Source organism: Brachyistius frenatus, unplaced genomic scaffold (genome assembly GCF_029030835.1).
Source record: "Brachyistius frenatus isolate BFR_SWC_R1_liver_20210118 unplaced genomic scaffold, ASM2903083v1 Contig_14, whole genome shotgun sequence".
Lineage (NCBI taxonomy): Eukaryota > Metazoa > Chordata > Actinopteri > Embiotocidae > Brachyistius > Brachyistius frenatus.
The window spans coordinates 2,726,295-2,798,383 of record NW_027210613.1 but is presented as its reverse complement, the minus strand read 5'-3'; the positions used below and the strand labels follow the sequence as shown (position 1 = coordinate 2,798,383).

At 40.2% G+C, this 72,089-nt stretch overlaps 2 protein-coding genes and 1 long non-coding RNA gene across 3 annotated transcripts; 1 reads left to right on the top strand and 2 right to left on the bottom strand.

The window, feature by feature from the left end:
• Positions 1 to 33,990: 33,990 nt before the first annotated feature.
• Positions 33,991 to 35,886, bottom strand: LOC138617757 (uncharacterized). The gene is made up of 3 exons (XR_011310683.1): positions 35,827 to 35,886; positions 35,117 to 35,211; positions 33,991 to 34,360 (listed from the first exon to the last, which is right to left on the bottom strand). It is a non-coding gene; the product is annotated as an uncharacterized lncRNA (long non-coding RNA).
• A 1,309-nt stretch (positions 35,887 to 37,195) lies between these two features.
• azi2 (5-azacytidine induced 2) lies at positions 37,196 to 48,473 on the top strand. Its single transcript, XM_069693166.1, has 8 exons — positions 37,196 to 37,338; positions 38,943 to 39,196; positions 39,881 to 39,997; positions 40,276 to 40,375; positions 41,381 to 41,514; positions 41,882 to 41,946; positions 43,542 to 43,666; positions 46,700 to 48,473. Exons 2-8 carry the CDS (start codon positions 38,978 to 38,980, stop codon positions 47,140 to 47,142), a joined length of 1,203 nt encoding a protein of 400 aa, XP_069549267.1. The 5' UTR covers positions 37,196 to 37,338; positions 38,943 to 38,977; the 3' UTR covers positions 47,143 to 48,473.
• Positions 48,474 to 50,802: 2,329 nt separating this feature from the next.
• Positions 50,803 to 57,590, bottom strand: cmc1 (C-x(9)-C motif containing 1). The gene is made up of 4 exons (XM_069693167.1): positions 57,501 to 57,590; positions 56,991 to 57,080; positions 51,720 to 51,810; positions 50,803 to 51,510 (listed from the first exon to the last, which is right to left on the bottom strand). Exons 1-4 carry the CDS (start codon positions 57,517 to 57,519, stop codon positions 51,390 to 51,392), a joined length of 321 nt encoding a protein of 106 aa, XP_069549268.1. The 5' UTR covers positions 57,520 to 57,590; the 3' UTR covers positions 50,803 to 51,389.
• Positions 57,591 to 72,089: the final 14,499 nt, after the last annotated feature.

Sequence of the window (72,089 nt, the reverse complement as noted above, 5' to 3'; positions counted from 1 at the left end):
GAGCATGTGTAACTCAGGTGCTGATTTTGATCAAGCAACGAAATTTGGAGTACTTTCTCACAAAGGGTATAGCTACTCTGTGATCCATGCATGTCACGGTGCTGCACTCCGATCAGTCTGGGACCTTTTCGATCCACCTTTGTGTGCTGTATCTCTCTCCACAATTCTTCTGTGGATTTTCTTCTGTCTCCTCTTGCATGCCCATGTTGTCTCCATGATGTTGAGATCATGGCTCTGATACCACATGTTGTTCTTTTTGTCTTTGAAAATAGCTCTTTTTAACTTTAGCTCTATGTCAGGAGTCAATGTCATGCTGCAGACTGAATGAAGGACCGATTAGATGCTTCCCTCATGGTATTGCGAGATTGATAAGAATCTAAAAATCTAACATTTGTACAGTTATATATATACATATATATATGATCGTATGGGGGCGGGGGGGAGAGGGGGATCTATATATTAGACTCTAAACACAGGTTTGGATTCAATCCATAACAACTCAGTCCCACATCATCTTACCCACCAAGAAGATGGGCATCACCAAGTGGACATTTCCCTCCACAAGCTGTTAAATTTAATTTAGTTCACAGCATCTCTAGAAGTTTCGTCCGCTTCCACCAACCCCACCCACATTCACGTGGCTCTTGGCACAGACTGGAGGACTCGACTGTAGTTTTTGGATTCCGGACAGTGCTTCATCACATCTGTGCTGCTCAACCTCCCGTGGCAACTCAGAGGGGGGACACGTCCATAAATCTAACTGTCACGGAGCAGGGAAATTAAGTTGGCAGAAAGATGGACGAGAGAGCGGCAAAGACGTTGAGAACAAACAATACGCCCAGTAACGATCTAAATGATCACACCTGGTGGAGGATGCATCACCACTCGAAACACCTTCTAAATCTGAAATCCATCTCTCTATCCACAGTTTATTTCACTCCTTTTACAATAAACCCACTCGCTCGCTGTCTCCTGTCTTTCTGCCTATGGTATTGTCTCTTCCCTTCTGCTTGTTCTACAACGGCTTCCACGGAAATAAGTCAAATCCAAATGTGGTAATTGAGACAGTAAGTGCAATTATCATCTCTGATGTGAGGAGTGACTCATCTGGAGTCTTTGCGATGCATATGTGCACTTTGCACGGCTGCCAGTTAATGTCAACCCACTGACTCATTCTGCACTCTGCCCACCCAGGAAAAAAAATAAAAACAGCACAAAACACAAGTTAACTGCTGTATCCAGTTCCACAGTGAAGTGAGATATCTCGTGCACATGATTATCCACTCAGTGAAAAAGTTCCTCGAGTAAAAGATCCTGTAACTCTCTGACTTAGGAGTTGCAGTTTTATGTGTACACGAGGGCAGGCGACCTCGGAGGCAACCACTCGGCAGGACTGTGACCAGATCTTGATACCACCCCTCTTTCTCATCTGTTGGACAAACACTGTGAAACACTGTGTGTCATACAAAGAGAGAGACACACACAAAGTGTGAATGTGTGCTGATGAACAGTGAGTGAGCTAATCAATAGTTTGCAATTTGGAATTTGTTAACAACAGGCATTCACGGTGAGCCTTGTTTCACATCTTAGCTACAGCACTTCACAGGACTGATATAATCAAGAGTGTTCCAGCTTGTAGAGATTACAGACCAGTATGTGTTCATCACAGTGGGCATTTTTCACTGAAGAAGTATTTTTTTTCCCTTTTTTTCTCGGGAGTTTAGGCAAATAAAGTAGAAGATAAATTGGATGATGTGCAGAAAGGTGATGCAGAGAGCGTGATGGAACCACAGCGAGAAAAAGAGGAAGGTTAGGAAAGAGAGAGGGCAGGAAATTAGAGACAGAGAACGAAAGCGGTGTGTAGGGTGTGATGGATGAAGCTGAAAAGGAGGAGGAGAGGAGGGAGGTGAACATGTTCTCCACCAACTACCTCTCTGTCAGACACTCAGCTGTGCTGCAGGAGTGGGCGGCTGGTGAGAGGTGTGTGTGTGTGTGTGTGTGTGTGTGTGTGTGTGTGTGTGTGTGTGTGTGTGTGTGTGTGTGTGTGTGTGTGTGTGTGTGTGTGTGTGTGTGTGTGTGTGTGTGTGTGTGTGTGTGTGTGTGTGTGTGTGTGTGTGTGTGTGTGTGTGTGTTCTACATAGCATGTGTGTGTATGCCGCATGTACCATGAGTCTGGGGACCAGTGGGGGGTTGACAGATTATCTGTCGAGGAGCAGGCTGGAGGGTTCCCTCTCTCTCTCTCGCTCTCTATTCCTCTCCTCGTTTCCCTCCGTCACTCACTGGCTCGCTCTGCTCTGCACTGCTCAAGGTCACTGCAACACTGTGAAAGTTTGGGAGGTACATGATACCAGGACCTCAAGGGTGAGTCAGCACTTTTCTCCTCCTCTGCTTGTCTTTAACTGCCAGATTGGCACAACAGCAAGTGTCTAAATCCTGTTACATGTCCAATATCTCTCCATTCTATTACATTGCTCATGGCATTGTAGGTAAAATGGCTCTTTATTCATACAGTGTCAAATGTGTAGTTGCATCACCACATGTTTTGGCTTTTTGAGTTATTTCATAATATTTCACATCCAGTTTTGATGCGAGGCAGTGTTCCTAATTCATGAAGGCTGTCTGCTTTCAATGAAATTAAATCTGTGGCATTATATAAAAAAAATACAGTTTTATTATCCACCGTAAATACTATCTCATAATTAGAATTTATCGTAGCTTTCCTCTCTATCCTATGAATCTTTGATATAGAGAAAATGGGCCAGTGGAAAAAATAAACTTTACAAAGAAAAGATCATTTGTGGTGTACTTGGTTGAAGTTCTATGATAGATGAAGTGGAGGAATGGACAAATCTTCACAAAACCAATCATAAATGTGTGGGTAGGCACAAAATTGAGTCTCTGCATCGAACTTACTTCCTTTCACCTGGCTGATGTGCTGCCTTCCAGCTGTGTCTGCCCAGTAACAGAGGAGGTGCAACATATTGGACTCAAGCTGATCCCAGGCCTGTTCCTGGATGCCTTCACACTGGCAGAACAACAGACAAAAGCTGCAATGTCAGCCGCAATTACAGCAGAGTCAAAGACAGAAAAGGGAAGTGTAGCATATTGGGTATTTAATATTCAACATATCATTCTCAAATTAGTTGCAGTATTTTTGCACTCTGACTCTGAAGAACTTGCTAGAGATGACCATTAATGTCTGAATCATACCAGCAAATGTAGAACACATTTCCCACAATCCTTCTTTGTTTTATTATAGAGTAATTCTGTCTCCTTCCACTACTACGCATTAGTTATTTTATAATCACCCACTGCTACAAACTTTAAAAGCTGAATGTGCGCTGCAGAGCCGCACCATACACTAATCCCATCAGCATGCTAGAATTAACTATAGACAGAACTTACAAATGCATAAAATTTAAGGTTCATAAAATAATGAAGAGTCAGAGACGTACAAACCAAGACCAGGTGCACAAACACAGGAACAATTCTGTTGCTGTTTTGTGGAATTTTTTTGTGGACAACGATCACAGTTAGTCATGATAGATAATGAAATATTCACAAATGCTCATGTTTCTTTTGGCATTCAGCCTTTACTTGAAAACAACTGTGTAAAGACTTGTTAAGTCCCTACAGCCGAGTTTTGTTAAACAACGTGCTTAAATGAAGACATTTGTACTGCCTCAGTCAACATAATACACATCTGACATAATGTCAGTTGACATTAGGCCGGATTTGGTTTATTGCTTGTTAATATTTCATTTATTTGTATTCATTAGTGTCTAAAATGGGATATTTATTTCAATGAATTGCTAAACTGAACCTAAAATAAGGTCAAGATCATAAATCAGCAGGAAAAAAAAATATCACTACTCCGATGACACATTCCCATGACTCCCTTTCTCCTTTACTTCTCCTTGGTTTTTTTTATACTTCTCACTCACACACTTCCTCTGCCTCCCACCGTCTCCCTCTGTCTATGTAGTCCAGCCAACCACTGTGGGTTTTCTGGGATTCCTGTGGCTGAGTCATCTTGTGCTCCGTATCATCCATAATATCATCTTCCCAAAAGTCTCCCCAGAGTTGGCTGCAACTGGCTTAGCATGAAAGGAGTTTTTGTGCGTGTTTGTGAGAGAGAGACCCTCTTTAAATCTAGCCCTAACTGAATCTGGGAACGGACAAAATAGCATCAAATGACCATCGTCCTAACCCAACCCCAACCCCCCTCAGGCCGACTTCCCAGCCAACTGCTCTGTCACGTGCTCCAGCGCCGTCCAAATTCTTTTGTATTCCAATGTATCTGTAATCCATCTATCTTTTTGCAACAGCTTCGGCTACAGCAGGCATTTTTCAACATTAGCCTTCTTATTGTGGTCCCAAAAAGTGAAAAAAAAAAAAAAAAAAAAAAAAACTAACATAACTCTGTGTCCACAAACCTCAACTCCTGGACCCTAAACCAGCTCCAGAGTTATGCTTCACCGCAGTCTCCACATCACAGAAAAACAAGTCTGTTCCTGAGCCGTGTTCTACACCTAATTCTTACTCTCCTTTACACCAAATCCCTGTCTATAAAATTATTGATTTAGTAGCAAAGTAATTCATTGTATTGGGTATTTTAAGTGATTAAGTAAAAGTCTGTTTGGCGTTACAGTTATTGCCCGAGTCACTATACAGCTACTTTTGTTGATGCAGCGTAGTAGTTTTGCTGTAGTTTCTATAACTGCCTTTTTCTCAGTCTTAACCCCAGTTTCCCAACACTTGACGCCCCCTTCCCACCCCCAATTGACCCCATCCTCTCATCACCCGATTTCCAAACTCTCAACTCCACTTCTCTGGTCTCCTAGCCCCACACCCTTACCCCTACCTCACCCCACCTCTTGTTCCCGACTCACAACTCCCAGCCAATTTCTCCATCACCCCACCCCAGAGCTTCAGTCCAAAAACCTTAATCCCAGTCTATCTGTAGTCATTCATTCCCGGCCAACACCACAGATGTTTCAGCCGGCCGCTCTCACTCACTCACAGTTTGGGTTAAGAAGGCCAAATTTTTGACAGGGTGGTTCCTTTAAAAAGGCAGACTGAGGCTGCCAGACAAAACTAAATGTGAATGCTTACTTTAAGATTAGCTCACATAATGAAGTGTATAAATAAATACATCACACAGATGTATATGGTGCTGAAATAATCTGAAATATGAACTATATATTATCCAGCCATACAATTAGCCATTGAGACAGACAGAATGTAAAGCAGATAGCCCAAGAATTTAACACATTAATTAGGACCAAAAAAAGTACTCTTAGCTATAGCTGGTCTGCCTGTGATCCAGACTGCCACCCACACTGCCAGTAAGCACAACTACCAGCCAGTCGAAAAAGCCAGACACTCATTAAAACAACAGGTTCCCCTCTTCATTTTTCCATGGAACCTGTCGCTGCATTCCTCTTTCTGTGAGGTGGCTCCTGACTCATGGAGAGGTCAGGTTATAGGAAGTTAGTCATAATAACAGCAGCAGACTGAGGACTTCAGCTGGCCTCATCACCATAGCTCAGTCTTAACGCAGCTGCAGGCTTTTTAGTTTGCTAAAGCTGCGCTTCCTAATCCTCCACAAAAGACATTCTACCACAGGCTCCTTAAAGGGAATTAAATTCTATTAAAGAACTTATTTCTTGAAAGGCCCATCGGTACTTGTGACGTAAATTTTCCTGAGATACAAAACGGAGAACTATCAATCTCAGATGTGAGCAATTATCACATTAGCAACCAGATACAGCAGAATCAAAGGCTTTACAGTATTTATCCACGTATTTGTCTGACCTTTAAGATCTAAAGACACCAAACAAACTAAAATTAAGTTTTAAAGTCTTAAAGAAAGGTTGGCTTTATTTTGTCTTGAGCAACCCTATTCTCAAATAGGTTTGCAATTTTGGGGATTTAAACATACGGACAAGAGGGGAGTGGATCAACCCTACAAATAACAACTACCCTATACCACCTAAACTACAGAAACCCTAAGTGTTCTCCTTGAACACATGATATTGGCTTTTAAGAAAGCATCATAGTTAAATGCAGAACACTCTGAGAGCAAGCTGGCAAAGTTTGACAGTTATAGCAAGATGAAAAACACCCATTTTTGGTCGGTTGGCTCATGAGTCTCCAAATCAAATTCAGTACATGTCAAGGACTGATCTCATTAAACCTGAAATGGTTCTGTCTAGTGTACATAAGTCTGTTGGCTTAAAGAACATGCAGTGCATTATACCACAAACAAGTAAACTGGCAGAAAATTCTAAAGCAGGAAATGTGCCTAATTTTGAAGTCATGTTTTAATAAAACTATGCATTACAATGGCTGGAGACCTCTTCTACATAGAGATAACCATTTAGTTTTGAAAGGTTAGCAATTATAAGGCCATGATTAAAAACTAAATGCTCCATCCTCCTCCCTACGTCAACTTCGTCATTCTTTCTACCCCATACTGTCTTCCCTCTTCAACAACAGAAACATAGGCATCTCACAAACTTGAGAGCAATTCATTATGGTGAAACCAATATGTTTGATGATGTAGACAAACTTAGCTACAACAAATATTGATGTGAAACTAGGCTGCCTTCTAGCATAACTCTAAAGTACAGAGAGAAAATTGATTCAGTGTTTCACCAAATAATGCTGTGCTCAGAGCTTGAGCTCTGTATCTATCTGGTTGGTAAATAAACCATGGATGTTGTCGAGTCTATTTATCAGGGTGAAACTGCCAAACATGATTCAGGGCTTTGCACCAATAAGAACATTACCATGATGCTGGCTACAGCATATCTAAGAAACCTCAAAGGCCAAAAGACTTGAGTGGGATGAGAAGAAAAAGAAAAAAAAAATCTCTAAATAAATTTGAAATACAACTGCAGACTTTTATTTCCTTATTATTTTTCCTTTCAGTGTTATAAACAACAACTTGCTGATTTTAAATGAAAGCTGACAGAGAAGAAGCAGGGGAGAATAAGAGGCACAGAGAAAGAAGGAGAGACCTGCTGAGAAGAAAGAGATATGGAGCAAATGCGAATGTGAGAGGGAGGAGAAGTGAGGAGAAATGAAATCAATAATGAACGGCTCCATAACAGGAACTTAATCAGAACAGCAGGTCCCTATATTGCTCCTGACTAGCGCACGCATCACTGCCGTCGATTCAATTTACTCCCCAAACCCTGAAAAAATAAATAAAACATGGAAAATAAATTGAGACGCTCATTCAAATTCATTAGAACTCGTCCCTGTGTGCCTACAGTACATAATAATCCTTGAAGAAGTAGAAGAAGTAAAATGGAAAAAAATGAAAATATGCCAACAACTCAGTATTGGTTTCTAGGAGAGAATGAAGGCGAGGGTACTAAGTCATAACAGCCTCCTCAAACACTGCTGTCTTTTTCCTCTCATGTACCCACACACACTCATTATATAAATACGCACCCTGTATTCACACTATAAATATGTGCATGTATACTGTGAGATTAAATACACACATTTTCAGACAAACATCGATGTTTACACCCACCTGTGCAGCGCTGTGCAGACATTTTAGGCAGTTTTTATTTTAAAGGTGTTTGGCAGGAAGGTTGTTTTGAGCATCTTGTTCTTCGACGGATTTAATGTGTCTCAATGTCTGCTGTTGCCTCATGCGATCCCAGACTGACGCAGTGATGTTGAGATCAATGCTGTGTGGGGGCCACACCATCTGTTGCAGGACTCCTTAGTTTTATGGTAACTGAAAGTCGTTCTTTATGACTCTGCCTGTATGTTTGCTGAATGAATTTAGGACCAATCAGACACCTCCCTGACGATTTTGCATGATAGATAAGTATCAACACATCAGAAATGACTAAAATGTTTTGCACATTCCATGGCCTTTCCACAGCCCTCCAATTATATGACTAAGCCACTCAAAAAAACATCATCAGACTCCTAAGAAACAGCAACAACAAATGAGGAAAAGAATCAAATCAGTGAAAGTCAATGTTGCGTAAAAGGGCTGGAGATGACGTGAGGAGCCAGACCGTGGGTGGTCGGCCAGGCATGGGAGCTCTGTTCTGATGGCAGCTCAGGACTGATGTTTTAGGAGTTGGATTTATTAAAACATCAGTCCTCAGCCAGTGCCTTACTTCCCCACACATGCAGAACTCTCTTTATTCCTGTCTTACACCAACATCTCTCTATCTCTGTCTCTCACACTGATGCCATAACTCACACTCCCCCTGTTTTTCCCTTCTTCTCTCCATCACTACCTTGCTCCCAGTATCCCAGACAGCTTCATAATGGCTGGCACCTCCTCAACACTGGCTCTAATTGAAAGATGAACGAGTTTATTTGGGCTTAATCCATCACCCTGTCACCCGAGGAGAGGAAGAAAGTCCTAGAAGAGGGAAGAGAAGAGGAGACGAGGGAGGAGAGGACCAGCGGAGGGTAGCAGTGAGGGCAGAGGATGAGAAGAGACAGGAGCAAGGGAAGAACAAGATCGGAAAGGCAGAAGGGCCGATAAGAGGTAAGACAAACAAGGATACTAGAGAAAGACAGAAGATAAACTACATACACTGTATATTTCAATACTCCAAACAAGTAAAAAGGAATGAGTTAACTGTAAACAAAAATGCTGAGAGTAAAAAACAAGTATACATTGGGCCAATGAAACAAACCCTTTTGTGGTTTGCCAAAGCCAAACTGTGTTCTTGTGTTTAATATGAGTGGCTCCAATGGAAATATAACTCTAAACCTTCACAGCAGCAGAGGCATTCCTCTACTACTTAGTTACAGAGGATAACAAACTGCTCCTTCATGCAGAGGGAACCACAGAATCTGCCTACTGTGCATACTTGCTGCATCATTACTACAAAAAGCCAATGCAGATATTCGTTTGTAAAATGGCTGTAAGCCAGCACTGAACAGGCATATAGAAGCACCTACTTTGAGTCTCAGATGACACAAAATATCCCAAGCATGCCTGGCAGGTATTCTTCTCGTATGGTATTTGAAGAGGAAAGAAAATTGTAATTAGTTAGGGGATGATTTCTAAGAAAGAAGGTAAATTACAGGAAGTATGCTGTGTGCAGACAGCAGGGGAGGTTGAGAACTACTCATGTGACCTCATGATAGGTTCTGCTGTTACAAAAGGTATCCAAAACACTGTATATACTGCTGTCAGCTGTGTAATCAGATAAAGATATAGAAATATACTGTAGAGAATGAAGGTGCAGCAGTATGTTCATTAACTAACAATAAGATGAAGTCTAATGAATTGGTCCAGTACCTGAACCCTTATCTACTTTGTTTCTGACAAGCAGTAATAGGAAGGTTGAGTATCACCATCCTTACAAGTGTCTCTATATGATGGTATTTTTTTTACTCTCTGGCCTCTTGAGAAAAAGTCATCACAAAGGGCACAGTCAAGCTTGGATAAATTTGTAACAACCAGTCTGAACTGATCTTCTTCATTTTCCTTTTTTAGCAAAGAGACAGATATTACATTCCCTCACTGCAGGTTTAAGGACACATAGTGCTCCTTGGGGGTTTTTCTTGCGACAAACCTCAAAAACAACATCCTCTATTTGTGTTGTGACCATTAATGCCCCCTGTTCAGTAATTTGGAGCCGAAAGTATGGGTCAATACAAACACTTCACTGTAAATTCTGGTGAAAACTGTCTCCATGACCATCTCTGTTGCACAGATGCTGTTGTTTCTGCGCCATTTAACCTGAAGAATTGAAGCTTCCTTGAATAGATGTGCTGATTATCTTTTTATTTTGTGCATATACAGCCCTTCAAGCTCTCTGAGAGAAGACAGAACATTACTTAAGGTGCATTAGGATTATCACAAGGTTTCAACCTTGTCAGGTGATTGAACACTGTCTGAAGAGGCTGTGTATGACAATTTCTTCGGTAACTGATCATGTGACACCAATCTTTATATTTGAACAACTACCACAACAGGTTTTTCAAGTGTCACCATTCGAAACAGCTATAAAGTTTTTTGTATGTTGTTCTGACTTCTTCATATTCAAGCGTATCTGCAGCTGTATACCAAACCTCCAGGAGGAACATTGCATTACAGCTCCAACTCACCAGCACTGCGAAGAGTCCCCATAAAACAACTAGAGAATAATATATAAATTACATTTTTGCCAGGAACTAGTCTGCTTTGCATCTCCCAATTTTACCTTCAACAACCACCGGCAGGGCAGAGGATGCTGCAGGTCTGTGATCATCCATTGCAGTTAAGGCATAACCTGGGGGGTGGGGTATAGAGGAGAAAGCACCAGAAATAGTATGCAGGCTTGCACTCTGTGTTAAGTCCAGGTGTAATCCCAGAGTAATGGGTATACACCTGCTGATGGGGGAAATGAACATATGGATCTCTTCTAGCGGGAGGGTGGAGAGCTGATGGCACCGGTCCCAAAATACTGACTTTCTAGGCGTAGAAGCTGAGCCTCTCCAGCACAGAGGGTAGAAATATGCAGGTACAGACAGCATCTTTCTGTGTTAAAAAGGAAATGGAGACTGGCTGTTTCAGTCAATGAGGATGTCAGGAAACTGTGCCGAGTTATGCCTCACTGGTGACATAAAAAGGAGTGAAAGCATCCATTCTTTTCTTCTGCTGTCTAAATATTACAGCCAACACTTCGAGAACTTTGAAAACCGTGTGAGGATCATCCCTGAGAGTTATCCTCTTCAGCATAGAGAAAATGAGAGCTTGGTGGAGTTGTCTTACTTGTGAGAAAGGCAGTGAATGGCTGTGGAATCCTGAGGAGCAGTTTTCTGCCAGTATTTCAGCCACCACATATATTTCTTGCTACTGCTATTGAAGGCTAAAGCAGCTACCCGTCAGCAGTCTTAGCGTGGCTGTTCTTTTGTGGTACATAAATACTTTTTGTTGGTTTTTTTGCTTTAAGCTTCTTGCTTTTAGAATTTTTCTTTCATATGTTTTATCACTCCCTCCAAGAAATTGCGATTGCAAGACTTAACGCACATTCAGGTAATCTCAGAAAAATTTGCTGCAGCATGTCATTTTTGCTAAATTTCCATGATTTTTCTGCAAAAAGGACCTCAGTAGAAGATCTGTTGAGGGTATTATGGCACAAAGTAAGCCTTTCAAAACAAAACTAATTTTACCAAAAAACAAACTCCTTATTTATAGCCAGCAAGACTCTTCAGGCTCTCATCCAAAGTCCTGGTCTCATCATCAAAACAAACACATGCTGCCTGACCAGACAAAATGGAACAACAGAAATACAGAAGTGACAGGGTTTATGGGAAATGTGGTTTAACAGGGGAAAAAGGAATACTGTCTACAAAATTTGTTTTAAACACACTTCTAGTAACAAGAAATGGCACTTTGTTTTTATGCATGCAGTATGTATTGCCTTATTTTTACAGAATTACACTTTCTATTTTATATTACATGTTGTATGTCACTTGTAATTTTGGGGGAATTTTGAGCACATGGTTCTCTAAGTTAAAAATTAAAAAAAAAAAAGATGTAACCTAAAATATTTTGTGATGTGCAGCATGCTTATTATCATAGGAATTGATGAGGTGATAGATATCCTCGACTTGAATTTTTTGCAAATTACCACAATTTCACCACAATAAACATCACTTAAAATTTCAAAAATAACTGCAATTTTTGTGAGAAGCTTCTGCAAATTCTTTTGATCACAACAATCACAATCAAAACTCAGTGAAATCCTGGAGGGACTGTTTTATATGCTAAAATCTTGATGCAATGGACATCCACACAAATGGTGCATGCAGAGACCTAAAGAAGACCATTTTGTCAAAAGATTAGCTTTTGTTTTTGTGTGCCGGTTTTAAATAAATATATGTACATTATTGAGTTTAACTTCTGCCTGAGCCCTATGCCTCGTCTTTCTTGATGTCAAGTTGGTAGTTCACATTCTTTGGGGCGAATGCGCCCCTACCTTTTGCACAAATATTGTCGGCTGTTTGTTTTGGCTGCAAGGTGTTTTTTGAATAATTATTTTTTTTTGTGAAAAGAAGAAAAAAAAATCTAACAAACTAACCCAAATCCATATTCATGTAGCATTGAGTGAGCCGTAAGAAGTGGTTTGTGTGAACTTTCCCGAACTCCCTCCTATCGTGTTTTCAGTAGCTCAACGGAAGAGCAGGTTGGAAATCTCTGGTTTCTCAGTTAAACACTTTATCTCATCTCTTGCCTAGCAACCAGTTATAAAACACACACACACACACACACACACACACACACACACACACACACACACACACACACACACACACACACACACACACACACACACACACACACACACACACACACACACACACAAACAGCTATGCAAGCATAAACACAGAAACTGAATCAGGCACGCACCTGCAGTCACACGCACGCTACTCATGCACATCCACAAATATACTCATACACAAATGTGTCAGAGCAGGCATACTAAAACACACATTCACATACAACTGCACCTCCCCCTTCCCCAAATATAATTAAGCTCCCAGGCTTGGACTTTAATTTGATCAAATGTTTCTGCATTAATTGAATAAGCCAAGCCATTCAGATGTAAGGGTGCCTGCTCTACTGGTAGCGTGTATAACAGTGGAACAGGCAAACTGTCTTGTAGAGTGAATTGTATTTAGGAGGCTGACCAGCCTGAACTTTGAAATTTAACTTTTCCCAGAGGCTCCTTCAGTGTTTTACCCGTGACCCTGTGGAGTCTTCATTCACCACCAGGAGTGTTTCAGAAGGAAAGCATCTTGTCAGTCTGAATTTTTTAGCTTCCTGAGTTGGTCATTTTTTCCTTGATTTTTGTGTTTCTATTGTGGAAAAGTAGAGTACGTTGTTGAAAGGCTTCTTTTTTTGTCCATTTTGTGTTATTTCTTTGTTGTGCTGTAGCCTACAGACAGCATTAATACAATTTCCTGTCTTTTAGTAGTTACATTTTTTTTCATATCTGTAATTCACATAGGAGAAAACTTTCTTCTTCCACTGGAAAGACCAGGGGCTAGATGTTGATGTAGTGATGTGACATACGATCAACAGTGTTTTATTGTGAGAATTGACTGGATTCTCTATATTCCTGCGTCTGAATTCGTGCCGTGCTGATCTGCTCTACAGCTTGACCAAGTGGCAACCAATCGTGAAGTCACCCACTGGTTTGTGAACTGCCTCAAGTTCTTCATTTCACCTGTCGCCCTCTTGCTATTTTAGAGCCACAGCATTATCTAAAATGGCCACGATCAGCGCCGGCCATTTGGAGCCGAAATGCAACACAGCTGACCACAGTGAAATCCAGCCTTGAGTCCTTAAAAGCCCCTTGTTCCTCTTTTTTCTGGAAAACACAATAGGGAGGTAAGTTTGGCTGCTGCCTCTTATTTTAATTTAGGAACAGTAAATCTCCTGTGTCACTGAGAAGGTGGAACATAGTGGCAGGGAAACTAATTGCATCTGAGCTCTGGAAAAATGTCAGACTCCCATGGCAAGTAATGATAGTTTCTAAATCTGCATGTAGTCATGAAGAAGGACACTGTTGGCCCAATTTACCACAGAACTCTCTCACAAAAATGTATGACGGCAATCACTCTAAAGCAAATGTGCATTTAATGAGCAAAGTGATGATTTCTACCACTTCACTTTTACCATTTGTTTGGCTAATTTATTGTTTTCTTTGTTCAAAACTGCCTCATTCATCCATCGAGTTTGTTGTTCCAGACATGCTCAATTAAGATACTGTATGAAAGGTAAGACTTAAGTGAGGTCTATCTTTTTACTGCCAAAATGAAAGTCAGGCCCAAAAACAGCCAACATTTAAGAACCAAATTGAACATGTGGGAAAAAATTCAGCCGCAAACGTGGAAAAAAATCAGAAACTTTGCAGATGGGGATAATGTTTATCAGCGTATGATTCTCGGGACCATTTAAAGTGCTCAATGTCTCACTTCATCCTGGTTGCTACAATCTTTATTCCCGTTTTCCTTAAGTCCTTAAATTAAAAAAAATTCCCCTCGGGGATTAATAAAGTAACTACCTAACCTAACCTTCCTGTTTTGTAAAACTTACTCCTATATGTATCTGGGGAAAAAAAAAAAAAAATCTCCCTCAAAGACACTTCAAGGACTTCTTGGCACACCTATGCAGGACACTGTCTGACCCAGCTCCACAGTACAAACAGCACCTGCCATCACGTACAACATGGTGTGTATATGCTGAATATGTCTTTGTGCGCAAATGGATGTGAATTTTTTTTTTAAATTTTTGTATGTACCTAAACTTTCCACTTCATGCTGGCTCTAAATAGCAAACTATCCCACAGTGACAAAGGCAGCAGTCTGTCCATTTTGAAATAACAACATTTCCACATATTCCTGTGTCTAACCTCCTTTCTTTAGGAGGACGCATGTATCTGGTCCACTGTCCAGTCTTTGCCAAGTTCTAGCCAATGTTATACTGGAAAAGAGAGAAATGTGTTCCAGCAAATGGGATAATGTACAGCATAACGATCAGTTGGCTCCAAATACTGTTTGCCTAAGCCCCTCTTAAAAAAAAAAAAAAAAATGTTCACACACCATAAATCCACTGGTCCACAATCTGTGGCTATGTGCATGAGGAAATGAAACAGTGTGTGTGTGTGTGTGTGTGTGTGTGTGTGTGTGTGTGTGTGTGTGTGTGTGTGTGTGTGTGTGTGTGTGTGTGTGTGTGTGTGTGTGTGTGTGTGTGTGTGTGTGTGTGTGTGTGTGTAAAGGCTCCAGGGGTACCTTTATGATGCACTCAGGGAGCCACATGACGGAAACCCTTGGTTGCATCAGCCCTAATTCTAGAATAAGGATTATAAAAATGGCACTGTTGTCATAATTTTATGTTATGCACCAGACGACTAGCAATGCAGCGTGTGGAACATATGAGCGCGGCTCGTCTGGAAAGTGTGGGTCAGTGGTGGCCTCGTTCTGGCCCATTTGTGCTTAGTCAACTGAGGACATGTATTTGTCACCAAAGGGAGCCAAACCCAGATATGTATCACGTAGGCTGGTGGAGTATGCGCACACGAGTCAGGTCAGTTATTAACCTACTGTCTGCCTGCCTGCCTGTGTTTTAATTGAGAAAATACTAATAATCTGTTTTCATTAACGTGAACCTGACCCAGTATTTCAGCCAATTTCATCAATGGGTAATTTAGACGTCATATAATTGAGCTATCCGCAGCCATTGTTTTTATTTGAATGCATAACGAAAAAAAGCAGTCATTCTAATTTAAATGGATCAGGAAGTCAACATACTGTGTTTATTTTCTTAAGAATCTAGTGCACCCTCCTGCAATGACACACAGCTGTGGAGGTGTGCAGCACATCACAACAGTTTAAAAAAACCAACACATTTACAAGTTTTTAATACCCTGATAAATCTCTCTGACAAGCTTTAAATGGAGTTTCGCCCACATGTCAGCTGACATTTATAGAGCTATGTAACTGCAGCGAAATCATTTAATAAATGGAGAAGGGGGCATCCCAGCAGACTTGAATGCATCCTCAGGGTTCAAGAGACTGAGTGGTGCTTCAGGGTGAGCTTAGTCTGCAATTTATCTAGTCAGGACTTACAGCTAATGCAGTCTCCAACTGTGGCAGTCCCTCCGTCTCACTTTAAAACCTGGTTTTCTATTGATGGCCATTTCCACTGATGTAATTCGGTGTTGATCTATACGCATAGCTGTGGTTTGGAAAGGCAATATGTGTATTAGTGGAAGTCAAAGCAACTTAACCTTTTTCTTAACCACTCAATATTCATGAACTTTTTTTACTTAAAAGACACAAAGCTCAGAAGCATTTTGCTTATTGGATGTTGAAAACAGTGTCCAGCAAACAGGAATTTGACAAGACTATAAAGGACAGAAGGGTGCAGAGTGTACACACCCTTATTACAAAGTAAAGAACTATTGTTGCTGAGGCCCTAGTATCTTAATAGTTCTCAATGTTTGAATTAGGATACTGCGTGCTTTCCAATGATTTTCGAATTTGATTTCAGAATGAGCCGATAACATTGAAAACAGAGCTGCAGGATTTTCACTCGGCTTGTTTTCGGGCTGGTGAGTGTTCAGGGGCTGAAGGTTGATGAATGAATGACAAGAGATGTCACACAGCTTCAGCTGTCTCAAGGCTCAGCGTCTCTCAAGGCTCAATATGCAAGATGAATTTAGGATCTATGGAACAGCAACTGTGTTTCATCCTCTTTTAGCTGCAATTTTATGTTACAGCAACGAGACTAAGTGAGTTGACCAATATATCTGTTGAATACTGGCCTTTTATTAAACATGGCATTGGTATTGTGATTTGATATGTTTGTTTTGTGCCCTATTTATAATAAGTAATAGATTCTGATGTGTCGTTGAAGCAAGAAAAACCTAAACCTATATGCAGTACACTAACTTTAGTCTAATGCCACATTTTGATTTGATTCCGATAATTACGGATTATCATCATAATCATTATTATCCTGTCACATCTATTCCTCTGACTTCAATATAGTAATTTCAGTTGAACACTTTGATGAGTGCAATGCTTTTCAAAAACCAATAACAAAGCCTACTTCAAATCTTATCGACACTCGTCTGCTTTGTTCTGCTGCCTGATATTTCTATACATCCCATCATTGTCATAATCAGCAACAGCACAGTAAATAATAACACTATATTTAAAACGCTGCCTGAGTCGAGGAGGGACAGCAGTGTTCTGGTGAATGCGGCTCCTCTTTATAATTATGCTTGTCCGGATTTTTGAAGTGTCTTTAGTTGATGTTTAAATTAGATAAAGTCTGTAATTTCACTTAATTAGAGACAAAGCAAGCATTCAGAGGATCATTTGTCTCTCACTGTCTAATTTTCACAAAAATGACACCGGACAGTCAACAAGCAAGATTAAGTACCAACTCCTCTTTATTATTATTTTTTTCTTTGCCTTTCATTCTTTTTCTAATCATGTCTGCCGGCATCAGAGAGCACAGAGAAAAGCTTTGGCGTTTATTATACTTGTTAAAGCCTCACAGTATGGCTGACAGTTCTGTCTTTTCCTTTACTTTCTTTTCCAACTTTTCAGGCAGGGTCCTGATCACGTTTCTGATCTGTTGTCTGCATTTTCATTAGTTGACCGGTGCTTACAGAATATAATAATGACAACAACAAACAAGGCCAACTTATCAATTATCGCTGTAATTAAGTTCTTGAGCTGCAAGCGGAGGGAGTAGGAGGAGAGGGTGGTGGATGATGATCTGGCTGTAAATCTTGTCTGCACTGCTGGAGGTGAGTTGAACTGTCTATATTCCAAGTACGACAGAACAAGCAATAGTCCAACTCTTCTTCATCCTCCTCTTCATTTCGCTTTCTAATTTTTGAATCTTTACCTTTACATCCCTTTTTTTTTGTATCCTCTTCTTCTATTGTTTTACTCTTCTCTCATCTGCACTCCTTTTCTTTCCTCAAACTCCCATTTCTCCTCCCTCTTTTCTGCTGGCTGTGTTGCTGTTGCTCCATGCACTCTTTTACCTCTCTCCCATGTGTATCATTCTGTTTCCTCTGTTACCATCCAGCCAGTCTGTCCAGATTTTAGTGAAGCAGCGGGTTCCAAAATACTGTATTTACCAGGACAAACACAAAATCAATACCCACCCAACGCAAACACAGCACACAGGAAGTTCGGCAGATCTGCCAATGATGCTGGCTCATGCCCTGCGACGGAGTTTAGTGATTACAGGGCTGAAAAGAAGAAAATAAATCCTTTTTTTTTTTTGTATCAAATCCATCAGCGATGCTCTCCAATGCTGTATTCAACAACACTCAATATATCTCTTCTAATACAAGGCTATATGACAAATTTATTAGTTTACATTTACAGCTTCAAATGTGAGCAGACTAATACGTACAACAACTGTTCCTCCTGGGAGATAACTGATGTTTAGATATTACTGAAATTAATGTAATAATATTAATAATTGTTTTCCACCAACAATGCTGTCGATTGTGGCTGAGACTGATACATTTGTACACGAGACATGCAAAGTGCGATCGAAAAGTTTCAAGACTGTTGCTGTTGTGCAGCACAGAAATGTGCACAGCGCTTTGGTGAGTATGTATTCCAAGTTACGTTGCTTGATCGACATCAGCGCCTATCATATCATATCATATCATATCATATCATATCATATCATATCATATCATATCATATCATATCATGATATGAGACTAGACGTCGTCTAAGGTCTTGGATATCATCATATCGCAATATTGTCTTAAATGCTGTATCACGGGGGGGATGGAGCCTATCCCAGCTCACTTAGGGTGAAGGCAGGGTACACCACCCTGGACAGGTCGCCAGTCTATCACAGGGCCAACACTTACAGCCAGACGGAAACAAAGACCATTCACGCTCTCATTCACACCTAAGGGCAATTTCTAGAATCACCAATTAACCTGAGACATGTGTTTTGGACGGTGGGAGGAAGCTGGAGTACCCGGAGAGAACCCACGCAGGCACAGGGAGGACATGCAAATGCCACACAGAAAAACCCAGGCCCAGATTCGAACCCGGAACCTTTTTGCTGTGAGGCGACAATGCTAACTACTGCACCACTGTGCCGCCTTATCTATATTAAGTCATTATTACGTTATGAATAATTATTTATCACAAATGTCAACGTGTAACTATATTGTGAAAGCACCAATAGTCATCCCTACAACATGGTTGCCATATCGGTGACAAGGTATTTAGTCAAAAATAGTATGATGTTTGATTTTGTCCACCTTGACAATATATGATCTTTAGGTTAGGTTAGGTTAGGTAGTTACTTTATTAATCCCCAAGGGGAATTACCTTCTACCTAATGTATCATATCAACAGGTGTCCACCCTCATAGAAACATGCCTTATGTCTGACATTAAACTTGATCCATGGTTTGAACGCCCACACTATCTTCACTGGAAATCTCCTTTCATGGTCCCTTATTAGGGTTTTTGTTTTTGCACTTGAGCGTAAAGGGAATTTAACCCACAAACTCACAACAACTGGCTTACACTATCTAAACCAACAGGCTTTGTTGGTTCCAACAACCATCCCGTACTTTTCCCCTTTTGCTGTAATATTTAACTCAAGCCCCCTTGCTACCCTCACTGTTGGCTTCTCTGAATGCGGCAGTCAATACTTCATTGATACTTCAGCTCCAGCATTGTGTAGCCAGAACATCCGCGGGGGCCCGGGGCGAATAAAATGTGCCTGTTTAGTGTTTCTCCAGCTGGGCTGATCTGAAGCGACAGAAATTCAACCAACAGCCTGAGTGTCTCTGAGGAGACAAGAGGCTTCAGATGTCGGCAGCTACCACCATTGCTGCAGCTGTTAAAATGATCTGGATGAAAATGGCGCTAATCTGCTACCCTTCATGGGGACTTCACACCGATTTGGGGACATAAAAGGAAATAACACGCATTCCTCTCCTGACAGAGGGAGGAATGATGGAAGAAGACGACACATAGAGGGAGGTGAAAAGGGTAAAAATTGAGGGAGGCAGATGAGGAAAGAGGACAGGCATAATAGCACGATTTCGCCTGCCGTTCCCCAAAAAGGAAATCTGATTTCCCAAAATTACTATATTGTTAGAACTCCACCTGACGTATGCTTGCACATGCTGCCAAATACAGCTACAGCAACACACACACACACACACACACACACACACACACACACACACACACACACACACACACACACACACACACACACACACACACACACACACACACACACACACACACACACACACACACACACACACACCTCTAAGCCTTAAGTATAAGGTGGAGTTTTCAGAGTTTTCAAACTCTCTCCTGGGAAAGCATGTCAACTAAATCATTTTTCTCATCACCTAAAACTGATTTTGCAAGCTGGTGTGCGAGCTGATGTAGCACATTTCTACTGTAAGTAGGACACAAAGCTGAAGCCTGAACTCAATACTTGGTGTTCCATAACCTCGACAATCACAGGGGTGTGCTTACACACACACACACACACACACACACACACACACACACACACACACACACACACACACACACACACACACAATAGATCATTTTTTATAATTATGCTGGAGGTTATAAATCCTGTCATATAATTTCCTGTGACTCTTTACATTCCTTCAGCTAAACAATGTGATTGTATAGCTGATAATAACAGCTCACTGCCATGGTTCATCACTTTGTCGAGGTGCGGTATATTTCCTCACAAATAAAGCTGAAACAGAACCGAAACCGAGAATGACTTGACAGCAAATCTTCCCACAAACATCAATAAATGCCAGACATCATATAATTATGAATAATGTTTCAGCTCCCTAAACTCTGCAGCTATATTCTGTATTATTGCAAAATGTCATCCAGCTTTTCAATAGCTCATCAGACTGAATGGGAGAAGTGTGTCATCATGTATGCTTTCAATGGCTTTCTCCCCGAAGACCACAGATCCCCCCGTCCCACCCCTCTCTCTCTGTCTCTCTCTCTCGCTCTCAGGCTGGCTGACATTTAGACTGGAGGGAAGGCAGAAGGGAGAGAGGAAGTTAAAGAAAGGATTCTCCCCTGAAAAACGACAGAAAGAGCTTTCTCTACTCTCCGAGGGCCCGACCGGATCACACCCAAAAATCAAAACGGTCGAAGCTGCCCTGTCATTCACAGAAGGGAGCATCTTCAACCATGGGAGAAGCAGGAGGTTTTTGCTGTGCAAGGGACATTCAAAATAAATGGCAACTGTGGACTCCATGTGTAAAATCAGTGATTGAAACAAATACTGACACAACGGTATTGAATCAGTGTCACCAGAACTTGAAATGCTGATCATGTCTGTTTAAGAAAGTGTTTGATAGACATCTTTTTTTTTTTTTTTTTTTTTTACTAATCTAAGGGAGAGCTTTTTTTGTGACACTGTTAACATTTTAGACCCCCTTCATTGAAGTTTACGGACCCTCAGGCTGGGTATCGAACTTCAATACTTTTATGGCACTGATTAAATTTCTTCGATGCCATCTAGCACCAAAAAATGCTGTCATTTGATACCAAATTTTGATACCTATGTGCTATATCCACAGATGTTTGTTTTCATTTTAAAACACATAACATTTGCTCCATTTACGCAGGAGTAAATCTAATCAGCGTCAACCGTAGCATTTACAGGCGCAGGCTCTACTTGGGTGGAACAACCGTGTACATAAAACCAATCGGTTTCAGCTGAGGTAAATCTTTCATCACAATGTTTTATTTCACCCTTTTTAAACTAATTTGTATCCACATACCTTTCTGAGTTGCATGTGCTGCTGTAACTGTGTAACTGTGTGGAGCCAAAGCGGCAACCAACCGTTAGTTTGTGAACTGCCGTTCGGAAGCCTCGAGTTCAGATTTTGGCCATCACCATCTTCGTATTTTGGAGCCAGAAGTGACCATATCTGAACGAGCTGGGGAGGAGCGAGCGGTGGATCTGACTGCATCTGATAGTGGACCGGAGGACACTACGCCTGGCGATAGCAAAAACCTGACTTCACCACAGGCCTTTCAATCAGACAGACACGCCCCCAAAAATATGGCAATTTGTGACACATTTTAGAATTAATGATGGACTGCCAGAAAACTAAAAAGGAGTGACTTTAGCGAATGGCACAATGGTACTGGATTGGCCACGTTTGGCTACGTCCACTTTTATAAACAGTCTATGATGCAGCCAACCAGCTAGCATCTACTGATAGCATGTAACGTGTGACAGGAACATCGGACTTCATTCAAATTTATTTTTAAAAGTTTGCATTGAAAGAAATCGCTAAAGAGCTCGTATCACAGTCAAGGTATCACTACCAGTATAAAAAAAAAATGTTGAACAATACGCAGCCCTTAAGTTATGGCAACTTATAATAAAACGGCACTTGAAATATGCTGTACCGCTCTCCATATGCTGGAGTCTACATAACTGCAGCTTATCAAAGGAAAGAAAGACATATGTGTGTGCTGTATTCATACACTCATGTGTAGGTTTTCTCGCTAGCAAAAGGTGACATTGAAAAACACAACCTGGAGATAACACTTTGATTATTAGCATGCCTAGAATATGCAGGAACACGTTGTGCATTAAATGGCTTGAAAGCAGACTGAATAAATCCTGAGATTTGCTTTTTAAATCTCTCAAATGATTTTCCAGAGAATCCACCAAATGTGGATACTTACTGTACCTCCAACAGACACGTACAGGGAAAAGGCATAAAAGAGTGACTGAGAAAACGACAGCGAGAAAGCTTAGAGCTCCAAGCATTCACACATGCAATCATCTCACAGGAGGTATTTATCCGATAGACAGAGGGGGACAGATTAAAAAAACAGATTCATGGATGCAGGCATGCCTTGAGGTGAACTTGAGGGTGAGACATCATCAACACCCACCTCGCACAATCTCATCTTAATACTCCAGCAGACAGTACAACCAAGATACTGGCCAGCATGTTTATGCCTCAAACATTCTAATTATGTTCTGGTCGCAGAACATCATCCATCTCCCCGATGAAGACGTAAGATGATTCAGCCTGCTTCTTCCAGAGAAATCAAGTCTCTTCGTAGGGTGCATCACACTGCATGTAGAGTGTGTGTAATGTGCATGCGCAGTAATGCCATCACAGCTAGAACAGGCCTCTGCTTTCTTTTCTTCCATCCATCCATCTCTCTCTCTGCCTCACTGCATGCTCTCTCCCTCTTTCTTCTCCTGCATCAGTCTTCACCCTTCTCTGCTCCACTCCCGTCTTCCATCTCTCACTGTCTTCCCATGTCCCTCTCTCCGCAGCCAAGAGACATCCAGCTCCTCATAACTCTTCATTAGAGCCCTCCCAGAGACCCGCGGCTGCATCGTGTAACAGTGCAAAGTGCGACTGCAACCAGAGAAAGAGAGAGAACTGAGCCCCAGAGACAATTAGCTCAGCCTGGAAAATAACATCATTCTCCAGTCCACAGTCTCTGTGTGTGGGTGCCGGCAGGACGGCTGAAGCTGGCTTTGATTAGGGCCCAGAAATCGGCCTGTCTTGGCGTCCACTTAAAACCTTGGTACTTTGGTATCAAGATGTTTTTTGGGGTAATAAATGTGCCATTTGGAAAGCTCTGTGATATCTACTTAGACGAATAACTGCATGTACAAATGGTGTTGCTTTTCTACTCCTCCCGAAGACAAAAAGACAGCAAAGTTTCTCAGGAAAAAGTGTTTCAGTCATGTGGACTGACAGCAGGTTCTCCTTTTCTATATTGCTTCATATTAGTGTGATATGTCACATAAATATGACACAAGGGAGCACATCTGTGACCCAACAACAAGGCTCTGACCAAAGAGACACAGCAGACAAACAATTCCCTGTCACTTTGACAGGGCTTGGTGAGTGTGTATGTGTGTGTTTTGACATGCAGGGAAGCATCAGGTGTCCTAAGGGGTAATTCCACTGATAGAAATACAAAGACAGGGGAAATTCCACTGAAACCTCCTTCACACACAAACCACATACACATAAAAACTGATTAGTTTATCATTTTCCGAATGCCAATACCACCCTCGTGGGGTTCCCCTCCCTGCAGCTATAAGGGCTTCTTTTGTCATCAAAGGTTATACGCGATCGAGTCTGTCATTAATACTATGCCAAGGTCGTGGTTTCACTCTCCTCCTTATCTGTGACCGTACATCCTCTCATCCCCCTGGTTTCATATGCCTCAGCATGTCTCTGCCAGCTGCTTTATTGTATAGAAACCACCTCAACTGGTCTACCAAACCCGTCCTGATAACATCACTTTATAGTATTCCAGCTACTCCAAACTCTGGCTAGGAAACTTTATTTTATTTCCACATGAAAGCTATTTGCCTTCTTTCTTTATCATTATTAATAAAAAAACAAAAAAATAAAAAAAATCTGATCCAAACAGTGTTTGTTGTACTTTTTTGCTTTTAAATGAAGCCAGAGCACAACTAAAACTGAATTAAATCTGTTTTTGAACCCATCTCCTCTGAAGTCAGCCAAAAAGCTGAGCATAAACAGAGCACTGCGTATTAGCTAACTAATAAAAGAATAATAACCTTAATTATAACCTTAATAAAAAAAAAAGTCCAAGAAAAAAGAAAGCGGATACGACACTACAATTGATTGATAACAATAGAGCTCTACCGGCTGCTCTGTTACTACAATGCTCCTCCTGTTACATCCTTCTAAAACAGACTGTAGCTGCTTTGTCCTGATCTCCGAACGGCAAGTCAGCTGGCTGCTGTGAATCCAGAGGACATTTCTGGGAAGGCTTTATGCCACCAATTATTTGAGGTATACCTGCCTATGGGAGCCAACAGCATTGTTTTGAGTGCAATTACTGTGTTTTTTGGTACAGCTGATCACAATACCTAATGGATATTTTAAATGGAAGCTGGAGAAAGGTGGACTTTTAGAAAAGTCTGTCCTAAATATCTGTTATTGGATACACATGGCTCCATATGCTGTATGTCAATGTGAGACAGAACAGACAAAGCACAACAAAAGATTATACTTTGAGAATCTGTCCAAGATATTCCATACAATGCGACTCTACCAGCTGAAAGAAGAAAGCTATATTTTGCATTGCTTGGCAGTAAAAAATGACTGTTCCACATCTGTATCAACAGACTAGATTCTAGCATTGTTTATTAAGTCCTCTTACTGAATGCCTCCCCTCCACTGTATAATCTACAGCGGGGGGGATTTTACAAACTGTCAAACCACAGTTCTTATTTCTACCAATGCTACAGGGCTATAAAATTCAAATCAGTTTTTATTAGCAAAGGTGAAAAGAGAAACGAAAGCAGGTACCTGCACAGGAAACAGCTCGTATTATATATTTGTGGAAAATAACAAACTGTGTTGGAAACTCTCTTAAGGTATTTAGCTCAAATGATCATTCCTCTGTACAGTTTACTGCTTGTTTAATGTTCCCACAAGCTAGTAAAGTCACTATTCATTATTTATATCAGACACATATTATAAAGCAATTGTGTATCTGGTGTTTTTCTCCCAGACTAAAGCAGCATTTCAAATCTTTCAATCTCAGTTGCCAATATGTCTGTGAGTGGGTGCAACAAACAAGTCTTCACTAACATTGTTTAGAAATCAAGACAAACCTCTGTCTTACTGAATAGTTAAAAAAAAAATGAAAGCCTAAGTAACACAAAATGTAAAAGCGCTTCTCCCTTTGATGCTTTGAATACAGTAATAGACAATTAAAAAATGAATACAACCTACCTTGGCTGGGACATGAGCTTGTACTTAAGGATTTTTTTTTATTTTGATACCATGATATGAAACTAGATATAGTCTTAGATTTTGGATATTGAAATATCATGGTATGGCATAAACTATGTGTTTTTGTGGTTTCAAAGGCTACATTACAATTAAGTGATGTCATTTTCTAAACTTCTATTTGTTCTATTATTTGCCTTTACCCATGTACTCATTATATTAGTATTACTGATTATTATTTATCAAAAATCTCTTCGTAAGTATTTTTTCAAAGCATCGAGTCATCTTTACAGTATTATAATAATGGTGACATTGAGGTATTTGGTGAAAAATGTCATGATATTTGTCATCCAGCCCCACAGATGAATCAGTAACTGTAGATTGATGACTCTCACACGCATGAGCAACGCAAGAGTATTCATCCAAAAAATAGTTAATGCACAACAGATAAGCACAGCTACAGTAGCCACACGCCAGCGTCAAATTCACACAAGCACGGACAAACACCCACACACGGAGCAATCAGTGGTGCCAAGACAGACATCTCACTCCTGCTGACATCCCCACACAAGACTAAAGATGTCTCTGCACCGCTGTCACACTGTCAAACTGTCAAGAAGAGACAGAGGAAGACAGACAGGCAGGATAAGAGGAAAATCAAGAGTGTTTGACAGAGTGGGAGAGAAATGCAAAGACTTCTTCCTGAGATAAAAATGACAAGCACGGCAACGGTCTCTGATCTTCTGAGGGCAGTTAAGTCATGCTTGTGCTTTGATGTTTTGATGCTTAACAGTGATGCGCAGAAACAACATCTGGCCTCACAGTCCCTGCACAAGCCACAGCAAGTGAAACAGTCACGCTGCTTTAGCACCAATCACAGACTCAGTATCTGAGGAAGATGGCACACTGAATGCACAAGTTCTTGTCCTGGCATGGCACTTTCAAAGCTTTGTATAACTAATTCAAAATCACACATCTACAGTCTAATAAAAAATAACCAGGAAGATCATCTGTCATGATTATTCTGTGTTCAAAATCACTCCTCTTTGCTATTTCTATTTGTCTTTTCTTAGTTCCAGTTTAACTGGACTGATTATTCACTTCAACCAATCACATTTTGCCCCAACTTCTGTGAGCCAATCACCTTGGTGCTGCTGAAATTCTAAAATCAGCTGTGCTGTCTTTTCAGTGTCTGACTGAAACAACCCACCTTTACCACTTCACTTCCAATTTGCATTAGAGCCAGCTGTCTAATGGGCCCATCCAATGAGCTCATCACAAATCCCGCTCCAGTTCACATCCATCCAGATCTTTAGCTCGGCTTAATGTTCTTCAGGCTGTGTCTCGACTCAATCAGGGTGAATTTTCCTGCACTGCTTGTGGCATGACTAGTCCAATAAAAATGATAATGTCATAGACACCCTGCTATGGGTATAATGGTTAAGGTGCAAATCCCAACATCCCTAGTTTAATTCCAGCCAGGGTCCCGCAATGCATGTCATACCTCATTCACTGATTGCTATCTACAATCCAATAATTTAAGAAAATGCAACGTAATGTCATGCAACATCTGGCAAATATCTCCACATTTAGTGTACACAATATCATGTTTTCCTCTGACTTCAAAGAGTCTCTCCTCACTGACTGAAATGCTCGAGCCAAAATTAATCTAAAACAAGGAAAAATTGTTCTGCAATACACACCTAATTATCTTTTCTTGTTTCCTAAATTGCTTTGACTGAATAGTCTAAAATTGTTACCAGTGAGGGGAGGAAGTCAGCAGATGGTGTAAATATTAGCTTTGAGCTCCCCACCTGTTTTGTCTGGTTTCGCAAAGACACACCAAGCTCCCGACGACAGAGTTCTTAAGAACCGACAGGTATTTCAAATGTTCCTACATGAAAGTGAAAAAAATAGGAACTACATTCGAGGACATCTTAACTTATCAAACCTTCCAATTAGTCAATATTAATGTCAAAGTACTGATTTCCTTTTAAAAAAAAAAAAAAAAAAAAAAAGAAGAAGTAACAAACAGCGGGTAAAATAAGTATTGAACACGTCCCCATTTTTCTCAGAAAATCTCTTTCCAAAGGTGCCATTGACATGAAATGTTCACCAGATGTTGGTAACAACCCAAGTAATCCATACATACAAAGAAACCAAAACAAATAAGTTCAGAAATTCAGTTATGTGTAATAATGTGAAATGACACAGGGAAAAAGTATTGAACACATGAAGAAAGGGAGGTGCAAAAAGGCATGGAAAGCCAAGACAACAGCTGAAATCTATCAGTAATTAGAAAGCAATCCGGCCTCTTGTCAGTGCAAATTAATATCAGCTGGTTCAGTTCCAACTGATGGCCTATAAAATTGTGTCTCATTACCAAGGTGTCACAAGAAACAACTCATGATGGGTAAAAGCAACGAGCTCTCTCAAGACCTTCGCAACCTTATTGTTGCAAAACATACTGATGGCATTGGTTACAGATGCATTTCTAAACTTCTGAGTGTTCCAGTGAGCACTGCTGGGGCCATAATCCAGAAGTGGGAAGAATATAATTTCACCATAAACTGGCCACGACCAGGTTTCTGACAGAGGAGTGAAAATAATTATCAGAAGAGTTGTCCAAGAGCAAAGGACCACTTCAGAAAGACCTGGAATTAACAGGTACAATTGTTTCAAAGAAAACAATAAGGAATGCACTCAAACGCCACGGCCTGTATGCACGCTCACCACGCAAGACTCCATTGATGAAGGAAAAGCATGTGGAAGCTCGTTTGAAGTTTGCTGCACAACATTTGGACAAACCTGTGAAATACTGGGAGAATATAGTCTGGTCAGATGAGAGCAACATTGAACTCTTTGGATGCCATAATACACATCATGTTTGGAGGACAAATGGCATTGCACATCACCCTAAAAACACCAGAACCAACGGTGAAGTTTGGAGGTGGGAACATCATGGTGTGGGGCTGCTTTTCAGCATACGGTACTGGCAAACTTCACATAATTGAAGGAAGGATGAATGGAAAAATGTACCGAGACATTCTTGATAAAAATCTGCTGCCATCTACCAGGATGATGAAGATGAAACGAGGGTGGACATTTCAGCAAGACAATGATCCCAAACACACAGCTAAGGAAACTCAATTGGTTTCAGAGAAAGAAAATAAAGCTGCTACAATGGCCCAGCCAATCACCTGACTTGAATCCAATTGAAAATCTATGGAAAGAACTGAAGATCAGAGTTCATAGAAGAGACCCACGGAACCTTTAAGATTTGAAGACTGTTTGTGTGGAAGAATCGGCCAAAATCACACTTGAGCAATGAATACAACTAGTTTCTCTATACAGGAGGCGTCTTGAAGCTGTCGTTACCAACAAAGGCTTTTGTACAAAGTATTAAATAAATATCAGTAATCGTATTCAATACTTTTTCCCTGTGTCATTTCACATTATTACACATAACCGAATTTCTGAACTTATTTGTTTTGGTTTCTTTGTATGTATGGATTACTTGGGTTGTTACCAACATCTGGTGAAAATGTCATGTCAATAGCACCTTTGGAAATATATTCACTGAGAAAAATGGGGACGTGTTCAAAACTTATTTTACCTGCTGTATATGGAGGTATGGACATTTATGGATATTTATTCTCATTAATTTCCACCAGAAATTTTCCTCTTTAAAGGTGTTGATAATTTTGTTTATTTAAAAAAGAAGAGAAAAAGGAAATCTTCAAAGTTTGCAAATTGTAATTGTAAATTGTAAAAATAAAGAAGATAATAATATACTTTAGGAGCTCGGTCTAACTTATCTTTCTTTAAACTTGAGACAGAAAAACTAAATTAGAACAAAATTTAAAAAAAACAAGATCAGAAACACTAATGTGTGCATTGTGTAAATATAGTCTTCCTCAATGTATGGAGTGGATATTAACAAAATAAAATCCACCAGAAAGTTAAATTATTTGCACTGCCACAGTCAGCTCAGGAAACAAGACTGACGCATTAATCAGTGTTATTCTTAGTTGATGCACAAACCCATTCATTCATACATGATTTTAAGAATTTACATTATTTTTCTCTTTTGTGTTAAAACAAATGTTATGCTTTAAAGTGAAAAAGCTTCTGATAGTTTTTTTATATTAAGAACTCTGACGTAAACCGACCAAAACATGTTGTCCTCTGAGCAAGATAAGAACACAAGATGATGCATTGATAGTTACATGCTAAATATAGTGTTCAGTATAAGCAGGTCATTCGTAGCTGGAAACAGATCTATTTGAAAAAAAAACTAACTATTGATTTCAATGTTGTCAGTTAATACAGTTAAACTGTAACATTTTTAAGAAACATAAATATCACGTGAATTGTATGAGACATTTGGTCCACGCAGCCTTACAACATATTACATATTTGGGCACAATAAACTAGTTTATCAGAATTAATCATACTTGAAATGAAACTGCACTTTAATCAGCCTGTCAGTCATAATCTTTAAAAGAGGACCCCTCTTTTAAAGGAAAATAAGCTTTGGTTAAAGGTACTTGACCACATCTAATCTTGCAGCATTCACACCTAAAAGTACAGTGGACTGCAGTCAATTGTCCACTGCCTTTCGGAGGTGAAGTTGAGGCCCCCTGCAGTGTCTCTGCAGCCAGCAAGGGCAGTCTTAATGAATAGTGAGATACATGATAAATGTGGCCATATGGTGGAGCCAGCTGGCCAAGACAGGGGTGCTAGCAAGCTCTGCTAAACACGCTCACACGAGCACGTGCACGCACGCACACACGCACGCACGCACGCACACACACACACACACACACACACACACACACACACACACACACACACACACACGTCCTCATACCTCTCTCTTTTCACTCCTTCGCTAGAAAAGAGGAGTCATCAAACTCTGCATAACTCAAGGCAGCAGCAGGTAGGGGTTAATGACCTGCGGGTCCTCTGGATAGATGGAGTGTTATGGCCAACTGTGAAATCATCACTTGCGTTTCCTGTCAAAAAGTTTCACAGAATTTCAAGCAAGGACATAAACTGACTGTGCGTGAGCCAGACTGTCACTCAACAGTGACTTTTTAATTACAAGCATTGTATGTGCCTCACTCACAAATGCAGGAAGCTTTCCTAATTTATATTTGCCTCTCTAGTGGTTTGCAGTGTGTGTTCGTGTGTGTGTGTGTGTGTGTCTTAACTGAATCACAGCAGATGAAGCCATATGCTGTCTGTCATACTTTGTAGGCACTCATTTTCTTGTTTCCTCTCTCCTCTGCTGTACACAATACTCCCCTCTCTCTCTCTTATTACTATTCAACACACATACTCCGCATGCTCATATACTGTAGCTACAGAAACACACAATCACTTACTAGCCTACAGACACACCCACACAAACTTTCTGCGTATTCGCAAACACGCACACACACACATATATATATACTCGTGGACACACACACACACACACACACACACACACACACACACACACACACACACACACACACACACACACACACACACACACACACACACACAGTGGGCAAGCCATTGTTCTCCTTTCACAGCAGATGCTATCTCTCCCTAATTGGCTCAGCGAAAACAAAGGCAGGGCCTTGGATGCCCTGCTGCAGCGATGCTCTTTCAGTCTACAGGGATGCCCTCTGCTGTACCACCACACATACAGGGTCTTTGGATATGAGCTGACCTCTGTGCTGAGTAAAGAAGGCCTGATTACATGGCACTGTTTCAGGGTCTGTAATGAATCAGTAAGCAGCCACTTCAGTTCAGTACAGTTCTGAAGCACAATATAAAAAAAACACCCTTTGGGATGCCAAGAACGCGCCGATCAACGGAGGTCTCCTTAACTATGCACATGCAAATAGTGCTTTGACGCCACGCATCTCACACAAGGCACAGCGTGTTGTACAACGTCCGGTCGAATCTTTTCTCATCGAGTGTCAAAATGTAGCTGCTACTCGTGTCTCCGATACAAGTTTATGACAGTATTTCCTCCATTGCAGCATCACATACCATCCATAGGCAATAAGCCATCACAGTCTGGAATCCACAATGACCGAACCTCCCCAGCATGTTCAGATAGAGAGAAGTACTGGGGTTATGTCTACTGTAGGTCTAATCTGTGTTGGTGCAGTTTAGTTCAGCTGTGTGAAACAACTCTGAGACAGCAGTGTGATATATGACCATGGCACTGGCATCATTGATCTTAACTTTAACTGCAGTAGTGCAGTAGCACTTGATGGGGTGTTATATTGCAGAGAGAGGGATCATAGAGGGTACGCAGTGACCTCACCTTCCATACATGTCTCACTGGTGATTAATAATAGGTGAATATATGTTCTACTCTGCCAAGAGACAAAGGTGAGTATGCTGTATATTCCGTATGTCTGGACCAGCCACTGATTTCATCATGTTCTGAGTTAAGATTTAGCAAAGCTGCAAGAGTCCAACCGTCAGATGCATTACCTCTATAGATTGGGTTTCATATGCCTTTGAATGTCTCATTGTCATCCCTTGAATGCCTTATGCACAAGCACTGAGGCCGGAATAAAATGACAAGAAACAGCAACCTCTTCTGGCTGAAAATGATCATAACAGGCATGTTCTGTTGCTTCACGCCTCCTCCGTCAGTCCAGTTGTATTGGCAACAGCTGTTTATTTCAAAAACAGACATAAGATGAGCACCCAAACAAAAAGACACCAGGTAACAGAGCAGCGTCAGTCTGTTACAAGACGCTGATGCTGCTGCATCCGTTTGAGGAGGTTCACAGTCCTAATATTGTCAAAAATGATTAACGACCAAGTGCCTGATTAATGCTCGAGGTTTCCCGGTCCACTCTTTCCCACCAACTTCTGATTACATGGGCTGGAACATAAATAATTCATGCAGCACTTAAGCACAAAAAGATAACAATCAGCAGTCAATCTGCAACTTCAGTCGTTACTAATTCAGCACCCGCTGAAGGCTTTTCTGCCACTTTTTCTACCACTCAGTCTGATTACAGGATGCATGTGTTTGTGTGCCTACTGTGACTGTATCTGCATATTACATGTCCAAACAATCCATTCCTAAATAATTCCCCCTATTCCTATAAATAAGGCAATTTCTCTCTATGGCGCTCAATGCTTGCTAATTTCGATTCAAGCTGTCTCTGCGTTCCTGTGACTAGTAGCCAAATGTAAAACTAATTCGATTTTTCAAGTGACCATTATTTCTGTAATATGTTGTTATAGAGCTCACGCTAGCAAACATATCCCGAGTGCTCCAAACAAGCACTTAATTTGGGCACTGAACTAGCACATGCATAATAATGACCTTATTTGCATATATTATGTCAGTCTGTTTAGTATGTTAATGCTTGGTAAACTTATGGGTTGAAGTGTTCATCTGACATTCAAATTGGCTGTTTGTTAATTGGTTACATCGATGCTCTTCTTAATCTACTGGCAGGTCTCGGTTGTTCATTTCGGAACCAAACAGCCTTCCGTGTTTTCCCACTTCACGCAGGGCGAGACATGGCGAGGCAGGACTGATTAATAAATTGCCAAATAAATCTTCGTAATTTATTTGAAAAAGTATTTGCAAAAAAAGGGGAGATTTTCGTGTTTAATTCCATGACAACAAATCACTGGTGCTGCTTATACAAGAAACTGGTGATTGCAGCGGTGCTGTACTGTAGAACAGCCTGCCACAGAATAGAAACAGCCCTCCACATTTTAGGGGATTTTCCAAGATAATAAATGGCTAAAGCATACTGCTCCGACTGACACTGGCTTTTGCTTGCCTTGACACAATAAGGTCAAAACATATAAAACAACCATTCCCTGTAGCTTCACTGATTAATTGAACAAAAAGTATTATATAAGATGAAAGTACCACGTTTGAAAATGCATTTAAAATGTTCAATATGTTCATAATACCAGTTTAACATTGAAATCGGCCATGAAGTAAAGAAACAGAAAATAATGTTTGAACATATTTCAGATGACAACTGCACTGTCATATTAAGTATTTGTATCTATGAACAATAAGTCTTAACTTCTGATTATTCAGTTGGAAGATTTTTGGATTATTAACAGACTTATTCATGAATACCCAAGTTAAACACTGTCATGTATATCTATCAAACTGCAGTAGAAAGCACAGAGGGCTGTGAATCTTTCCTAAAATCAAAGCACTGAAGATGCTTTTAGAGAGCTAGATGATCCACACTGTGGTATAAACAGGAAGGACAGTGAATAGTCTAAAAGCTCCATGTAATCAAACAGAAAGCCGTGTCCTCAACTGTCCTGCACAGTGTTGTTGTATAGCAGGACACTCAAAGTGTGCATGACCAACACTATTGAAGGTGACTAATATTGCACTATTGCTAATGTTGAATATACTATAATGGTTTGGATGAGACTAACAGAAGTGAAATAAATAATGCAAAGAAATATTCATTAGCCTGAACAACGGAATAATAACTTTAACTGACAATATTCCCTCTTGAATAAAGAAGCATCATCAGTACAACATCCAAAGCCAACTGTATGCTCATATTCTGAAAGAAACTAAAAAATGTTGTGCAAAAAATGACACAAATTTAAACTGTCTCAGTATTTTCTTTGTGATGAAATATTTTACAACAATTAGTTCTTTTAGAAAATATTTGGAAACAATTGGAACATTTATCTAAAAATTGTCTCTATGTTCTGTATGTCTGTTTTGAGGAGATACACGTGGCAGTTTGTGGCCTTACTGCCATCATCATGTCATTTGTTGGCTTTTTGTCTGCCACTGTTACCTCCGTCAGTCATTTGACCTCGATGACCTTGTGTAATCAACCCACTATGTCAGCCATCAGTCATGTGTCACTCTGCAGTCGTCCTGTCCTGTCCACCGGCCTGTGAACTCAGCGTCCTCAGGTCCTCTCTGCTCGCTCCACTCACAAACCTGAAGCCCTCTATGACCAATGTCTCTCCCTCTTCCTCTATGCTGGCCAAATACTCGTGCTGAATCTGTCACAACAACAACAACAACAACAACAACAAGCACATTAGAGTATTGTTCTATGGACACCTTGCCTGAGGTCATTTGTGTATCCACCATTTTTAACAACTATCTTTCAAGGCTGTTGTAATTCTACTGACCAAAATAACAGTTCCTAAATCAAAACCACCTGCATTAAAGGTATTTCTGAAAAGAAAAGCAAATGTCATTTTTCTTATTCTGCCCAAAGATTGTGGAAAAAGTTTATTTATTTGTCGACCCCTGTGGCACTGAGAGGCTGAGCATACAGTCCACAGTTACACTTAAAAGGTAAAAGGGTTAAGCAGCTTCTGTGTCAACCATTATTTATGTTGATAGATATTCAGTTTACGAATACATAGTGTTTTGCTACTGAAAGGGCAAATTTACTGTATTGCTATGCAACTGTAAGGAAGTCAAGTAACCTGTCCACTTGTGACCTGATTACAGAACGAATGTTACGGTCCTATCTGCTTCATTATGGGATGTAAAGATAGGCATAAATGCAATAAACAAATATTGCGGCTGGCTGACTGACACGTAATGAAAGAGCTGCATTGTCAAAAGGGAAAAAAAGACTAACCTCATGTAAGCATGAGGCCGACTGAGTTCCCTGAAGGCAGTGGTTAATACTTGACAAATAAAAATACTTTGTTTAGGTTAAAGGTTGAGTGCGGTCTGTGTCACAGTCATACGGTTCCATGAGGTTTTGTACGAAGAATTCGCTTTCCTGCCAGTCAGCATACCATTCTGCTCCGTTTCTGGCTGGAGGGGCCTACTGATGTGCTCCAGTCGAGCATCTCCTCTATGTCTCTCATCAGCAATTCAGCTTCTGACAACACTGTAATGACATTGACACAAAAACCGAATAGTAGTCCCCACTTCTGAAGTGTTTCAGCACTTCTGACGACATGCCAAATGTTCAGTTCCAGGGCACGGCACGACATTGTCAACCTAGATTCTTTTAAAACAACTGAAAATATAAAGGCAAAATTATAAACATAAAAACAGGAAGTGGTGATGCAATGAAATGAAAGGTTTTGCTGGAAATTTGGATATAAAATATCACAAACACCCAGATGTATATCTACAACACCAATGTATACACGTGGGCTTCAACCGAATGTGGATGAAGGCGTGGACTGAGGAAAGAGAAAGAGGTTTACAGGATGGGAAAAACATAGAGGACTCACTGGTTGGTTGGAATTGTTACATAAGCCTAAAATCATCACAACAATAACGTGAACTTTAGAAAAGAAATGTATCTCGCATCAAGTTATTTACTCTCAACCACACTGGCCTCAAACCAAGACGAATGTCGTGCCAAAAAAAAAAGAAAATATGGGCTACATACCAGCTTGGGCCTGTGAAGAATAAGGTAACTAAATGACTATTTATGAGAAGGAAATGACTAAAATTGCATGATCAGTTGCTAATATGCAAGTGCTGGACTTACACTGCTGAGTCTTCAAGATGCAGACTTCGGGTTCCTCTTCACATGTCATGTCACTGATGTTTGCAGCTTCTTCCGCAGTAAAACAAAAGTTTCTATCTTACACTTTTTGTGTTATTTAAAATGATCAATTTAGCATATTTAGATATGATTTAATACATTAAATTTAGCAAATTATTACATCTTAATAGCAGTGAATATGATAAATTACAAAATCCACAAAACACGGAAGTGACGACCAACATTAGACATCACTAAAACAATACACGTACATCAAACTATTAAAAAGTTTCACATTAGAGTACATAATGTCTTGATCAACTATCACAGCTGGACATTTGATTTGAAACATATCTCTGACTGGCCAATATTTATACAAGTACTTGTGCTTTATATTTCAAATAAATACAGATATATGAAATCATAAACCATAGTTCAAGTGGGGACTAATGTTCATAAGTCACATTTTAAAGTTGTTCTGAAAATGGCCAAGAAAGATAAAGTGATCAGGATACAAAAATAAAAAAAGACCAGCAGCTTTTATTCTTTGGTGATTGATGGTGATTTGGTGGTTAGGAGCCAGCTGGTTAGCTCCATCAATATTTATCCAAGCCCTTTTGACTGTGACAGAAAATATAGCAAAACGTGTGTTCTGTTGCATTATATATAATTTTCATTTTTTGTTTCTATATTTGGGCAGCATCACTGGAAGTTAACCACGACGTGAGAAAGTTAGCCAACTTTGGGCTGTGCTGTCTAGTCTGCTATCGTTAGCCTAACTTAGCACGGGGTTACCTCGTCCTATATTAGACCGTATTTAAATGAAGCAGGGTTTAGGGCAGTCATGATTCGTATTTCTTCTCCTTTATATAGATGTTTTGTTTTTAATCAGTGCCTACCACCTGCTTCTTGTCCTTCGCTCTTCATGTGGTCCCCGTCACCGGTCACGTGGCATCATGATCCAGAAAAGACCTCAGTCCCTCAGGTGACTTTATATATACATATATATATATATATACATATATATGTATATATATATATATATATATATATATATATATATATATATATATATATATATATAAATATATATATTATATATATATAAATAAATATATACATTTATATATTTTATATATTATATATATATATATATATATGTATATATACAGCTTCATCGAAGCATATAACTACTTCTTTTAATTTAAATCTACTCTCAGTCTGAACTGTAATGTCCACGACGCACTAAATAGTTTACCACGAACAAAACAAAACAAAAACAAAAACAAAAAAGTGTGACGCGTTTCTATTTACACGCTTTTATTTTGAAAAGCTTTCAGCCGTCAAGTGACTCCCGGAAGTTTTTGTTTCTCTCACCTGTCAGCTCGGACGAGACGCGGTGCAGAGTGTCCGAGCCTCGTCTCTCCGCTGTCCCTCAACAAACAGCCGCTCTTTTTCTTTTTCTCATCCTCCGCGGCCAGTCGACACCTAATTGAGGACAAACATCTCCCCGCGGTGAGTGAAAGTCGAGAGGAAGAAATAAATCGCCTCCTTGTGCTCCACCGAGCCAGAAGACGCTAGCTCCGCTCAGCTAGCTGTTATCGTCTGAGGAGATCGATGGTTTTGATCACCGCGGCTCTGTGGTGTTATGTTATACGTGATGCTTTCTGAAGGTCGTTGTCTCGTGACCGTGTTATTTATTCATGCAGCGTATTATATATTAGTTGTTTTTTTTTAAAACAACCACGTCCCGGTTGTTTTGTCGGTTGTCAGCAAGGGTTCACGGAAGCTAACGTCACAGCGTTAGCATCGCTTCAGGCTGGGTTCATTGATTGTTTACATGTCCGTGAAGTCTGCCTCTTTATTCTCAACCACGGCTCCTCTTTGCTTTGAGGGACCCTGGTAGTCGGTTTGCCCTCTCCCCTCCCTCCCCCCGTGTTATTGAGACAGGTCAAACGTCCCTCTTGGTTCAGATCCACGTTTACTTTCGTTTTGACTTGCTCGGGTTGTTTCCGTTTCACCGAGGACGTCCTTTAAAGCCGTCGACTCTCACTGAGGCTCGTTTCGTGCTTCGTGTCGTGGATCTAAACATCCTGTGCAGAGTTACTGTGCTGAAACTTATTTCTCCACCAGCGGTCGGCCTTCATTGTTCAAAAAAAAAAAAAAAAAAAAAAAACTTGGCTCCTCTGTGTTTGCTGCATCATCGCATGCTGACATCATCAACTCGCTTCAAGCTGCACTGTCTCTGCTGAACAAACCCGGGAGGACGTGGGTTTAAGTCCGTGTCGGTGTGAAGGAGCTTGGATGGCCTGCTGAAACTCTCCAGCTGGACCGTGTCACATCTGTATTCAGGTCAACGTGAGACTTTTCTCTGCACCTGTGCACAATCAGGAGTTTGTTTCTGCGCGTAAAACTCGAGAGAATCGTTTCCTCCAAATGTGTTTTGCGTGTGCACCACTTCATGTACACGACCAGCTCAAGCAGCCATGGATCCAAAGACGTAGGCCGACACTTAAGTGCACACGACCCCCGTGTTGAAAACCGCAAACCGTTTTCTGTTCACACCATCTGTATCTCTTACATTGCAGACTTTTTCGTGACACCAATGCTTTGAAGCTCTTTAATAAATAATTGTAGATGCACGTTTACTCTCACAAACACATCTGTTTAAATTTTGTGGAATATAATGTTGCGATAAATCACAGGAACAAAGTACACACGCACCTTGTTCACATACCTTTACAATCAGCTTCATCAAACTCGCGTGTGTGCCAAAGCCAAACCGGTTTGGTTTTCAAAATATAATAACAGCAGTCCTGTTTCCCACCGGGGATTTTTATGGTAAAAACTCTAGCGATGCCTTTTGTGAAACAATTATTTGCATTGAAGAAACAGCTTCAATAAGCATGTGTAGGGAGGAGAGTGCCACCTACAGATGTTAATTGTGTCAGAACAACATTACATTGCTGTGATGCTGTGTGATTGCAGGATAAGAACAACTAATGTTAATTATTTATTGAAACTGTAATTATTTTTTATTATTATTTGTGTATATATATTCCTTTACAAAAAACAGATTTGACAGTCTGAAAATGAAAGTCTTTATGTCATCCCTATAGGTCTTCTATCTGCTACAGAGTAGGCCTGTGCAGGCATGGAGCCCCTGGCAGTGGATGATGACATTTGCATCCTTAAACATGAGACAGCCTACACTGCTGCTGGTGAGAGCCCTGTGTCGGTGTGCGCCGGGGACGAATCTGTTGCGTCCCACTTCGCCTTGGTCACAGCGTATGAGGACATCAAGAAGAGGCTGAGAGACACGGAGCGAGAGAACACCTTGCTGAGGAAGAGGGTTAAGCAGCTAGAGGACAAGGTAAAAGTGTCAATGGAAAAATAAGGGGTGTTGGCCGAAGGGAGAAGAGTGAGATAAAAGCTGAAGTAAAAGGACATCCTGTTTATTCTGTTGGCTAAACAGCCTGAGAGTCAGGATTAGAAACCGTGAGCTACGGCCAAAAATAAATGAAAACAGAATTATGGACAAACACAAAATGCTTGGAGAAAGTTCAGAAAAAGTCAGCTAATTGAACACCACACTGCAAAATTCTCGGCTTTGGGAGAGTCTGCATGCCAGCATCATTAATATTGTTGGCCTCCAGTCAGAATTATAAAACAATGAGAAATAAATGTGCGCTGTCTAAAACAGAGAGGAGGTCTGGAAAAGTATGGCATTGACAAACATTGTGCTGGAGCATTACACGGCGGAGGAGAAGGCTCCTGAAATTGGATTCAAAAAAGGATCCAGTAAAATACGCAGAGAGCTATGTTGACAGGAAGAGCTTTAATACAGATGGAGAGCTAAAATGAAAATGCTCTACACAATGTGGGCAGAGAGAGCACTAGCATGTCGACATATCTTCAATCTCTATATCACTATTTGTTTCATCCACTCCAACATGTAGCCCATCAAGATAGGATGTGGTGGGGTAAACTTCCGTCCTAGAATGAAATTGATCTCTTTTATCTTCTCCTCTTCGTGTTCTCTCTTTCACCTCTATAGCTCTTCCGGCCCGATGCTCCTCCATCAGAGGGTCCCCAGTATGTGAACAAGGCTTTCAGTGCTTACCGAGGTATCTATATAGAGAAGGAGGACCTGCAGATGGAGCTTAACAAACTGGTGCGTTCACTGATCGATTTGATCCTCACACAAACTGACACTGCAGCCAGACACAACAATCAAGGCTGAAACATTGTTGATTTTTAAGTTTAAGGAGAATAAAGAGAGTTTTTGTCTTCTAACTAATTCTTCTGTGATTTTGATTCAGAACTAAAGTAAAAAAAAAAAAAACACCAAAAAAACAGCTCATGATATCATACTGAGAGAGACTGAGAGAGCTTGGTGCACTCGGTCCTCTTCCTCCCCCTCTACCTCACTGTCCTGTTTTTCTCGGTCAGAAAAAGGAGAAGAGCGAGAGTGAGAGGTTGCTGACGGAGCAGCTCCAGGCCAAAGAGTTGGAGCTGCTTCAGCTGAGGACAGAGATGGAGACCAGCCAAGGTACAGGGAGAGCACACGGCCTGCTTTCTACTCTGTGTAACAGCTGTACACTGCTCTCAACACTGGATGAGCCATGGATATTGTTTTAAGCACTGACAAAAGTACACATGGCATACATTTATTTTACTCGTGTATGATTTTGCAAAGACCTTTAGATGTGTATTAGGTACAACAAAAGGGGAAAAAAAAAAAAAATCATCTGACTAAAATGATAGAATAGATTTATTTCTGACATAGTTCGATAATTTGGTCTTTGAGGCAAAGCAAGTAACCCCTTACTATGTCAAATTTGTATCATACTCAATATTACCCTGAACAATATTCTAAGATACTGAATACTTCACTTGGGGGCAGCACCTCAACCCTAAACCAAAGGGGGCAATCCACCCATTTCCAGCAGAGAACTGTGACTTGGAAGGAGCTCACTCTCATCCCAACCACAACACGCTTAGCTGCGAACAGTCACAGGCCGATGAAGCCAACAGAACCACATCATCTGCGAGAGGCAATTCTGAGATCCCCAAAACGGACACTCTCCTCCTCTGAGCTGCCCATTGATATCTTTGATATTTGAAGTGTGACACTAAAGGAACTCTTTGCATGTACTTAAGTACTTGTCCTTAAGTACAATACTTGAAGAAATAGTTTAATTAGTTAAGATTATAATACTATGACCAACCACATCAATTTACTGTTTACACATTAAAAGAAATAATACAGTAGTATAATACATTTAGCTCTTAATACTTCACTCAAGTAAAATTTCAATTCAGGTACATTTACATAATGGACCGTAGTACCTCTTCCACCACTGTGTAAAACCACATATTAGAATGTTTTGCTCAGTTAACTGTGGCACCTTATCTAGAAATAACCGATGGTATGGATATAGAAGACGCTCTCATTGAAGCAATAACCACAACATGCTTTATGTACTGAACATTTTGACGTACCAAATATCTATAAAAAATAATTTGATTTAATGTTATATGTCTTTGCACCTAGTGATGAAGAGCCTGAACAGCCCACAGGACTACTGGCAGGTGGACAGGGTCAGCACTGAGCTAAAGATCCACGAACTGCAGGAGGAGCTGGAGAGAGTGACGCTGGAGAACAGCCGGCTGCTGGAGAGAAGTGCTGTAAGTGAAGAGGGGGAAGAAAGAATTAAAGAGGAGAGCATGTTGGAAAAGGGAGGACAGAGAAAAGAAAGGGTGAGATGAGAGGAGCCACGGAGAACAGCCCTGGAAAACAACAGACTCCTGGAGAGATGTGGCGTAACAAAAAAGGAGGAAAAGGGACAACAGGTGTTCGGGCAGTGCGAGATACAGAGTAGTGGGGAGAGGTGGGAATGAGGAAGAAGGCACGGAGGATATGCTGCAGCTATTATGAGGAAAAAAACACATTTATTTTTGGAAAAAAAAGAGGAAGATGAGTACGAGTTGATGTTGAGGGGACAAGGCCATGTCACAATGCAATTCAAATTGGCATGACTCACCTCTGTTGCAGGAGGAACCCCATGGCCATAACGGACCAGACTTGGACCAGACCTGTGATGCAAAGTATAATGCAAGGTAAAATGTTTTATGAATATCACTGAAGAGTGGAGGCCAGTTCATTGGCCAACTGTCATTTCTTTGACCACAAATGACAACGCAGACATCAGTGTAAACACTCGATTAAAAGGTTTCATGTTAAAATTAGACTACGGAGACTCTGGCGACATCTTTTGCCGAGAACTACAGGACACACAAGGACAATCTGGCCAGATTTAATAAAGTGAATTAATATATTTATTCATTTATTCATTATTCATTCAGTCTTTCGAGTTGAAGCTTGTAAATGTAATGCCTTCCATGATCATGTATAGTTTTTTTTCCAGTCCATGTTTTCCACTGCAAAGCATATACTGTGCACAACTTAATATTCACTGTCATGTATCTCGAGCACAGTGTTGTGTTTAATGTGAACGTCATGGAATGGATGCAATACATCCATTAATCAGCTGTAGCTGAAACACCAGAAAGGGCCTTTAAAACATATACAAAAACATGTAGAAGAGACAACATGAGGAGCGATTTTAGGACAAATGCCTGTGAGGAGGCTTCATAGCTCAGTGAGTGATGTCACTATAACGTACACTTTTCTTCTCGTGTGCAGTCACTATGGATTGTACTTCTCCTCTTTGGCCACTAGAGGACGGTACAGCGTCAAACATCTATGATGTGCAGATAAACTCATAAGTCTTCAACTTTTTAGACCCTTAACACTTGTATTCAGTAGAAATTGTTTACATTTCAATCCCGTGTTTTGATGTGTCCAAGGTCGATGCCATATGGAATTCCCCTACATGTACTTGATTCCCTGTGAGTGAGCATTTGTTCACATTTAATGAAGAACATTCTCTTCATGGTGTATCATAATGATTGGTGATTAGTTTTTAGCAGCACAAAAAGCTTTCCTTGCAGGATTTTTTTTTTTTTTTTTTGCTGTCGGGAGGTGTTAGACGTTAAAGCAAGCGTTGATTAGATTTTGCATCTTTACATAAGGTGTGGAGAGGACAGTTTGTAGGTGTTGCAGTGCTCAAATACCACCATCATCGTTTATTTGTTATCTTTTACCACATTCTTGGTTTTTAATGCATTTAATGCTACCGGGTGGTTTAGCATTAAATCCATCCATACAGTTCAAAAACAGCATCTCTGTCAGACTTCTGTGTGAAATATGGTCTCAATGGAACTAAATAATGTGAACTCATGCTTTTCTGCGATTATGCTCGAAACCTGCGAAACCACTCCGTGACTTGAAATCAGCACAGTCAGAGGTGGTGTTAAATGTGTCAGCAAAAGAAGCAAATCGTATGGCAGAAATAGTTATCACCATGAAGCCACTTTTTACATCCTGGAACTTTAGCAAACAGGTGAAAATTGCTTGAGTTTAAGGACGGGGAAGTTGTCTTCAAAAAGTGTCTTCCTTTTCGAGTACATATGGCAATATAAAGGATATTTCTGAGTGGTACGGTAGTGAAACTATGAGCCACAGTATGCCACACAGCTCATGATTTGTACTACATGAGATCCAGCTGAATGTTTCTAACGACACAAGGTGTGTCGAACGGCACAAAAGCTTTTAACTTAACGTTTAAATGAATTGTTGTGTTCACCTGCAGGGAGAGGAGCATGCAGCAGACATACAAGGCTCTGTGCTGTGAGGTCTCTCGTCTCCATTCGGAGATGAAGCACCAAACAGGCCTGATTAGGAAACTCAGGCCATCGATCAGCGAGACAAGACAAGGTGAGGAACACACACACACACACACACACACACACACACACACACACACACAGACACACGGACACTTACAAACATGTTGGTGAGTTCATGCTTTCACCACTGCTGTTAAGTATTTGAATCATCATTCCATGCTTAATTTCCATTTCAGTGTATGTGATAACCCACAACTCTGCTCCCCTGCTGCCTTTTCACACCACCCTGTATATACAGCTGGGGGGGCGTTTCCTGTATCCCCTATATTTCCTTTTGTATTTTACACAGGAGGACATCCTTGAAATCTTTGTACAGGTTCCTTATGTCTTCTAGGCTACCTTAAAAACAATAATATTTTTACCCTCAAAAATCAGGTAATGTTTTCTCCTATTTTAATCATTTTGATCATGTTTTATTTTTCTTTGTTTCATATTTTAGTATTTCTATTGCAAAACTTTCATATTGTATGTGTCTGTGTGTAGCCTGCTGTGCATCTAATTCAACATAATTTTATTCTTCACCCATGGAAAAAAAACTCAGTCAAATATTGCAATACTGCTATTGTAGATTTTACACACATACGTGCACACAAACACCTCCCCACCCCCCAAATAGCAGTGAAGGAAAATGAGCAAATATTTTTTACAAAGAATTATTCAAATCTAGTTACAAGTGTGTGTATATATATATATATATATATAATTTATTTTTTATTTTTTTTAACAGCCAATAAAAAGAAGTGAAATGTATCTAGAGAGAAGAATGTTTATCTGATCTGACGTTGAAAAATCTTTAACCTGGCTGTCAGCTAATGTCAGATTTATGGTTTATGAGCATTTGAAATATGACACACTGCTTTTCTACACAAACACTAATGAAATGAAATGCGAGGGTTATTAAAGCCTCTGTAAAGTAAAGGCAGTGCTCTTCTAAAAAAGCACTACTCACTAAGGAGACTTCTGCTGCTCCTCGGTGCAGTAGGTATGCAGTGTGGATATAGACTGTGGATATTATCAAAGTACACAAAACACTTCGATAAAGGACACCATGAAACGGTCTGCCGTTCCGTTCCCCTCCCTCTGCGGTGATGTACGCTGCCCGAGGAGGGATTACTCTGATGTCGATTCCTTGGAGTGTCAGAAGAGGACCAGGAGGTGAAAATTAGAACGAAATATGGCAAGAAAATAAATCTTGTCCTATTTATTCCACTGAATAAGAGGGTAATCCTGTAACTTAGATGAGGCAGATGGAGTGAAATAAGGAAAGCAGGAGTGGCAGAGAAAGGGAGAGGGGGGTCGAGGGAGGGGGAGGAGAGTGTGTTATGTATTTATTCAGTCATACTGTGCATCTGTATTCTTCTAATGTTCCTCCTTTGGAATCACTTTTATTCAAATCCCAGACTCAGGAGACCATCTCATGGAAGCATAGCGGGGAGGGATGGATGGATAGATGATGTGTGGATGGAGAGAGGTATGGAAAAAAAAAAAAAAGCAGAATCAGATACTCTCATTTAAACTTTATTATTTGCTCAAGATGATGATTTGATGGCAAAGCAATGATGTGTGTGTGAGATTAAGACATCTGATTTGTGTGTGGATCTGCTTTGTAAAATACCAGAGTGGCTTTGTTTATGTATCGAGGTTTGTTTGATGAGGTTCTGTTCCCAAGAACAAAATCTAATTATTATTTTGGATATTTACTTGATTCACAGGCGGTGACATTTACATGGTGGCGAGGTTTTATTGTGTAAGCGTGCTGCATGGTGTCAGATTTTACACTATCAGGTCTATTATTCAGTTAGAGATCAAAAAGGCTTTGTTGAACGCGACTTAGAATTTTTCAATCTCTTTAGAAACCAACGTTTAATCCACGTGTAAATAAGTGCAGAGATGCAATCACGGTGTCAAATCAACAACAACAAAATCTCCTATCAGGAAAAAATAGATGGCTTGATTTAAACCGGCAGCTGTTTTTTTTACAGACAGATGTGGTGAAGTTGAAATAAGAAATCTGTTTCAGTCCCAAAAAATGTAAGAAATGTATTGTAGCAAGATCAAGTTAAAACCTTGTTTATGATATATGAAAGGCTAGAGAGGGCTTTTAATTTGAAACGAGCACTTTTCATTTTGAAAGTATAAAGGAAGTCATGGGCATTTGGCTGACCAATGATGTAACTTCATCACTCAGTCACTGACATTTACATTTATAAAGCTGTACACGCTTTTGCAGTCCACACAAAATCAGACAGGATATTTGCTCTTCAGTATATCATTTGATTTTATTGCCTGCTAAAAATGAACTGAGAAATGAACAATGAATCATATAAAATTCTGCCATACAGTATGACTGTTGATTACAGTTAAAGTAGTTTGGTTAATGACAATTACCAACACATAATAATCACTGTTTTCAACTATTCTTCAATCACACCCATGATTTTTTTTTTTTTTTTTGTGCTTTGTTAATGTATCTACAGTTGCAGTGTAAGTGCACTGAAATTGAACTGTGCCAAATATTATTTTTTTTAAATGTATTTCCTGAGGAAGGTATTAGACTTTGAAAGGCTTTTTTTTTTTCAATTACCAGTTTATTAAAACGGCAAGTTGTTAACGAGCGGTGGACTTATGACACCACCTAAAATGTATTCTTGATCATTTATTATTTGTTACATATTTTCATCTTCAAAAGGGGGCCACACTCCTAAAATAGAGAGTAAGACCAACCAAAATATATATTTAATTGATATATCAGGCAGAAGTTGATGTAGTATGTCTAATAGTATCACCATACTATAACAATGACATTTGTAGCTTAAATATAACCATAGAGATGAAGTGTTTTAAAAAGATTTGCTGCCACTGATGTCCTGCTTCCATTACTGACATTGCCGCAATCACTGTGTGGACAGCCTGTGTAGTCAGATCTCATGAGATGAGAACAATTTGCAATTCTTTGTACAACCACATCCGCCCTTTGATTGCCCCTCACTCTCCTCTGTTCTCCTTCTATCCTTCATTGTGTCCCGCTCCGTCTGTCCCCTCCACCTGTCTCTGTCCTCAGCTGCCTCAACAGTTCCAATCCAGTGTCTGGACGACGTGGAAAAGAACAACAACCACCCAGTTCCTCGGGCACCAGTGACTCGTCCCCCCAGCGCCCCCCCGCTCCCCTCATGCTCTGGCCGCCCCTGCCCCCCTGTCAGCAGCCCTTCGGTCAACCTGCTGCCTGACAGTCTGAGGGAGGACTGCTGGTACAATGGGCCCTGGCCCTCTCAGAGCTGTTCAGGAGAGGCTCTGGTCGGGAGCGACACCTGCTCCGTCGTGTTGCCCCCGCCTCCCCTGAACCAGGCCTCTCTGGATGACAGCTCGCGGTCCTTCCCCAGTCCCCCCAAGCCGAGCGACGCCATGTTCTGGGAGGGACACTCCGCTGCATCCAACTCCTCATCCTCAATGGGAAACTGCAGTCCCAGGAGCCCTCCCAATACAGAGTGGGCCAAGCCGTTTTAAGATAAACTTCAATGGGAGAATAGATGATTAAATAGGGGTGGAAAATACACGAGTGGAAGAATGAACAAACTCTCCGACCCTGCCACATAGCTACCACCTTACCTGCCTTAAGTTGATGAGACCGCTCCTCCAGGGTGGAACAGACCGGACCTACTGGTTGTGGGAACTTACTGAGGCCAGAAGAGGCCTTTTTTCCGAGGTAAAGACTGTAAACTCATGAATTTGCCATCTCTGCACACCGCATCGGTGAACATATCTGACTCTGCATAGAAAAAGTTGGCGAGAGACCCTCAACAGAAATAGTTTGTCCGTGTGTATGTGTCCTTGTATGCACACATACGTGTGTGCAAGCATGCATACATGCCGTTTAATTTGAGCGTGTGTATGTGTATGCACATCAAACAGTGTGCCTGTGTGTGCAGATCAGTGTGTGGGCACCTTTCGCCTGCCTGTATCTGTATCTCATTATAATAAACCTATTAGGGCTCAAAGGGCCTCTTTCTCCATGTACTGTGGCCAGTGAGGACTGGAGCCGCAGCATAGTACTAGAATTTATATACCTGTACTCCCTCCAATGCAAGTCTTTTTACATTTGATCACTGTAAATTATACAAGGTATGTAGTCCCATGTTTGTCTCATGATCACGTGACGGCGATGTCTAGGTGTGAGGATTTGATGTTTGTTTTTGTACTGTGGTGGAGACAGACATATAGTCACTGTAGGGTAATTGCAGATTTATTTATTTTTTTGTCCAGCTACCAAATTAAATCTTTTCCTCCCAAAAATTATTTTTTATTAAAATCCATATTGATAATTGTCAAAGCAGGCTGTCAATCTCCCCACGGCTTACTGAATGATTTTGAGAATACAATATTTGGATGAGAAAAGAGAGAAAGAAATCCATTATTTTTATCTCGAATGTGTGGCTTTTTGAACTAAAGCACTTCACCTGCACCCGAAAAGGAAAAACTGTCTCTTTAAACCTACCTGTTATCACGTATTTGGATTTCTCAGATCTACTTGTTGTTTGTTTTCTTCTCTCAGCTCTTAAGGGACATGTAGATGTAAGGCTGTGAATTGCTGGATATTTAATAGGCCTTTAAACATGAAGGACTCCTGGAATACGACGTATACACTCCCCCGTACTTTGAGAAGCTGAATTCAAATGAGGTTTGTTTTGAAGAATAGAAAATGTACCTAAACTCTGCACTGTGCTGATGTCAGGCTTGCTGTTAAGTGATGAGGGAAGTTTGTAATCGATTTTTTTTTTTTTTTTTTTTTAATAGTCAGATCAACTGAGGGATGTACAAACAAAAATAAGTTATCTGATAAACGGAAGGAAGAATGTGCATATCTGTATAAATGTATATGGTGGGCTTCAGTACTCGGCCAAACGTGGTTTTGCACTCTAAACTTTTTCTTTTTTTTCGCCCCACCCCGAAGACTTCTGATGTGTTTAAGAGCTGTCTGCGATGGTGGAAAGACAATAATGTTTTAACCTGAAGAAATGTGAGCAGACACATAGGTGCACAAAGCACAAAGGCCCGTGGTTATTGCAAATATTTTTTTGTTTTTCCATTTTCTCCAATCTGTTTCATAACTGTGGTCTTTCTGTTCTTAATTTTTAAGAGATGTTATTTTACAGCAGTAGTTTCATACTTCTGTAAACAATTTGCAAACCAAAATGCAATGTACAGTAGATATGGATTATATTTTAGATTTACTGCACTTCAGACTGTTTGTAAATATGATCAAATAAATGAATGAAAGGAAGCAACTGTGAGAGGTTTCTCTGTGTCTGTAGCAATAAGGTTCGCTGGTTTAATTGAATTAAAACTGCTGCAGGCATTGGCCTTTCAAGCTGCAATCATGTTTAAACCAGCAAACACATTTTGTTGTCTTTCTGTCCAGAAATACATTTTTGGGAGCTTTAGTTGATCTCTGCAAGAGAACAACTTCTCTTTTCAGATTCCAGCATCTTTATAAGATTTTCTCCAAATCATACAGATAAAAACTGAATATCTTGTGTTTAGAAAGGATGCAGACAAGAAATTTAAAACTAGATTTAGGGTCTAAAAACCTGCCATGTGCTGTCGCTTAAACGTAGAAATAAAAAAAACCTCAACATCTGCCCACTGATATTTTTACATTATTTATTAAAAAAGGATACTGCAATGCTCAAGTGCTGCATGCTGATATGTTTCCCATAAATACCAACCTCAGCCACCTGCTCGCTCACATCCATAGAACAGAACTGTGGAGCCATTTCAGTCATCATGAGAAGAGAAAAACATATTTGAGATGCCAGGAGAGAACAACACTGTCACAGTATTTATGACAATATCTCATTACAATAACTCACTGACACCTTCCTCGTAATGTCCACTATTTGGTTCTTTGGAATTACAGATCGAACAATATAGGTGAGATGGTCGAAACATAAACGAAAGCACAATGATGAATGAAAAGGTAAAGTGGTTGTGATGTAACAGGAAGAGAACCAATTTGATCCTTTTATTAAAATTAAAAAGTTAAATTGGCTGTCCTGTTAGTGTAGTCTGAATTTAAGGCCCCCTCCTAATTTCAAAGTACAAAAGATACTGAAACAAAGAAAAACTAAAGCTGTGACATTAAAAGAAGTGAAGCCAATAAAAGTGTCACATTAAATTATAATAGGTTTATTGTATGACAAATAGTTCCGACCCAGCGATCTGATTGGTCAACAGAACATTTCAACTATGCTCAAATCAGCATGAAGTACACCCTGCTCTTCACTTGAAATATCACTCCGCCTTCTCAATGGGAATATATAATTGGAATTGAATTTCATATAATATGCAATATAATGTTGTTTATATTTGTAATAGGCCTACTAATTGTGACTCATTTGGCAACATCTGGTCTCTTTAGGTCCATTTTTGTCGCTCCGAGCAGCCGTACCATAACACTACAGATAGTCGCGCACTTCCGATCCTTAAGCTTGACCGGTAATGTTTTAACACGACACGGTGCTAAAATCTTAAAAATACATGACTCCGTCGATAACTTTTTTCATCGGATATCTTACTTACAACGAGATTGAGTGATCTAAGCAGTTTGGTGTTTCTATGTGCTGTATTTATTCAGTTTGAGAAACCATCTCTAGAAAGTAATAAAATGGACTAGAGCTCGTCTCTGTTGCTACGTTGTTACTAAGGGTCGGACTACTTCCTGGAGTGGTAAACACTGCATACATTACATTCGTTTCTACTGATGCGATTGATTGTTTTCCAGTTGTTAGTCATACCCCATGTGTTGCCATGGAAACGGAGGTCACACTAACAAAAAGTTGTATATTTTGAGAGGGAATTGTCCCACAATATGAATACATTTTGTTTACATATTTTATTTAGTTGGTAACTTGTTGTAAAATCGCAATATCACACTGGAGGGTGTGTTTTAACGTCATTATTGGCAGCTGACCGCATCGCTGTCATGCCAATAATCACGTTAAAGAACACCCTCCAGTGTAATGTTGCTTGTACTAAATCGGACAAATTGAACTGAAGAACACAGTGCACTGCAGGCTGCCAATTTTTAAGTTGAAGGTGTCTGAATGCGAGTGCTATAAACCTCTATAAAACACATATCATCATATAAGTTCAAATGAATCAATCAGAAGATGTTAAACATTTATCTGGGACAAAAAAAACATTCAAGAACATTTCAGGTTTTGTGTAAATTGCAACCTCTTTTAGTTTTTTTACTTTGTTGCAATTGAAAATGTATTCACAATGTCACATGATGTCGGTTAAATGACAGAGGTCTTTAACATATACTGTGCAAGACTCTTTATTTTCCACATCTTATTCAGATTCTTTGTAAATGAATACACATCTTCTACTGCATATGATTCTCCAAGCTCTGAGAAACGGCAACAAATCAGACACGTGACGATTTAGCCTCCCTCAGTTTCCAACTGCACACCATCAAAGCAGAAGAGCTGCACTTCTCTGAAGATCTTCAAGAAAGTGAAAGGTCTCGTGATACAACCAGTCCAATTGTTTTAATGCAACATCAGCATAGGCATCATTTTGATTACGCCAAAAATAATTTCAGTCACTCATTCCACAGATTTAAGTAAAACACACAGGCCAACCCGGCCATACTGTCACCGTGTATCACAGGTGCGCCGGACTTGTTTCCAGGTTCTGCGCGGGGTCTGAAACTACGCACCTTACAAGATGTTTGGTTCTCGTGTCGTTTATTACATGCTGGTTGGAAGTTTTTGTTTCCTGTTCTTGGCCGCGACCCCCGTCTTCTCATATTCCATTTTCTCCTGGATGTACTCCTGCTTACACTCTTCAAAAAACGCAGGGTCCTTGTAGCTGGTGGAAGACAAAAGGTACGGCAACATCATTATGATGGCGACTGTGCTGTTTGGAGACTGCTGAGACTGGAGAGGCAATAGTTGAAAGTGTCAGCGAAGGGTGGGCCACAGTGGGTAAGCCCACGTAAAAGCTATTGGTGGGTGTAATAACACAGAGGGAGCCACCTTACTGTGTCTGTGCTCCAGACAGGAGTGCAAAATACTCACTGTTGCGTCAGGCATTCTTTCAGGGCTGCATTCTCCACTCGACACTTAAACACCATGAAGAAGCCAGATTCTTTACAGCAGTGGCTGAAGGCTGGAGGGAAGTGGAGAAGAAGGTGGAAAAGAGAGGAAGATATATTAGCAGAAAAAGAGGGAAACGGTTCAACATGTACAAACCCCATTTTCAGAAAAGCTGGGGACATTTAACGTAAAATGCAATAAAAACAAGAGTCTGCGACTTGTTCAGTTTTATTCATCTTTACTTAATCAACAAACGTACAAAGAAAAGATTTCCAAAGTGTTTTCACTGACCAGATTAATTGTATAATGTAATTATAAATACATTTTGAATGTGTTGCCTACAACACACTCAAAAAAAGTTGGCATCGAGGCAAAATTAGAAAGAAAAGGTCATAGAATATTCAAGTTGGGAATTTAGAGAGACATATGCAGCTGTGAAAGTGACAGCTTTTCCCAGAGAATCAATGGTTTCTTCAGCAACACCACGCCAGGCCTCATTCTGCACGAGGCTTTGTAGACACAGTGTGCGTGTGCTTGACTTCCTTTACTGCAGTCCAGATCTATCTCCTATTGAAAATGCATGCCGCATCAGAAGGTTGAGAATCAGGCTACGGTGACCGCGGACTGTTGAGCAACTGAACTCTTGTATCAAGCGAGACTAGGCAAAACGTTTACTTGCGACAATCCGTGTCTTCAATTTCCAAACAATAAAAAAAAAGTCTAATTAAAAGGAAAGGTGATGTGATGTGACACAGGGCCTCAGCATTCATGTCCTAAATTCATTTGCAACATACAATTAAGATGGTCAGTGAAAACTGTGGAAATCTGTCTTTGTACTTTATTATTGAATAAAGGTTCAAGAGAATTAATGAAGTTACGGATGTTTGTAACATTTTACATGAATTCACCATCTTTTCTAAGAAAGGGGTTCGTAAAATAGCCTCAATAAAAATGTATCCAAGCAGCTACAAGCAAAAGCGAGTTGGCTCTCGTTTCCACGAGGAACTCGTTCTTCGGTCGTGTCCCTTATCAAACTGAAACCCATGTTTCCTTGTTCGTTGAAGCTCTAAACGTAACTGTACCGGCTGCAGAGTGGGTGTATCAGTGGTCGCCCTGTTTACACACATCCCACCATTCGCAAATATACACACATCTGTACCCTCAAGAATTAAATATAGGTTATGCTTCACCGATCACGGTGCCCGATGAGGCCCGGGCGTAGATGGTGTTTCTTACAATAACCAAGCTACAAAAACGGAGCTTTTCCAGAAATCACGTGCTCTGCGTTATTAGAAGCGTGAGACATGTGACATGAAGGCCACCGGTGTCATTAATGGACAAGAGCCAAATGCTTGTGAGTTTTGAAAACCCTTACAGACAAGAGAATTTGTGCAAATGGTTGCAATTTATTAAAGATAGTTACGTACAAGTTTAACCTTTGCTACATGTCAGTCTCCTCTGACCCAGCTCAGTCTCTGTATAGATTAAAGTCTAATGGGATAAAAGCATGAAATTGTAGCACGCGGTAATTGTCACTTAAGATACAAACAAAAAGCCCCTCAATACGGATGCATCAGTGACACTGTGCCCAGACTAGTGGTGTATTTCCATGTTAAACGTGAGGTCCTTGTTGTAAACAAGGTGTTGAAGACTGAGTCTTCACCTTGTTAGCAAGCTCTTTCTCAAGGCTTTAATTAAAACCAGTGCCCTCCCATGTCCCCTTTCAAATAACTGACATCATAATTACCTTTATCAGTGGCATCAGTATTATTATCACACATACTTTCATCAGGATGCAGATGTGAAAAAAAAAATAAAAAAAAACGAACTGCAAAACCAATTTAGAGAAGCAGAACAGTGCGACTAATCTAATCAACAGACGCTTCATCCTTGTCCCATGGTAGTAATAGAGGCTGCAGAAGGGTCGCCTTTCTGATCGCATATCGGTAGCTACACCGAAGGCAAAACTATATCAAAAGAGGCTAGTTTTATGTCAGAAGAGCCTTTTCGAAAGAAAAGTGTGATGCCACCTTCACTTTAGGGCGTTTGGTTTGCCGTTTTTAAAGATGCAGAAGTGTAGCTTGGCAGCTAGTGGAAAGCAGAAGCAAGAGGCTTGAACATTCAGGGAGATTTGGAGCTTTAGTGGAAGACACAAGGTGTGAACCTCTAATACATAATTAGTTAGAGCAGAAAATAAATGGCAGGATTTGGAGCAAGATTTCTGCATTTCTAAATCATCAAATGAACGAATTATGAAACTCCAACTTAACAAGCTCCTTTTTCACTGCCAGTACCGACTCACTTTTTCACAAGGCATTTTTCTGGATTTCGTTCTTCCCTGCAGGCGCCATGTCCTCAATTCACTGTAGTTACTTAAGGGCAAGCAACGCCGCATGAAACTACTGTGACATCGTCTTCAATGCAACACAAACAAGAACAATGGAGGATATTGTTGGCAACCCAACAGAGGAAAGTCTGCACCTCCTCCATGTACCACAGTGAGGTTTTAATCATGTAGTCCAGTGAATTTAAAAACAAATTGTGGCCGCTATAGTAGGTTGGCAAGTTAACAATGGAGAGTTTGCGCCGGACACACACACACAGTGAAACAGTAACTTTGACTATTCTCTCTGACCAATCAGTGGTGTACAGAGTTTTTAACTTTTATTATCAGATTAGCTTGCTTGGAACCTCAATGGAGGTGATACTTAAAAAGTGGCAGCTATCAGTACTATCCACAAGTTTTGCCCGAAGAGAAATCAAAAAAAGAAAAGAGTTGAGTAGATTCAAGCCAAAACAGAACCAGCAGTGGAAAAGGTGCAAAAGACGGAAAGGTAAATTGACTTTTTGTTTGTGCATGTTTTGGCTTTTGGGATCCAAACACGGGCCGAATGAACTCAATTTACAACCAATTAGCTTTCTGCAAATCAAAGTCTCGCAAAAATGCAACAGTACTCAATATGAAAGTAGTTGTCATTGAGTATGTGAGTTGTTCCAATAGTTTGATTCTGAAAAACACGTGACTGTATTAACATGAATCATCACAGCGGGACAAATCATGTCAGGCAAAACTGCAAAGATGTTGTGTGCAGGTCAGTTGTACTGACTGTTTGAACAACAAAGCAGACAATACACAACCGGAAGGTGTTTGGAGGCATATATGCAGAGACAGGTAACACAGGAAAAGATTTTTTTTTCACTTTTCTTAGTAATATACAATCATAGACATACATCCAGGAGCCCAGTGCAAACACAAACATACAGCATAGAAAGCGGCGGATGAAGGTGTGAAAATGAGTGGAAAGAGAAGCAATGTAACGTGAGGGGGGTTTCCACTACCCACACTGCCACTGTCCCATTACTTCGGGCTGCATGTGCACACCAGCTCGTGCAGGCTGTCATCAGATTTCTAGAAACACATTGATGAGGCTGGCAACTACTGGCATGCCAATTGGCCTGCTCTGCTTTTCAGACAAAATAAGAGCACATGAGAAACAGTGGCAGGAAACAGGATCAAAAGGCCAAGAACAGGAACAAGAAGGCTAAAAGACATTCCTTAGAAGGGAAATATCCAACAGATGATGTTTGACAACAGGTGATGGAGTTACCATGTAAAAAAAAAAAAAAAAAGAGTAATTTTCAGGGAAAAGTCAAAGTGAAACCAAAACTAATTTAATCAAAAGTATATCGTGTACAAAAAAACAACGTGGACCTTGGTTTGGACCTCAATTCGGACTTTTAGGTGTAAAAATGCCCTCAGACAAAAAAGTGTGGCGAGTAGACTACTAGAAGCAGATTTTCAGCAAAAAAAACAAAACAATGAACATAAATTTAACACAAGCTTTGCATCATAATTTCACACGAGGTAACAGACAGTTCCTAAAACTAGCAGTGTTCTAGTGTGAAGCTCGACTCTAATCAGAACCAAATATTATTCTAAATTGATCAGAATGGGAGATTAATGATTCTATTCTACAAATCACTGCTCATTCACGCTGACAATAATAATGCTTCGGTTGTACAAATCCCTGACCTTAATTAAGAATGCAGTATTGTAGTAGGTTACCTTTTGACTTTTTATTTCAGAAAACTTTGATATTTTAGAAAATACAAAAATTTAGAAAAAATATGCAATTATACTGTTGGATTTAAAAAGGAATAACTGATTTCTCATTGCATAAGCATGCATGTACTTCGGGGGGGGGGTTGCACTGAGCAGTATATAGAAAGACAACGTGCTTTGTGACTTTGTTTCACTGTACATAACATGTCTTGTTACATTTTACTTGTAAGATATTTCGGTCTGTATGCAGCTCTTTTGGAGGTTGTTGTTTATGGTGCTTTTGCACTCTTTCACGTTAGCTCACTGGCTTGTGTAGTACTTGAATTTTGACAGAGGGTAGTGTTGTCTCAAAACGCACAGTCCTTCTGATCTTACTGGAAATAACCGTAGCATTTGAATGCATCACCTGCCAACATATCTACAGGCTTTTATTATTTTACCCGGAAATGAACGTGTATTTGTGCCCTCTGTTTAACACACACAATAAACACACCGATGGCTTCTGCCCAACAGCAGTAAAGAGGTACGTAGTGAAAAATAAACACTTTTGTTGTTGTGTTTTGTGTTTGGACGATTACAATTTGCACTGTTGTCGTGGGGTGTTTCGCAACGCCTGCGGCTTCCTCCAATGCTGCGAGATACCAATTCAAGACACGTTGCACTGGTAGTCCCTTTTCGCTACGTAGCCAAGATGGCGACCGTGGAGGGTGAAAAGTGTCCAGAGGTTCACACTCAAAAGTTTGACTCCATCCGGGTACTTACAGTGGACTGTATTTTTCCAACACATGACAAGCGAACACACTTGTGCACTCCAAATAGTGAGCGTTAGCACACGAGTACACAATTCAAGACAAGAGCATTTGACTTCTCATCGCAAGAAAAGAACAGGTGAAACCAATTTTACTGACGGGTCCTTCTAAGACACCGATCACTGAGCCAGTCATTATTATTACGAGTCAAACACACCTGTGTTTTTCAGAAGGTCTGCCACGGGAAAGGTTTATTTCCCCATTAAACCGCCATGCACACACGACTGACTGAAAATGGGGCCGCTGGGCTTTAAAACGTACTGTACCGACACCTAAAGAAATGTACAGGCATCAACTTACAGACAACGCATGTTTATTACTTCCAAAAAAAAAAAAAACGATCAAATAACATCCTCATATATCTCACACACAGAAACACACCTTCAACCTTCTCAGCACAGAGCTCCCGGGCTTTCTCCCTCATCATCTTGGGGATCAGTACGTCCTTCTCCACATGTCTCAGCTGGACCTCTGCAGATGATGCAGGGCAACAAGAAAGGCACACGGAAATCATCATCATCATCATCATCATCATCATGTCTTTTTCTGGTAATTTTGAGAGACTTTTGCTGGAACACGTGCTGTTGTTGTTGTTGTTGTTGATTTCATCCATGCAGATGACGAATAGGGTTCAAGGCAGTCAAAACCTTTAAACGTGGACCATTAAAGACGGTGGCGGACACGTGACTTTGCTCACATATGAAGAAGTATTCATCATTTGCCTTTACTGGAGACAGCCGCTTAGCTAGCATTACTATACACTACAGACACGAGTCTTCCTCACGTTGGATATAAAGAGCGAGCAAAGAACATCTCGGATGCTTTTCTAATTGTTAACGGCGTGTCATGAGAGGCGTGCAACGCATTTAAAACAGCACCAGTGATGATTACCTGCGTGTGTTGCCTCCATTACAGTGATGTTTCTCAAAATATTACAAAACTGAGCCAATGTGACCTCGCTCGCGAACGTTCAAAACACTTCCGCTGACGTCATCGCGCGGTTTAAAGAACTACAGATCCCAGAATCACGTGCAGACCTCGCTTCAGTCATGCCCTGTGGACAGTCCGCGACACCTGACGAAGTGATGCTCCGACTGTCAAAAAGGTGGTGGTTTAGCTCCGCGGTTGTTTCATTACTATAGTCATTACTATAGTGGACAGTGGTAAATAATTCCTGTTGATTTATCATCTAGGTTTGAAGAGACAGCCATAATAATAACAACAACAACAACAAGATGAAGTCTGGTATCATCAGTCATTGACCTTATCAATAATCACATCAAATCTGTATAACCACCTGAATGCAACAATATTCCTGTTAGAAGTTGATGCTAAACCCATATAAAATTAAAAATCTGATATTTTGTTGAGACTGTGCCGAGGAGCTGTAGACTTGATTTTGAATAGCCTGTCTGAAGCTATACGGTATATCACTGTAAGGACTGCATACTGTACTGAGGTGGTCTTGTTTATATCTATTTGTATTGGTGTTTTTTTTAATATAACTGTGTCAGGGTCATGAATGGATTAATACAGATTAGTATGTTCATTTGTTAACAGTCTTTTAAAAGTAATCTAAAAATACATTTTGACAGGTTGCAGCAGCAAAAGCACAGGTTGAAGGGGTATGATAAACACTTGTGCTTTTCCTTCTATGGCATGCTTTGTCAGCTTTATATAATATATTGTAGTCCATTTTAACATTATAAATCTCTTTAGCAAAATGTTACAGTTCATTTGATCTTATAGGCCATTAGGTTGAAGCTGTAAAAACTGTGCTATGATGAGATGAGCATCACAGACAAATTAAACAGTGTTTTTGCAGCTTAAGCTTTGCAACATTTAATTGAGGAATGCCCAAATAGAAAATGTATTTGCGATATTTTCCTAATAACTACAAAGTTACTTTTACATAGTTACATGTTTTTTTAAATGCAAAAGGATACACAATTTAAAATAGAAAATCTATTATGTGGACCAACTAACAAGAGTGAAATAAAATAATGGCAAAATGGTGGGAAAATACTCCTGAGAGTACGTAGACATCCAACCACAATGCATCTGAGTTGCAACCACAGACTGCATGTTGAGCACAGTAAGCCTGACCACATTCAGCTGTGTGGCGGACCGGCTGTCTAGATCCCATGCAAAGAGGGCCCACCTGTTCAATCAAAGAAAGACAGGTACACACTCACAGACACACACACACACTTTAAACAAAAGACAGTCTTCACACTTTTAGTGAGACTATAGACTACAATAATAAACAGATGTAAGCTATCCACCTCCACATCCAAACCACACACACACCCAGTGCGCCTTCACAACTCACACTCACCCACACACAAAGGTGATGTAGTGAATCTTTTGCCTGTCCTTCTGAAGTTCTCACGGCTCTACGACCTTACAACACTAGAGCTGACACGTTTGTCTGTGAAGGAGCTCATTCTTTTAATCTACAAATCAAAGGTCAGAAAGAGCAAAACTGTGATTTCTGCAGACAGAAAAAAGTCAGCTTTAACAAAAAGAGGCCACAGGCCATCACCTGTATGCACAGCATATGCTTTTATTTTTATTTTGGTTACCCTACAGACATAGACACATAGACAGATGGATACACACATCTCCAAGCCCAGACAGCACACTCTTCTGTTTCCACCCCTCCTGACACCAGGTGGGCATCTGCAGATTTTAATATCAGCAGATCTCTCCAAAATGCAACACTCGCCAAATTTCCACAACAGGGCCAAATGGAGCTCATACGAATAATTGCACAACCACTGAACCAATCTGATAAAAACGATATTCTAATATCGCTTGAATACCTGACAAAACATTAACTTTATTAGATAACCCTTTATCCTGTAAATAAAGTCAAATGCAAGTACTCAAATGGTCTCTGGCACAATGTACAGTGACTTGTGGCAAAAATGTATTATGTCATATGATAAATCAAGCAACTAAGAGCAAAGGCCTGAAGATAATCCATGGTGAGAATGAAGTTTGGCACAAAAGAAATAAAAATGTTAACTTTTATTGACCAAATCTATTGCTTTGATGATGTAGGGCCAGGTTATTTTGTCAATTAATAACTAAGAGTAACTCTTAATATCAATATATATATTTAGACATGGAATAAACTACTCATGTATATCCCCTTTATGGTATCAATTTACAGCAATATACAAGATGAACATATGTAAAACAGCATGGGCCTGTTTATGATACAATCAAAACAATTCCAAGCAGACATAAGGTACTTCTAGCAGGACCATTTCCATAATTGTTCAAAGTGAAAACAGTGAAACAGTATACAGATGGGCATCTTCTTGAGGGCCATAGAACATTTCAAATGGCCGCATCTGGTCCGCAGGCCAGAGTTTGAGTAGCCTTGATGCAGGTGATGTTTTGGAAGAGTTTTGCTTTTTTGAGACAAATAAATAGCCTACGAACATAGCCTAACATAGCCTAAGAACACACTTTTGTGTTCTTTACGAAGTGACATAAACAAAATAAATTAGTCAAATGGTTTTGATGAATCATCACATTTAATGTGCAGCATGCAGGTCCAAAAACTTTCTATTTAATATAAGGATATAGCAGCTAAATGCTTCCCTCTTTGTAGGAAAACATCAAATTATGTGTATCATTTTCAAATATCTTGTAAAAGCATTTAAAGTTTCAGCTTGATGACTCCACATATTTCTTTTCACTGAACACAGCTATCATGACTCCTGTCACCCCTTAATCAAAGAAAACTTCCCTTATATTACTTTCTGACCAAGCAAAAAGACACAAAATACACAGAACCACCAGATGCTTATTTGTCACAAGTGCAAAACTTTTTGTAGATTGTAAAACATAAAACAGATGTAAGTGTGGTGAGATACAAATGTAGTAAAGCTGTGAAATATTCAGTTATCTTCACTAATCCACTTCCCTACTTACAGGCTGAGACGGTCCTTGCTTCCTCTCTTTATTAAAATGTTGTTTATCATTCCACCTACATTGTCAAAATCAGTAACTAAAAATGCATTTTGATGTTTTGTTTAAAACCGTTAACGGCATGGACAGTCAGCTTGAAGAAGCTCCTCACACCATGGGAAATATTTGTTGATCCACGGTACTAAACAATAACCTTGCTGTATACAATATAATCCGTTCACATCATAGAAGAGTATAAATCTTTCTAAATGTGCCTTTAAAACAATGTCCTCGTCTATAAGATACTTTACAAGATGGAAAAAGAATTACATAAATGGCTGATTTCAAGAACATGGAAGATAACATAGAAATTGAACCCTGACCAGGTCCAGTTGGCTCTGCAGTGAAAAGTGCTCACTACCCCAGGTAGCATGCTGGCTGATATGGCAGGGGCACGGGCTCCCAACACTGATCCAATATTACCCAAGCAGCAGGGCCCCCATGAACCTGGCAGAAGGAGGTTAGCAAAGTTAAACCCTCTTACTACATGCCTCACTGCTCAGGGCCAACCACCAGCTCCTCCAACTGTCCACTGACGGCCACAAAACAAGGCCCCTGTCAGAGAATGTTAAAGGGTCACTGACACTGACACCTCTTCGACTTGTGAGTCTCCAGAAAACCAATTATTGATGAATGATTGATCTGTTTTATCTATGACAGAACAGGGATTTACAATCCTGTTAACCCACTGATTAAAGTGGAAGAAAATACTGTAAAACATAAAGGAGGTAAAAGCCTTACTGCAATAGATACGAGGAGAAATTTTAAGTTTCTACAGTGTAAACATTTCATGACTGATCTTTAAAATAATTTTGATGAGTCTCGTAAAATCGAGAAAGTATATAGATTGTATTTTTCTGCAGTCTCCTCTTCTCTGTGGCCCCAGCAAGAAGGAGGACGTGAGTTCTGACTTCCTCGTCTGCTCTGCTGCCTCCGTCCCCACTCCTCTGTGTGTCTGTGACTTCCAAGACATTGCTCAGCCGGCAGATGGGGTGTGGAGATGAGATTTTAGAGAGTGTTTAAGCCCGAGCTGCGGGGAGCATCTTCAGGGTCGGTGGAGAGCAGATAATCCAACGGCTCGGGTGAGGGGATTACAAACCTACAGGCAGACCTCTGCTGTTGAGTCCTGCTGTGGGGCACCTTCCACAGGTCATCCCTGTGACATTTGGCTGCGGCAGTTATTGTCAATGTCAAGTAAGTGTATCATGATATTAGAATGAGTCACAGCTTGATGGCTTCACCTTTCTTTGTTGCTGATTTATTGCACACAAAATTGTAAACATTTCTGCTGTTTCAAGAAACCAAACATTTTTACATTATCATCAGTCTCTCTGCTTCTTTTGTGTATTTTATCCAGAGCAGATGTATGTAAGAAAAAAATAAGGAAAAGAATTGACTGGATAACAGTTTACTCTGTCTGAAATCATACAGGTTTTGAAGCTTTAATGGCATATTGTGTCACTGAATCACTTGACACCTTGGGAAAAATGAGTGAAACCCAAATTTTAAAGGAAAATTAACAATGGAAAATAATTATTCCTGGACACCTCACCCACCTTCCTAGAATAAAGTTATACCGTGATATTTAAATGGTCCAGAATGCCTTTTTGCTCACACTGGCTCTGGTTTTGTTGGCACCACCCGAGCAATGTCAGGATGCATTTCCTCTCAAGCAAGTGAAGGGGTCTGCCACTGTGCCACAATCTGCACCCGCTTCTCAGGCAGGCTAAACCCTTTGACACCACAGTTTTTAATTAAAATTACATTAGGAGTAATCAGCCAGAAGAGTTGGGGATGGAGGTCAGAGGGATCGATGGGAGGGGCAGGTGAGCGAAGGGAAGTGGTTTGGATGGATGGTACTGAGACCCTAAACCAGTGATCTCTGCTGTTATTAGGTCAGGAAAGATGCTGCGATTGCCGTTCCTGCTCATCTTCTGGTTGTTTTTCTGGTGTCAAACATTTTCTTTCTTTGTCTTCATCTAATGTACATTTAAAAAACAAAAAGTAACAATATAAAAAGATCATTCAATGGCACATCTCTCAGTCTCTTGTGTTGTAGATCAGTGCTGCTCTGAAGTTGTTACCACAGATCACATAAAAATACGACAAACTAATTAGCAGACAGTGAATGCAAAAAAGTTTGAGAGCTCCCTCCAGTTATATTGTGTTTCAGTCCTGCTCAGTGGTGAGTCCAAAAATCAGTTTGTAAAATTAAGTTGTTGAAAGCCCTTTTTTTTTTTTTTTTTTGGAGGAGACGCATCTGGCTTTCTCACTGCATCTGTAAAAGAGGAAGACTAAATGTTAATATGACTTCTTTTTTCCCAGAAACAGGAGAGGGCTGAAGAGAGAAGGGTACAAAGACCCCATTCGTTCTCACTTGAGGGGCTCTCTCCAAGATAATTATAAGCTTTATGAAAGTACACAGCAGCAAAAAGTAGAAGAAACCCACCAAAAGAATGGATAGACAGGAGAAGAAAATTACTTTTCCCCTCTGCCTTCGCTTTATGCCCCCTTTAACAAGAGATGAGACGGCAATGGATGGAGGATGCCTTCTTCAGGAGGCATCCTGTGGCTTTTTTGCGGCGAGGCAAAGAGGAACGAGGGACAGCCCTTCTTGTGTTTCTTTCATTCATTAAGGCAGCACACCTTTGACCATTCTACAATGACCAAAGTTTCCCCTCATTACATGGTCCATCATGATGAAAAGATGAAGAGGACAGAGACAAGAACGAGGAGGAGAGCAGAAAAGAAGACCACACCATTGGAATAGGAGTTTGATATAGAATCCCCTAGCACTAAACAACACCAAAGAGAACATCTTGTCTTTTGATCAAGTTTTTTCTACATCTTTTTTCCCTTTCTCTGTCCTTTTTCCTAGAATATGATCCTCCAGGCTTCTGTACCCACATTGCCTACACTGCGCTGAGTGTCTGAATGCAGTTAATTATCTAAAAGGAAAAGTTTGTACCTGTTGAAAAGCTATCCTTGGTTGCTTGGCTTGTTAATGCCAACAAAAAGCAGCCATAGCGGATGGTCAGAGGACACCACATGCTGCGGAGAGCCTTTCAGACATGTCCCTAATAAGAATGCAGTGGTGAGAGCTCCTCTGAATGCACGCAGGGGAGGGGAAGATAGGTAGGAAAGAGAAAAGAAAAGAAAGGGGAAAAAAAAAACATCTTTTACCTCTCCATCTATAATTACTCCAAATGAAGAATAGGCTGAAGAAATTGCTGGGGAGACTTTCCATTATGACAGAAAAAAACCCATCAAGAGGAGAAGGCAAAGCACAAGATCGATAGTTTTTTAATGGATGGAAGAAAGAGAAGTTTTTGTAACATCTCAGAAGTAGCCATGTATGTGCATCACAGTGTGTATGTGTGTGAGACTGTGCTTACGTGTATGCTCTAGTAAAATCAGATTTGTGACTTCTACATGCACAAAAGTCCAGACTCCCTTCATTCACTGTATATGCAATATGTTTAAGTGCAGTCATGCTACAGACCATACAGTCTTTATACACAGTCTATGCTACGAATACACTCTGTATTGAACTAGGAATCGAATCAGCTTTAGGGCCACACCCTCCAGATATTTTAGTATTTGCTTTTATGCGTGCAAAGACTACTTCTTCACCTGCTTTCAAAATATGCATCCATATTGTTTTCAACCATCTTTATGCATTATGGTTTCAGGTTGTCCGTCCATCCATCCTGAACACAATAGCTCTGGAACGCTTAGAGGGAATGTCTTCAAATTTGGCAAAAACATTCATTAGGATTGGACTCAAGGATGAACTGAGGTCAATGTCTCTGTGGCCTCACAATTCACATTTTTGGCTACAACTCAAGAATATAAATTATGACAACATTTCACACAAATGTCCATCCATCCATTATCTATACCGACTTTATCCTGAACAGGATCACAGGGGGGATGGAGCCTATCCCAGCTCACTTAGGGTGAAGGCAAAGTACACCCTGGACAGACCACCACTCCATCACAGGGCCAACACAGAAACAAAGACCACTCACACCTAAGGGTAATTTGTAGAACCACCAATTAACCTGAGGTGCATGTTTTTGGATGGTGGGAGTAAGCTGAAGAGAACCCATGCAGCCACAAAGGGAGCATGCAAACTCTGCACAGAAAGGTGGAGTTTGCCTAGGCCTGGATTTGAACCCGGAACCTTTTTGCTGTGAGGCGATCATGCTAACCATTGCACCACTGTGCCCACAAATGTCCAAAGGGATAAAAATGATGAAGTGATAACGTTTTATACCCAAAAGGTCAAAAGACAACCTTACTGTGACATCAAAATGATCTGCAAAAACTCTTTATTAAAAAGTCTTTATTTAACACCATACCTCAGGAACAGCAGGGGAGACTGGGACCTTATTTTACATTTGGTAAGATGCTGATTTGGTGACACTAATCTTGTATGTGCACCATAGACTGTATATAAAAAAAAATGGATGTAACCGCTGTGACGTTATCTTTTAAAGCTCAGTTTATCACCAACTTAGCAGTGCCTGAGTCAGCCTGACTCCTGGCTAATTAGAAAAATGGGAAAAGAGGTGACGCGTGGGTGGAGCTGGGTACATAAAATCTGGAGCGTCAAACAGTTATGGTCAGTTATGGTTCGACATTTTACCAAGGGGGTTTATGGGGGACTGAAAACTCAAAACTGAAGCCAGGTTAAGAAGGCCATTCGAGGAATTGCAGTTCTTGGCACTTAATTTTTCAGCTGCTTGGTTTCCACTTGCTGCTTGGTTAAACTGTGGTGATTGTTTAGATATTCTGTGCTGCTGGGTTCATGATGTGTGTGTAGCATCCACACTCAGCCCAGTATCACCGCAAAGCATGTCATAGACACGCCCATCCAGGGCAGCAAAACGTGAGGTAGCTGTGTCTGGCGCTGTGAGAATAACACATTTTCCTTTTGTGGTTGGATGTGTCAATTATATGCTTTGCAGGTTGCCATACTTTTGTAACTTCTTTGCAACAAAATAAATATTTGAATCATTGTTTACTGTCAAATAATTTTATATACCAAACATGGGAACAATAAGGATTCCTTCAAATTCTTCACTATGTGAGTCTGGACTGATATGGACTTAAACTGCAACTTCACTAGTTGGTGGAGGCAGACAATCATGAGACGGTAATTCTAATGTTCTCTTCATTTTTTTTTTATTCAAGTAGATACCTGAGGCAACAGGGCTGTCTCATGTCTGCACTCTGTTAGCGTCAGAAAGAGACGTTGCTTTTCTTTTTTGCTGACAGCCATCTGTGAGAGTGTGACCCCACTGACCTGGGAAGAAGTACCATCTTGTGTTGTGAATAGCCTGTAAAATGTTTTCACACTTTCACAGGGAGAGTCGTGTGTGGTTTGGGAGAGGTCAAGCTTGGCCCACAGTCTTCATCTTGTCATCAGCCCCTTCACACCTTGGAATAATACACAAATACACACAGCAGTGACAAGCACAGGGACAAGGTGTTACACAAAGCAGAATGTACACATAGAGGTGAACACTTGGGTTGGGTTCTCGTAGCTGTTGCCATTTTGAATTCGATTCCAAATGATTTAGATCCAAATCAAATACATTTTGAGTTATAGCTCTTGACAGGTAGTAACAGTCTCGTTAAGTTTATAGCTTTTGGTACTTCAGAGTCTTAATTGTTAATCCAATAAGAGATGCAATTCATTAAGCAAGTTCAATAGTAGACTCACTGTGAACAGAATACAATCACAACCTTTACAGACACGCAAATTAAGTGTATCTCTTCTCTGGCAGCCTAATTTGCTCAGCTGCTGTGTCACACAAGCAGAATATGAATGGGCTATTTTAGAGGGTTTTATTTGTCAATGATCCTCTCTGACACAGTGACTAGCACGGAAGGTTTGAGAGCAAACTGCTTTTATGGGATCAGTAGGTGTGTGTAAGTCTGTAATAAATGGCACTAAAATTGGTGAAAAATACACCGTGCAAAGGATGATGCAAATCAGGACCCTATCTAAAAGCAGTATGTTTATTCAATATAGACTCGTTGATTCAGTGCGCTGTGACTGTGTGCTTGTCTGTGTGTGTGTGTGCATTAGATGGGGACAAGAGTGGGGGTACAGAAGAACAGAGGCCTCACACAGGTGCTAAAATATACAGCGAGAAAAACTCAGTGAGAATGTGACAGCTGAACAATGGGGAGGAATGGGGCTGGTATGGAGAAGTTGTGCTTTGTAATAACAATTTATTTGTTTTTTTTAATACTAAAGTGTATTTTCACCAGGAAACCAATATATGGTCTGAAATAAAGGAATTGTTTAGTGAAAGGTTTTCTCTGGGGATTTCTTTTTTCTTTTTTTTAAATTAATAAATCATTTCCATTTCTACCAGGTATAAAGGCTGATTGTAATCTATATTAATAAGGAAAATGTAAGAATTTTTTTTTAATAATGTTTATGTCCTCAAAAATTATGGATAACATTTCAGACATTGCCAACTTTTTATAAGATTTACCTTCTTCTGCTCCATGTTGTCTGCCACTTTCTCCTGATAAACTCCTGGCACCACTGAAGTAAACACACACACACACACACACACACACACACACACACACACACACACACACACACACACACACACACACACACACACACACACACACACACACACACACCCTACAAGGACAAACAGCACAGGGAGCAAGGAAGCAGCCTCTCAATTATCAACCTCTCCTCACTGCTCTCGACACCTCATGTTTCTCTGTTAATGATTGGATTAAAGCACTGATTAAGATGCATTTAACTCATAAATAGCAGCTCCCACTCACATACCATTGAAAAGCCCGAACCTCAAGTAGGATAGACAAAGGTGACACATTATCAGGGGGGTTTGTGCGTGGGAGGAGGAACTGGACATGTGTGTCACCTTGGCTTTTGCTATACAACCAAAGATTTGGGTCAGAACAAAAATGTAGTATTTTGTGATTCAGGGGTTATAATACTTGAGTGAAGAGGAACATTGCTTTTTACCCTTTTTTAGTTAAGGAGGGCTGATAATAGGGAAGGAAAAAAGCCCAACATAGGTCTAGAAGTGAGCACACACAAAAACTATGGCTGGTTGTAATTACTCAAGAATATTCCATAAATTCAATTGCCTCAAAAATGTCACTGTATGTTTGTTTAATGAGTAAATTTGGATTGTGTGTAGTGTAATGGTTCTTTATTGTGTGGTAAAGACTGAATTTTTGATTGAACCATGAATCTTGATGGGAATTTTGTAGTGTCTTCTGAAACATACCAACACCAAACATTTGAATTCTTCAAGAAGAAAATGAACAGGGTTAAGATAGATCAAGGTAAATTCAAAAGATCCAGAAATCATCCCGACATAATTATATCTGTTTACCTGCTTATGTTTGATCTTTTGTCGTGGTAAACAAGGCGTTCTAAGTCACAAAGACGGTTGCCCAATTCAGAGGGGGCATTTCTACTTCCAAACTTCTAAACAAAGCCGATTAATTAACTCTCAGGCTTATACCTCTGAACCATAAAGAGCTCACAAATAACCTCAGGGGAAGTGATTACAACCATGGAAAACAATAAATCAATCAATGAATCTAATGAAGCCTGCGTGCCGTTGCTGGTATTTCACTCTTACTCTCAGTCATCTGTGGAATAACAATGGGAAAGAAGGGGCTCACAGTTAAATTGTTAATCATAATGTGATACCACAGTCAGCAAATTCCCCATATGAGAAAAACACATTCAGGGTCCTGCCTGTCTACTATGAGAGGGCACATAATGCAGAAAATATTCTTTCCACCCCACTGGAGAGAAGGACGCTCTTCCAAACAATCCAGGGAATGTATTTTTTTGTTGTTGTTTGATGTTTTTACATTGGTAAATATATAGATGTAATAAATATCTATGTACGCTCAGCCATAGCTGATACATCAGATGTAATGAGAGAATTTGCTCAACACAAGCAATATATTCTTCTTTTTTTTTAATGTATATATATATGGTCTCTATTGGAAAGTAACTGAATATATTTACTTAAGTACTGTATACAATTTTAAAGGACTTGTCCTTTACTTGATTATTTTCATTTGATGCTACTTCATACTTTTACTCCATCACATTTCAAAGGGAAATATTGAATTTTCTGCTTCATTACATGTATTTGACAACTTTAGTTCGTTGAAGAAGATTTGACACAATGGATAATATAACAAGCTTTTAAAATACAGTTCAGTGCTAAAGATTAAACTGGTTTGCAACCTTTTTGTCTTCATACATCTTATAAAAAAAAAAAACTGAAAACAGATCTGTGTATATTTTTTTCTTCTTTCCACAACCAGTAATCGTCCTATGGCCCCTTAAATTTATCTGCTGTCCCTGGATGTAAAACTGGATGTAACATTGTTCAAATCAGGTCCATTTGCAGAACCTACAACAGTAACATGCTGCTGACACTGATGCTTCACTATTTGTAATCTAATTATGTCATATCACATATCATTCAGAGGGATCAAATCAGGACTTAATACTTTATAGCTACCGTTTGCTGCTGATAATTAAGTAGGATTTTACTTGTAATGGAGTATTTTTACATTGTTTTATTAGTACTTTTTTTAAATTCATAAAACAATCTAAATACTTGTAAGTCTTAGCATGCAATAGTTAGCATGCAATGGTTCGCTCAGCAGGAAGAATATGTGTATCTTACCTCTAACCATTAAAATGAAGCAAAAGTTGCAGTAGAAGTCATTACATTATGGATTCTCCAAATCTTCTGTCGTTTTACATGTTAAAAGCTGTTTAAAGGGTGTGTTTGTATCGCTTGTGAGTCGTTATGCATCGCCTCCTCTAATGATCAGTTTAGTTTTCTGAAGGCAGTAGCTCAACAATGACCTAGGATCAAATTGTTGCTGTGTTTTGGGGCTGCTGACACTGGCAGATTGGTGGGCAGAAATTCTTAACAGTACAGATTGGGTGATAATAACGAGGGAGTGCTCTAAACGGGCCTTAATTGGCATTGGCCAGAGACTTCAAGAACTTCCCATCAGATGGTTTTGGAAGTCATGGGTCTTGGCTGAGGAAAGCTTCAGGGAGGATGAATCTCTTGTGTGAAGTTGTGATTAGGGTGAACTGGCTGGGGCAGACATCAGTGAAATGGTATGGTCCCCTGTATTAAATACCAACAGTAAAATATAAGACATAAAAGGTGTTTCACTTTTGTTTTGGACAAATGTCAAGGACTGGATCAAATTAGGACTACATGGTTGCAGAAACCTCTCCTTTGTTGAACATCAGTTTTTACAGTATCATCTTGATTTTATTTTACAACTGTTGCTCCACTTGTGAATTAAAATTCCAAAGTGATTCATGCATTCAAGCAAATTTGTGAATCCCAAGAATGTGAAGTCCACTCAAGCAAAATAACACAAAGTGCTAATTAATTTGTCTGCAACATTACATTACTATAATGCTGCTTTTCTTGGCCAGATCTTTTCCTGATAGAGACTTCCTTAATCTTAACGGGGGGGAATAACGGTTAGATAAATAGGACTTCGTCCACCTGTATTTGTAAAGAGATATTGAGAGAGATAGGCTTCCAGTATAAAGTCATGCAAACAGGATCTCATTAGCAAATGCAAATGAGTAGACACCAAATCTTCACAGAGAGGCAGAAGTGTATCTCCATGGGATAGCTGGAACATGACAGTTCACCAACTGCCCCCACGCTGAGCACCAAATGTGATGGTCTGCTCCTGCTGCTATACTCTTAACAGGATGTAGGACCAAACCATACATGTAAGCATAGGGGGATACAAGGAAGTAGGTCGCTAGAGACCTTCACCTTCTGCCTTTAAAAGCCCTGCCTTAAAAACTCTCATTAGTGACTATTAGTTTGTGGGAGGATTATTTGAGGTTCAATGGTTGTTAATCCAGGTGTTCTAATATTTACATAACTGTTTTTGTTTTGTTTTTGTTCATTTCTGTTTCAGAGCCCATCGTCACATTCACTACAAATCTTTGTGCATCATCTACTGTTCAGATTTAGTAATTATATCATTTTTCTACCAGTCGAGTTTGAGACAAACTGATTTTTAAAAGGTTAAAAGTGTACTGAAAGTTTACTTTGGATTTGGCAAGAAAAACTTTGAACAAATATCAAGTATGTTTTTATGCAGTGGCAACTCATTAACAAAAGGAAGCAAAAGATGAGTTGTAAAAATTTTAATCAGAGACATTCATAGATTAGCTGTTTTTTTTTTCTTTTTCCAGAACTCCTAGTATTACATCACATAAGGGGAGAACGTATTTCTGGTGTCCTGTATGATCTGTGAAGGCAGCTGATTAGTGATGCAGGGCAGAAAGCTGGGATCACATTCAAAGAAAGTGATAATTAATTTTGTTTGTATGTCTGTTAAATTGTTGAGAGGGCATTTCCCAGGAAGTGGGAACCCTCCGAGCCAATCAGATCTTTCCTCTGAGAGCGTGCTTGTCGTGACATCACAAGCTGCAGTGGGCAGAGTTCCTGGCATGGCTTCAGACCAACAGACCTTCTGCTGCCAGCAGGGAGGCAGTGGCCTAGGGCAGGGCAGCGATGGCCAGGTCACCAGCTTTTTCCTCCTGCCTGGCATGAGCACTGCAGGAGGGTGACCGGCAGGATGGCAAGATGTCAGAAACAGCCCTTTAGACGTGTCAAAAAGCAGGCACAGCAAGGGGAAGCTGTTCATTGAGCGTGGCAGAGAGAGGAGTGAGGCCATTCCACAGACTGGCTGCCCAATAAATATATAACAGCCAAATAAGGTTATGTGTGGTATTGATGTGATTTAAAAGAAGTTTGGTCAACATGTGAGCTGATTTAAACAGGCAATTGTATGTTTTTGTCATGGGGAGTATATAAAGAGCAAGGCAGAATGCAAACAAGGCAGATATTAAAAAAGTACCTTATATAAAGTTTCACTCCAGTCATATTTTGAGACTATTGATAGACATAAATAGTCTGCTTTTAATTATAATGTATGTTAGATATGGTATTTAAACAAAAATTGCCTTTAAAAATCGTTCGTACATTCAGAATCTTAGGTACACTGGAGGTTTTAAGGTTTCAATGTCATACTTGTGCTGCATCTTATACCCTGAATGGTTCTCCTCGTGATGTCACAAAATCACACTTGTACGAACACATGTTGAACTCATATTTAAGATAAACACAGGCGAATGTTCTCCCTTCAGCGGTTACGTGTGAAAACAGCCTTTCTGTGTCAAACCGCACACACTTCACCAACAAAGGTGAAACCTCTCCGAGTATTAAAAATCCAAATGAACAAAACGCAAGATTTTTGGAGTGGAGGGAGACTTTAAGAGGTATGTGAAGGAGGGTGAGCTCATGCAGATTTGTACAATAATGTGTGTGCAGGTCCCTGCACTCCTGGGACTAAAAGAAGCTCATAAAGAAACTTCATTAAAAACATTTTGCGACT

What these genes read in the sequence shown, in the direction of transcription:
- azi2 (XM_069693166.1), top strand. Translation starts at nt 38,978, where the DNA reads ATGGAGCCCCTGGCAGTGGATGATGACATTTGCATCCTTAAACATGAG. An exon ending in AGATGGAGCTTAACAAACTG is followed by an intron (nt 39,998 to 40,275) that starts GTGCGTTCACTG and finishes TTTCTCGGTCAG; the next exon opens with AAAAAGGAGAAGAGCGAGAG. An exon ending in GATCAGCGAGACAAGACAAG is followed by an intron (nt 43,667 to 46,699) that starts GTGAGGAACACA and finishes CTCTGTCCTCAG; the next exon opens with CTGCCTCAACAGTTCCAATC.
- cmc1 (XM_069693167.1), bottom strand. An exon ending in CTGTGCTGAGAAGGTTGAAG is followed by an intron (nt 51,811 to 56,990) that starts GTGTGTTTCTGT and finishes ACTTCCCTCCAG; the next exon opens with CCTTCAGCCACTGCTGTAAA. An exon ending in AAAGAATGCCTGACGCAACA is followed by an intron (nt 51,511 to 51,719) that starts GTGAGTATTTTG and finishes GTCTTCCACCAG; the next exon opens with CTACAAGGACCCTGCGTTTT.